The following is a 72,089-nucleotide window of genomic DNA, read 5'->3' as shown; positions in this document are numbered from 1 at the left end:
CTCCTTGGTTAGTGATTTTCCTTCTATTACTTTCTGTAAGGCTGGATTTGTGGCTACGTATTGTTTAAATTTGTTTTTATCCTGGAAAATTTTGTTTTCTCCATTTATAGTGAATGAAAGCTTGGCTGGGTATAGTAGTCTGGGCTTGCATCCATGGTCTCTTAGTTTCTGCAGTACATCTATCCAGGACCTTCTGGCTTTCATGGTTTCCATAGAGAAGTCAGGTGTAAGTCTGATAGGTTTACCTTTATAAGTAACTTGGCCTTTTTCCTTTGCTGCTCTTAGTATTCTTTCTTTATTCTGTATGCTTTGTGTTTTGATTATTATATGGCGAGAGGATGTTTTTTTTTGATCCAGCCTATTCGGTGTTCTGTATGCTTCTTGAATCTTCATAGGTATATCTTTCTTTAGGTTGGGAAAGTTTTCTTCTATAATTTTATTAAATATATTTTCTGGACCGTTGAGCTGCGCTTCTTCTCCTTCTTCTATTCCTATTATTCTTAGGTTTGGTCTTTTTATTGTGTCCCATATTTCCTGAATGTTTTGTGATGAGAATTTGTTGGCCTTGCTGTTTTCTTTGATCAGCGTGTTTATTTTCTCTATGGTATCTTCAGAATCTGAGATTCTTTCTTCTATCTCTTGTATTCTGTTGGTTATGCTTGCTTCTGTAGTCTCTATTCGTTTACCTAGATTTTCCCTGTCCAGCTGACCTTCTGTTTGTGTTTTCTTCTTTGCCTCCATTTCAGTTTTTAAGTCTTGAACTGTTTCCATTATCTGTTTGATTGTTTTTCCTTGGTTTCCTAGGGTATCATTCACTGATTTACTCAATTCTTCAAACTTTCTGTTATACTTCTCATCCATTTCTATAAGGGCATTTTTTACATGTTGTTTAAGGGCGTCAATCACTTTCATAAAGTCAATTTTATCTACTTCTTCATGATTAAGGTGTTCATGTCCACCTGTTGGGAGGTCGCTGGGTTCTGGTGGTTTCATATAGTTTTTCAGATTGTTAGGTGAATTCTTGCATTGGCGCCTGCCCATCTCTTTCTCTGAATGCTCCCCTCTGGATCTTCTTTTACCGGATCAGGTCTCCTTGCCTACTGATGTACCTTCCCAGTGATGGCTCTCTGCAGTGCTAGTCTCCTGGTGTTATAGTGATGTCTCTCCTTGCTTGTTGCAGGCAGGCCAGTGAGACAAAGAAGGTCTCGCCTGCCTACTTGCCCTGAGGATTTGCCCCCAGCGCCAGACAGACTGAGCTGGCTGGTGTTATGTGCCCAAAGAGGAAAGGGGACAGAAGGAAGAAGGGTTCTGGATGCAAGCTGGGTGGGACAAGAAGAGAGAGGCAGTATGGGGGGGTAGAGCCCCTGCAGGGAGCCCCGGGAGTATAGGGAGGGGGATGAGGGACTTCAGAGTTCCCTGTCCAGGGCTGCTTCCACCGCCACTGGTCACAAACTCACCGCCCTGCTGTCTCTCCTGGTGCCGAGATCAGATCTCCGTGCAGGTTGGGTAGTTCGTAAACAAAGCGCCTACCTTGGTTGGTGCAGGCGGGCCAGTGAGACAAAGGAGGTCTCGCCTGCCTACTTACCCTGAGGGTTTGCCCCCAGCGCCAGACAGACTGAGCTGGATGGTGTTATGTGTCCAAAGAGGAAAGGGGACAGAAGGAAGAAGGGTTCTGGATGCAAGCTGGGTGGGACAAGAAGAGAGAGGCAGTATGGGGGGGTAGAGCCCCTGCAGGGAGCCCGGGGAGTATAGGGAGGGGATGAGGAACTTCAGAGTTCCCTGTCCAGGGCTGCTTCCGCCGCCACTGGTCACAAACTCACCGCCCTGCTGTCTCTCCTGGTGCCGAGATCAGATCTCCGTGCAGGTTGGGTAGTTCGTAAACAAAGCGCCTACCTTGGTTGGTGCAGGCGGGCCAGTGAGACAAAGGAGGTCTCGCCTGCCTACTTGCCCTGAGGGTTTGCCCCCAGCGCCAGACAGACTGAGCTGGATGGTGTTATGTGCCCAAAGAGGAAAGGGGACAGAAGGAAGAAGGGTTCTGGATGCAAGCTGGGTGGGACAAGAAGAGAGAGGCAGTATGGGGGGGTAGAGCCCCTGCAGGGAGCCCGGGAGTATAGGGAGGGGATGAGGAACTTCAGAGTTCCCTGTCCAGGGCTGCTTCCGCCGCCACTGGTCACAAACTCACCGCCCTGCTGTCTCTCCTGGTGCCGAGATCAGATCTCCGTGGAGGTTGGGTAGTTCGTAAACAAAGCGCCTACCTTGGTTGGTGCAGGCGGGCCAGTGAGACAAAGGAGGTCTCGCCTGCCTACTTGCCCTGAGGGTTTGCCCCCAGCGCCAGACAGACTGAGCTGGATGGTGTTATGTGCCCAAAGAGGAAAGGGGACAGAAGGAAGAAGGGTTCTTGTTGCAAGCTGGGTGGGACAAGAAGAGAGAGGCAGTATGGGGGGGTAGAGCCCCTGCAGGGAGCCCGGGAGTATAGGGAGGGGATGAGGAACTTCAGAGTCTACCAGGGAGATCTTAACCTGCATCTGTGTCTGGTGGGCGAATCATGGCGACTCTCTGACTTGGCTTCTTTCTCCCAGCATTCTGTTCTGTTTACTCTGCCTATCTAAATTCTACCCTATCAGAGGCCAAGCAGTTTCTTTATTAATTAACCAAGGAAAACAACAGATAGAAAGATGACCCTCCTCCATCACATAGCTGCTGTAAGCTCATTAGTCACTTCTTAGCATTCTCCCATCTTCTCATTATAGGCCCCCTTTCCCCAAACTGTGGCACTGTTGATCTACTCAGAACCACATCCTTAAACAAAATTGACTCTTCTTCCTTCAGAAGCCAGCAGTTGTTTCTAGCTCCTTAGTTAGGGGTGGGAACAGATAAACCTCCTTCCCCTCCATGCTCTCGTGCTGACTGGCTTTATCATGTGCAGAAAAGCACAACTGCTGTGAGTGCATGAGTACATCTGGGTGTCCAGAAGACAGTGTTTCACTCAAGTTTTCCACAGCCTGTGGCATATAGAGTCTTTCTTCCTTATTTCCCCTCAGTGGTGCCTGAGCCTTGGAAGGGTAGAGATAAAGATGTCCCAATTGCGACCGAGAACTCAATGACCGTTTACCCAAATGTGAATGGATGCAAAGTGACCAAAAGTCAGACTTTGTCTTTTAAATAAGAATAATGAGAAATAAGTTTATTCCTTACCTAAAATAATTTAAAAATAAAACACAAGAATCAGTCATCTTCAGCTTTTATCTCTGACATAAAATAAAGAAACAAGCTAAGACCCTTAAAAGACACAGCCTAGCACTGCAGCATTGTCAGGTAAGGTTGCAGGGAGGGTGCATTAGAGTTCTGCAGAGAAACACACCTAATGGATGGATGGGTATAGATGATAGATAGATAGATAGATAGATAGATAGATAGATAGATAGATAGATAGATAGATAGATAGGTAAGTAGGTAGATAGTAGATAGATGCTAAGTACAGAAAATGAATTTACGTAGATAAATTTTAATGATTTGGTTTATTATGGAGAGTGGTTCATGTGGTTATAAAAGTCAAAAATATCTACATCTTCCATTTGAAAGCTGGGGAAAAAGAAAAGCTGATGGTAAATTGTCTGGGTCCAAATCGCAGAGAACAGGGGTCAAAATCCAGTAGGGTAGTCTCTTTGAGCTGGAAGACCTGAGAACTGTGGTAGTTAATAACCAGACTCTCGTATTGAGTCTGGAGGTCTGAGAACCACAAAAGCAGCTGTCATGAGCTATGCAGTTCACAGGTCCATGAAGCCGGAGCTCAGATGTCTAAGGCAGGAAAACAGAGACGCCCCAGCTCAAGAAGAGGTAACAAAGACTTTCTGCATTTCTTGTTTCATTTTCCTTCAACTAATTCGGTTATTCCTGCCTTTGTTGGTGAATGCTCTCTGTTCACTGTGCTAATTCCAGTGCTGGTCCACCATGTAACCCTTTATAGGCATTTCCAAGAAAAGATTACAGGGTACGCCTTAGGCTAGTCAAGGTGACACACACAATCACTAAGTGCTCCAGAGGAGGAACCTCAAAGGACCTCGGTCATTTTCTGAGTTGACGAGACCAAGTCTGAAGGACAGAGAAACAAAAACACCAAAATGTGTGAGACACTAGAGCACGGATAAAAGTCCTCAGTAGAAAGAAAGCTCTAATCATCCTCAGAGGATTTCTCTGGGCCTTTCCCTAGATGCTGGTCATTGAACAAGCTCCCCCAAACTGAGAAAGAACCATGAGTGCTCAGCAGGAAGGAACATCCTTGGGGTTTACATGTGGCCGGAAGAGTCACCCTTCACCAGCCAGAATAGAATCATCTTAAGATACATATGCATCAAGTAAAGTTCGCAAAAAGTATAATACATTGAAAGTGGGAAAAGTAACTCCAGATATTCCATGCCAAATTCACAAATGTTGGAAACAAGCACCCCAAAGGCAAAGACATATAATTTAATTTTATCTCAGAACAAAGCTCTGGAATAGCATAAAATCAAAAATGTCTAGGTATTCAATGGAAAGAATTTTGAAAGGACTCAGTCCAGTTCACCAAATGGGTTGTTTGTGTCATGAAAATCTGATCTTCAATATGTGTTTGAGTTTCTGTAACATTAGATTGAGGTTAAATATGTGACGGACTCAGACAATATTAAAGTAGAAATGGCTTGCGAGGAGCTATGATTTCACTGCACAATGAGCAGGGTATTTGTGATTTGAAGATTAGATAAGGTGGGATGTTCAGGTCTAGGCACACAATAGACAGGCAGACAAGAGGAGTCTGCAGAGTCTATTTGCATTATTTTATTACAATTGGTTATCTCTTCACAGACTCTGGGGAAAGTTACACTGCTTTTGACCATCATAGTTTTGATTTTTATTTTTTATTTCCCAGAAGCAATTGACTGATTCATGTTACTTTATACTATTTTCTTTCTTTTTTTTAAGATTATGAGTCCTATATTTTTTTTATTGAGCCATCCATTTTTCTCTAATCCTCTTCCAACCTTTCCCTCCCCCTTCAACTCTCTTCCATGGTCCCCATACTCTCAATTTACTCATTAGATTTTGTCCTTTTCTACTTCCCATGTAGATTAAATCTATGAACTATACTATTTTCATTATTCCCTTTCAACCATGAGGTAAGTTTTATAGAGCCCATGTGCATTATGGGCAAGTGAAATTATCCCTGTATAGAGAGTGCCCTTTGGTAAGTACTGTCACCATGAAGGTTAAGACCATTTTCAAAACACGATGACCCCTAGGACAGACATACTGACCATATTTTAAGAACACCAAAAGAAGTTTCTGAATCCAGCCATTCTGGCTATGAGAAGCTGACAGACAGTGTGTTTGAGTTGTCCTTGATGGAAAATCTGGAAACTAGTTGTCAAAACACTTCGGAGGGATGGGAGAAGCTCTCCAGACTTATTAGAGATTGGGGAAAGTCATGGACAGATCAAGCACAATGTGGTATATTAAGTGCTATATGTGTCCAGTTCAGAGCTTTTATTTTGAAGGAATGGGGGGAGGATTAGGACAGAGTTTCATGGTTAATCCTTTAACCACAGCAGAGATGATTCTGGGAGTGTTGCTGTTGGAAGCAATCACACGAGACGACCAGCCTTGGAAACTTCTCAGAATTCTCATGCTACATCTTCAGAATGTCACTGGTGGTGTTTGTGTATTGCTTATTAATCATCATCCGTATATTTCTTGTTATTCAGGGGGTCAGTGTAGGATGGGAGGTAGATAAGTCAGTTTCAGTCACACCTTCCATAAACGATAGTGGAGCTCTTGGTGTGGTGAAGTACACACAGCTGTTTCATTAAAATGTTTAAGAACATCTGCACTAAATTAGGACTGACAGATTTATGATACTTCATAGACTGTCAGCAGAATGCATGAACACGGTGGCTACTGTACCTGAACTGATTTTTCTCACATGGAGTTTTACACATCTTATTGTAGAATCGCTCCATGTTAGAGGGGCTCCAATTGGATCAGAAATACAAATGTAACACTACGGTTCTTTGAGTTTATTTTTGCACTCAAGTCTTTCCCAGAGTTCAAAATGAAAAGACCCTCATCAGAATGTGCCTTCCAAGTCAAGAATAACATCACTGCAAAGTTGAAGAGAGAAATGACTTTTGTTCTCCTGCCAGTCCAGACTGCCAAAGTATTGTGACATTATTAGCAAGTCTGGATTTTTATTTTCAAATGAAGGCTAGATGTGTCTTCTAAATTCTGTGCCATGTAGCCTATCAGCCAGATTCGGCATTAAAGCTGTGTTTGTTAAAATGAAAGAAATAGCAAGTCCTGACCTTAGTTTTACAATGTGTTCTATCTATAGCAATCCAAAACACAATGCTTGAATGACTACAGGGTGAGGAAGTGACTAATTAGTGAGAACCATTGTAATGAAGATAAATTATAAAATAGATATCAAATAGCACAAGACTGGTATATATTGTATATAATCAAAAGGAACTATAGGAAAATACCCTCCTCTCTCCAGAAATATGAGGTGTTGAGCTTCCTATAGGAAAGCAGATGATAAATGATTTTTATCAGTTCAACTTTGTATCTCTATTCATCCCATGACAAATGAGACGTTCATTTAGTTTGGTATGGAGAATACTTCTCAGTATGCTCCCATCTCTACCATCGAGAATGTGAACCTGACTTTCAGGGAGTGAGTGGTTGGATGGAATTGGCTGTGGAGTTGATCCACTCTGCCCATCACCTGGGAAAAGAGACCCTGTTCCCTACCACATCAGCATCCACGTGGTGTCCCACACTAAAATGTTGTGCTTCTGCCTGTGCTCAGCACCAGCCGGTCACACCTCAATTTCCTCTAAGAAAACACCCAACCAGGCATTTATTGCAGCTGTAAATTTGTCTCCAACCTTAAACTGTCAGCTCTACTATTTACCTAATTCTCATTTCCTTTAATCATTCAAATTTCATACTGTTAGCTGGAAACCTAGACGGCTGAAAAACCTAATCCACCATTTATTTTGTGAAACAAATATTACTTCCAAAACACAATTATTTTACCAGTTTTCTATGAAAGCTCCACATCTCTGTGCTCTTGCAAGCATTCCTGGCGAGAATGACAGGCGTGCTCTCCCGTGATCTGACTCCCATCTTCTCCATGGTGTTCTGGCATCTCTTCAGAACGCTTGTCAGCTGATCGTCTGTACGTGGTTTGGGGTACCTTTAACCTCTTTTCTTTCAGCAGCTTGCACATTCTAGCTTTCTAATAGGTTCTAGAATTCCATTTAAAAACAAAAATATTAAACTACATCATGTTTTTACCTCTGACTGCTACATTCTTGTGCCCACATATTGTATCTTACTTTTTTCCTTTCTGTGACAGCATTCCTGACAAAAGCACTGAAGGAGAGAAAGGCTTACTGGGCTTACAGTAGGAGGGAAGATAAGGAAGCAGGGGTGTGTGGCAGCTTCAGGAAGCAGAGAGCTGGATGTTGGTGCTCAGCTCACTTTCCCCATTTTGTTCAGTCCATGATGCCAGTCCATGAGATGCCGGTGCTCACATTCAGAGGAGATCATCCTTCCCTCAGTTACATCTTCTGGGAACACTCTCACAGAGGTGTATCTCCATGATTATTCTAAATCCACTCAAGTTGCAATGAAAATAATCACAACTCTATCTCTTGTTAACTTGGTATTCAAACATGTTATTTTAAACCACATTGTTAAAATTTTACGTCCTAAAATCTCATTTTCATCTCATAAGACAAAATACATTTAGTTAGTCTCTAAATATTTAATCATATTTAATAATCTCAACACTATTCAGAGACAAAACTCCAAAAACTATTTTAAGGAAAAAGTGAAACTGCAATCCCCTATAAGATTATGAAACAAGCAATATACTTCTAATATATAATGGCACAGAATAAACATCAAAATTCCACAAGACAGGGTAGTAAAGAAAGACTGGACCAAAGCAAGGGTGAAATTCAACAGAGGGAAAACACCAAAGCCTACAACTCCATATCTGGCATCTGGGGCTTGTGGTGAAATCACCTAGCGTCTAACAGATTTGGCAGCTCTTCTCCTCCATCTCTATAGCTGTAATGCACAGTTGTTCTTTCTTGAATCAGCTCCACTCCATGCCTGCTTTCTTTGATAGACATCCTACCGCCTGGCAACTTCAACGTACTGTTGTTACCAGAATTTCATTTGCAACTTATGGTTCACTTTTCCAGCTTCTTGGAATGGCCTCTCAATACTCCATTGTGGAAAATTTGACTCTGCCAAAATTGCCTAGTGTTATTTTCAGGTGTGTGGCTTTTGTCTATGCTGCATTTGATGAACTTTGTGCGGCTGTGTCACTGTGCCTGTCTACAACACCTGATGTAGAGAGCTGAGTGGCCAAGAACGAGGTAGGAGCAAGGATAGGTGGGAGTAGCAGGCAGAGAGAATAAAGAGAGGGAGAACAGAGAGCGAGGGGAATGATGAGCAACAAGAGAACAGGAGAGGACAACATCAGGGGCCAGACAGCCGCCCAGCCAGCTATGGAGTAAGAAGGAAAGTAAGATATACAGAAATGGAGAAAGATAAAAGCCCAGAGGCAAAAGACAGTTGGGATAATTTAAGTTATGAAAAGCTGCCCCAAAGCAAGTCAAGCTAAGGCTGGGCTTTCGTAACTAAGAATACACCTCCATATGTGTTTTATTTGAGAGCCGGATGGTCCCCCTACCCCGCAAAAAAAGCCCTAACCATAGAAAATGCCTAGATCCTAGGATCCTCCATGATCCTAGATCCTCCATGATCACCTCACTCTTGCATCTTTCATGCCTGTAAAATCAGACCACAGAGATGATGCTCAAAGGTTCTTCTGTTAGTTAGAGATACAGTCTGGTGTCCTTGGACCACAACTATATTTGCTGTGTGGGTCTTAGAGGCTAACAACTTTTCCTAAGTGGCCATTTTGGAGCAGAGAACGACTTCAGCAGCCTTCCTATCCCACATTCTCTCTTTTCAAATGCATTTGCTTTACAATCTGGAGACTTCAACAAGGGGCTTGCTTCATGCTGCCTGTTCTCCCAGTTCAGAACATAAGGTTTCTTCTTAAAGGTGCTGACGTAACAATCACAGCTACTTTTCCTTGTCTGCAAAATGGAGACTTTTCCCCCTCTCTAAACTGCATATTTTCCATATTTCTGTGCTGTGTAGTAGCTGAAGGGAGAAGCTGGCAGAAATGTAAAAGAATAAAAAACGTAGGAAAAATGAAGAAGAAAAAGAATGAAACAGAGAATTGGAATTAGAATTGAGGCTGAGGATTAGAGCTAAGAAATTATAGACACTTAGGACAGACAGGAGAAAAATAAAGAGCAGGTGACTAGGAAGAATGTGCTGGAGAAGATTCTCTTTCTGTATCCCTCAGACCCAGTTCTTCTGCTTGTTGTAGCATCCCTTTAGACCCCAGCAAAGACTTTTACAGCTGTACCTTAAATCCTTCAATGTGCTGTCTCACTGTAGATCTGGGTAAGAGCAGTTACCATGCTGCAGCCTAAATGATGGTCTGCAGTAGAAGTTGCTACTCTGGATAAATTAGTCCATTACATTTAAAGTCAGATTTGCTTAAATTCTCAGGACACAGGCTGGATGAAGCCATCGTGTTTGACAGAATATAGCATGGATGGATTCCATCTCAGTTTCTCTTAGAGTCAGTCCTTCCCTGACTTGAAACATCATGAAGGTTAACTCCACTGATTGCCTTTCTCTCTGTGTTCTGGCCTTCCAAACCCTTAGCAGAATTCTCCATGAGGCTCTGCTTAGAGTATCCTTAAGTTTCTCTAGCCTTAACCTCTAATCTCTTACACATTCCTCTTACGAACCTTTTCCAAAAGTCTTAAGTGCTATGTGGGCAGGATAATTACAACAGTGGTTCTATTTCTAATACCAGTTTTCTTTTTGATCAAATCTTCTTGAAAAAGCCCTTGCTGAAACTAGTCAAAGAACTTCTCCTCAGTCTCTTCAGTTTTTCTGCTCTTGGTCATGGCAGCCCAACTTCCTCTGATCTTCACAGAAGCTGCATTTATTCTGCCCCAGAAACTTCTCTGTCAGATAATTCAGGGAAAGTCTTTGATCCTCAATAGGTTTTACCCATTATTAAGAACATTAACACTGGGACTTTTTTTTTCAGAAAGGACTTACCCAAGTAGACTAAACTGTAGTCCTTAGGAAGGCCTGCTTGTGAGTTTAGCCCACGGCTACAAACTTAGGTGTGGATCTATCTTCTTTAGATTTTTATTACTGTGAAGAGAAACCATGACCACAACAACTCTTATAAACTGAACATTTCATCGGGGTGGCTGGCTTACAGTTTCAGAGGTTCAGTTCATTATCATGGTGACAGGGAGCATGGCAGCGTGCAGGCAGAGATTGTGATGGAGCTGACAGTGCTACATCTGCAGGCAACAGGAAGTCAACTGACTGGGACACTGAGTGAAGCTTGAGAAAAGAAACTTCAAGGCCCGCTCCCATAGTGGAACACTTCCTCCAACAAGGCCACACCTCTTAATAGTGCCACTCCCCATAGGTGACATTTTCTTTCAAACCACAACAGGGCTGTATCCCCATCATTCTCAGATCTGATCACTGAAATAGGACATGACAACTAGTTTGCCACAGCACCAATCAAAATAGCCAAATTATAGTGATCACTGCACTGTACATTAAAGGATGACAAAGTAGCTGGGTGGTGGTGGCACACGCCTTCAATCCTAGCACTTGGGAGTCAGAGGCAGGAGGAGCTCTGTGAGTTCGAGGCTAGCCTGGTCAACAGAGCGAGTTCTAGGAAGGCTCCAAACTATACAGAAAAACTCTGTTCCTCCCCCCCCCCCAAAAAAAACAAAGAACAAAAAAACCCAAACAGAACAAAACAAAAGGACAACAAAGCAAAAATGGTGTCTATAAGCAAGGCATATCATTTACTTTGAAGAAGAAATTCTATCATATTATACATGAAGGAACCTGAGACCTGAGAACATTAAGCTAAGTTAAAGAAGCCAGGTGTGGACATGAATGATTCCTCTTACATGAGGTATCTAAAATATTTATGCAAACTCAGAGAAATAGAAAATAAATAAAATGGTGACAACTATAGGCTGGTAGGGGCTGAGGATCCGTTGTTCAGTTCCCACTTTCACAGTAGTGAGGATGGTTCAGCTCAAATGCAACTGTATCATATTGGGTACTGCAATGTTCTGTTTTCTGTTGCCAAAACAATGTATCAGGGCTGTTTACTTATTAAAAAGTAGGAAAAGGGAAGACAGAAATCTAGAAAGAATCTGGCATATGTATTATCAAAATTGGAAGGAGTTATGAAGAAGTTTGAAGGTTGGAAATACAAACAGCTTAATGCCAGCTCTGGTAAGGATTCTCCACCATGAGGATAGTTGCCTCATGGTGGTTGGGGGCATTTGAGTGAGGCAGAGTCCATATTGCAAGACAAGACAGGGAGGGGGCAGTAAGGACATCCCACTAGACACTGCCTCTTTAAAGGCATGGCTATCTCTTGCCATCACCATACTGGACCCTGATGAGACAAATCATAGCTCAACCGCAATGTGCACTTAAACCTTTGTTAGGAAGGTAGATCTTGTGCTAAGTGTCGTTATCACAGAAATAAGCAACAAAAATATAAAAGGAAAATGTCTGCATAGATTTATCTATTATTTTATTTATTTATCTATTACTTTAACATGAAGGTTTGTGGATGAGACAAATATCTTGCTGTGAACATTCAATATGTACAGATTTTGTCTCTCAAATATGCTTCTATAAAGTAGTTAATACTAAATTCAGAATGGCTAATAATTCTTAAGCTACTCACATGTATGGTGTGGTTTGTGCTGACACCATATTTTCTTTAGGAATGTTGGAATTTGTGCGCACTCCAAGAACTATGTTCCTGTATGAGAAGTTCCCCTGTAAACTATACACTGAGTTCATAACAAGGTTTCCATACAGGAAATACTTCATATATTCTGTTGCTGGGAGAGATGTACTGTGTTAATGTAACTCTCTAGGAGAAGGCTTTGAAAATTTTCACCAGCATGGATCTGAACTTTCCTCACCTGTCTTTACCCGGCACAATTCCAAATCATAGTCCAGTCAAACATAGAATCAAATCAAGTCTCTGCTGAGTCCTGGACAAGAGAGCTGGAAGGTGGTCTCAGACCTCACACTATCACTTTTCAGCCTCTCTACATCTCTGGAAACATTTTCTTACTGTGTTTCTGACATGATTTACTTTTAAAGATTTTTCCTCTAAATGTTCCGGCTCTGGAGGTCCAGCTCCACTTACTCTATGCTGTCTTACGACCCTGTTCTTCTCTTGATCTGTCAGTGACAGATCTTATAGCAGCGATTCCCAAAATCATGGCTTCTCATTAGCTAGCTCTTTGGAGTCCTATATTCTTATTATATATCTTTAAGTTTTTTGACATTGTATCATTCTGCACCTTCATTTTCCTTTCTAATTTTGCATATTAACATAGATAATGATCCAGCACAGTATCCCCTTCTGATCCTTAAATCTTCCATTCCCTGCTCATCATTTTCTACCTCCTATGTCCTACACAGCAGATTCTAATACCTTCTTGATCAAAGCATTTCTTCAGCTCATCAGATTCCCTCTAACACACGAGAATGGTGTGTGTCAGGTAACAACCATGGTCTTAGCATATGTCTATATTTCCATTTCTGTGCTCCCCATGTGAAACTGCTGAGAACACAATTCAGCCCACAGCAACTAAGTTTCTATGTTGAGGCCCTAACTCCCATATGACCTGATTTTGACAGAGGGCTTTAAAAGAGACAACTGAAGCTAAGCAAGACACAAATAAGGCACCCTGATCTCATAATATCTGTCCCAAATGTAAGAAGAGAAGGTTCACCCCCACACACAGCTCACTACCTTTCCTTCTCTCTTTTCCTCTCTCCTTTTTTCTTTTCTTTTACTTTTTCAAAACAGGGTTTCTTTGTAGCTTTGTAGCCTGTCCTGGAACTTGCTCTGTAGACCAGGCTGGCCTGGAACTCACAAAGATCTGCCTGTCTCTGCCTCCCAAATGCTAGGATTAACGGTGTGCACCCCCACTGACTGGCCGCTTTCTCCATGTTCTAACCCTTTCTGCCCATGGGAAAGGTCACACAAGGCTACAGTGAGAAAGTGCTGACTGACAGTCAGCAAGACAGGCCTCACAGAATCCACCCCTTCTGGTGACTGATCCCAGACTTGTAGCTTCTAGAACTTTGATAAAAATAAGTGTTTGTCCTTGTTGCCATTCAGTCTGCAGTTCTGGATATGACAGGCAAATCTATTCTCTGGGCAGTGAGTAGAGTAGCCTTTACAAGCTCAAAGCAGGGTTCCAGGCTATTTCAGTGAGCACTCTTGACACCTTAGCCTTCTTCAGACAGCATCTAGGACCACAGAGCCCCTGGGTGACCACATATACTTTCACCTTCTCTTTGAACAATGCTTTTTTCCCCAGGAACTTGTCACTTCCTCAGACACTCCACCACTATCATCCTACTGTCTAGGCCTTTCCATACACAGTTCCTTGGCCTAGAACCTTCTTTTCCCACATTCACACACCCTCAGAGGAATCTCTGCCACTACTTTCCTGAGGTCAGTTAGATGCTAACCACTGCTACTTCAAACAAGTTGTCTCCTTCACTGCACTAGCAAGTTAAGCCCCATTTCATTTGTTTCTTCTCACAGTTATCTGATCCTCTGCTTTCCCCATAAGGTCCACAGAGAGAATCTCTATGTGCTGCTTTAGTCTTTAACCAAGAGGCAAGAATGTCCACAACTTCCTGTAATATAATAGGAACTTACTAAACAATTGCTAAATATGAAGGTAGATAAGCAGAAACTTATACTAAAGGAACTTCAAACCCAAAGTCTCAGTCTTTTTAAGTCTTGCTAATGTTGATCAAGTAATGAGGGGCTGCATCAAATGACTTTGACATTAGAATTTGAATCCATGCAGGAACTCTGACCTGATTGTCCAGTTTAATGATTTTTTTTCCCACACCTGCTTGTGCTGTTTCCCATGGCAACTCCAGCATCCACAACTGCTCTGGTCTGCCCTCAGTCCATGACTGCTCACGAGCCACGGCGGACATGCTGGGTCTCTGCCAGGATCACTATTTCGCCATCTCACGTCTCCTTCACATATTGTTTTTGTGGTACCTAAAACTCCATACAGATGTTTCTAGTAGTAGGCTAATCTTTCGGTCCCTGTGGTCTTAGCTGGACCGACTCTTCTGAGAGGCAGACAATTCTTTTTTTTTTTTAATTTTTATTTATTTATTTATTTATTAAAGATTTCTGCCTTCTCCCCGCCACCACCTCCCATTTCCCTCCCCCTCCCCCATCAAGTCCTCCTCCCTCATCATCCCTAAGAGTAATCCAGGTTCCCTGCCCTGTGGGAAGTCCAAGGACCACCCAGCTCCATCCAGGTCTAGTAAGGTGAGCATCCAAACTGCCTAGGCTCCCACAAAGCCAGTACGTGCAGTAGGATCAAAAACCCATTGCCATTGTTCTTGAGTTCTCAGTTGTCCTCATTGTCTATTATGTTCAGCAAGTCCGGTTTTATCCCATGCTTTTTCAGACCCAGGCCAGCTGGCCTTGGTGAGTTCCTGATAGAACATCTCCATTGTCTCAGTGTGTGGGTGCACCCCTCGTGGTCCTGAGTTCCTTGCTCGTGTTCTGTCTCCTGCTCTTGATTTGGACCTTGAGATTTCAGTCCGGTGCTCCAATGTGGGTCTTTGTCTCTGTCTCCTTTCATCGCCTAAATGTTTTTCTTTGGGTTCACCTTCTTAATTAGCTTCTCTAGAATCACGCATAATAGGCTCAACGTCCCCTATTCATGGCTAGAAACCAAATATGAGTGAGTACATCCCATGTTCCTCTTTTTGGGTCTGGCTCACCTCACTCAGGATAGTGTTTTCTATTTCCGTCCATTTGCCTGCAAAATTCAGGAAGTCATTGTTTTTTACTGCTGAGTAATACTCTAATATGTATATATTCCATACTTTCTTCATCCATTCTTCCATTGAAGGGCATCTAGATAGTTTCCAGGTTCTGGCTATTACAAACAATGCTGCTATGAACATAGTTGAGCATATACTTTTGTTGTATGATAGGGCATTTCTTGGGTATATTCCCAAGAGTGCAAACAATTCTTTGCTCTGCAGACTTCCCAGTCTTTCCTTACTGTCTTCACCACCTGCTTTGCTGTCCTCTCAATCACTGGAATAGCAGCTGTGGACTTGCACACATTGTGTCTTCAGGAGATGGCATCGTGGTAGACAAAAGTACCTGCCGGATTAGACTGGAAAGCCCAAGCATTGCAAAGCTGGTAGTCCCATTCTATTACTTTCTGGCTCTACCATCTGTAAACTTGTTATTATGGCAAATCACATTCAAATTAGTAGATTAGGCAAGGCTACCTTCAAAAGCATTCCACTGTTATGTGATAGATGATAGTTTCCTATAAAGGTATTTCATTTCTTACCCTTCATCCAATATACTTTAAGATATTGGTTTTACTTTAAATAGGGTTTTTTCCAACAACAAGAATATTTTTAATGCTTCAATGAGTATAAAATCTGTAGATTTTCTAGCAATCTTTAAATTCTTTGTTCTTTAAATCATATTTATGAGAGACCTTGAGAAACGCGACTCCAGCATCCTATGGATCTTTATGAGTAGTCTTTGTTAGATGCAGCAGGACATCACTCTTCCTTTCAAGTGGTTACAGGCATTACTTTTTGGCTTACACACATCCTGAAATGCATTGGATGAAGCCTCCTGTGAGTTAGCTAATCTGTGTGCATTCTGCTGTGGCTGACCTATAATATGCCCTCCAGTCCTTGATGTTGATAGTTATCCCTACAAGCTTCCCCCTCTTCCATGTACTCCCTGCTCTCCCTCTGTCTTTCAACCTCCTGTCTTTAATATGGGAGCTTTACTGTAGTGACTCTACCATCTTCATCTCTGTGTTAAATTCATTTTTCTAATCCCCGTTTCAAAGCTTTATGATCTTAGGGGTGAATAGGTCCATTTTATAATTTGATTGTATTTATTTATCTCTGTAGCAGGTCAAATGCTTCACAGAAGAACAGTATAATCCATAGCAGCTTAAACACACACACACACACACACACACACACACAATTGAAAACATTTATTAGCTTAGGGATCTACAAAGATATTCAGACTGGGAAAGCGCTACAGAATCCAAATCATCATATCACAGACTAGCCCAGACTTCATATATCTCATTTCTGGTTTTGGCTTTAGATACTCACATTGAAAACTTATTTCCTCTTCATGGTTGTGGGGTACTTTAGTAACTCCAAAATCATGGCTCTGTATCAAATGCCCACTTGAAAAATGGCTTAATTTTTCTGTTCTCTGTATATTTACATTCAAAAACCAGTAATTAAAAGTCAACAAAAGAAAATGCAGTATCTCTCAGTTGGACCAATTGTTATTTCTCATTGAAAATTAATATAACAGCTAGCCAGAGTTGGGATGTTAGCTCATTTTCCAAAGCCAAGAAATACAGATTAATGGAGTTTTCGAGAGTTGTGGGGGAGATCAAGGATGGCTCTATCTATGGATGTTCCATGTCTGTATGGAGATGACAAAGTGTCCATGCAGAGACATCACCAACTCCTAGTTGAATGGTTTCACAGACATTTTGTCTCAATGAAGGATAATATAGTGAGATAGCAGCCAAATCGTATAAAAGTTCTAGAAATTTTATACTTGGTAAAGATGTGAGTTATTCTATATGTTGATTTTCTGCTTTTGAATAATTTTCACCATGGCAATGTTTGACTGAGATGACTGCTTGATCATTTCACATGAGAAAGTTCAGTTTTAAAAACATGAGACTTTCTTCCCTGCTGAGATGAATAGTTGAAGGTAAATTTCATTAACGCTCAGTATCAGGCCCCTCCCACCTGCCCCTAACTAGAAATTCTGTCAAGTGGGGGTAACCTTATATTGGTCACCGTATGTCATAAGAGGTTACTTGTTTGTTTCTGGCTGCTCAGCCCTGAAATAATCACACAGAAACTGTATTAATTAAACCACTGCTTGGCCCATTAGGTTTAGCTTCTTATTAGCTAACTCCTACATATTAATTTAACACATCTCCGTTAATCTATGAATCACCACAAGGTTGTGGCCTACCAGCAAAGTTTTGGAGTGTCTGTCTCCAGTGGTGGCTCCATGGCTTCTCCTTCATTCCACCTTCTTCCTCCCAGCCTTCAGTTTAGTTTTCCTGGCCTAGTTAAGTTCTGTCCTGCTATAGGTTTAAAGCAGTTTCTTTATTCATTAATGGTAATCACAGCATACAGGGGGGGAATCCCACATCAACTGTATCTTCAACTTAAGAGAGATGCTGTGTTTCCTGGTATTCAGGGTAAACTAAAACCAGGAAAAGCTCTAACTAGCCAAAAGAGCAGGTAATCAGGGTACTCTCAGAAGCAAATGATAGCAGCTGATAGAGTGAGTCCCAAGAGGAAGATGCCTTCTGTCAGAGGCAGTCTTGGAGGTGAAATATTTAGCACATTTACTTAGGCAGGTATCTCAGGAAGCATCATGGGAGAGTGAGGAACTAAGACAGAGAAGGAAAAAAAGCCAATCTTAGATACATATCAAGCCAGTTATGATGTGGGATCCTGTTGAGAACAATGAATATTAATCGGGGACATGCTCAGAGATATCGTCCAAGGAGAAAAATACCTGACCTTTTATCTTTGCTTCTGTCCTCCATTGTCTGAAGGCTAGACCCAGATCTAATGTGATTCTCTTCTAAGCCTACAGAAAGCATTAAAGGGAGCCACAAATGTTTGTCCTAGGATTCTTTAGCTATGAACTTCAATGTGGGCAAAAGAAGTATGGGTAGAAACTCACCTTATCTGCTATAAGCTGTTAACTAAGATTGCCCTATATAAAATAGGACATGTGATCGCCATACTAATATGGCTTCATTTTTAGGGATGCATGTTTGCCCTTCTCTACCAGAGTCGGGCATGAATCTACAGGGTTCAAAACTAACATTTTGGGGGAAGGAAAAATGCCTTCCACTAGTAGAACTCTACCAAGATCTCTTTGTGTGTGGCTCGCACAAGTCCAAGCCTCTCTGACAGCTCACTGGACAGCTCTGCTCCTCAGTCAATTGCATTTTCTCCATCTGCACTTGATTGTGAAAACTCTAATTATCAAGCACACATTTAATTAAACACCTTTTTAGTCACTTAGCATGGAGTTGTGAAAGTTGTTAGAGTGGAAATCCGTCATATGAGACAAATAACAAAGAGCATAATAGACCCACCTGTTCAAAATTGGTGGAATTAAACGACTGTCTTGAGCATTAAATATTCTGTGGAGCATCTTCTACTTCATTGTTTTTGCAAAATGGCTTTCGAGTTATCATTAATGCTCTCAGTAATTAATGAACACCAGATGGAAGATAAAACAAACAGGCCACATCCATCAGGAGGTGTTTTCTCAGAGTTAAATGAGGCTGAACTCAGGAAGTTTTCACATCCTCTAGTCTTCGTTGATTGAAGGCCCAGACTTCCAATTTTGCAGACTGGGTTGTGGTCTGAATACATACTGTGGTCCCTTTGATATTCAGTATAGGACAGGATCCCTTCCTTCTCTCTGTGTCTGTTGTAAAATGCCACATTCTTACCCCTGATATCATCAGGTAATTTAAATTTTCCCTGCTAGCTAGAAAGAATAATTTGGGTAGTCTATAAAATAGGTGGGTAAAAAAGACAACTGCCTGTTTGACTCCCTGTGGATGGATTACTAAAATGAATGCCTGCCCTTCTCTGTGAATATGTGCCTGAGAGGCCAGGCATGGGTTCACAGCTGAGTCCTGCTAGTGATATTAGCGCTTCTAAGTAGGAATAGCAACAGATGTTCTGACTTCTCTAGGGCTGTGGAGGACAGAGAACAAGGACACAACCTAAGGTACCTCCACAGGCAGAGACATTGAAGACAAGAGGATGCGGGCAAAGGCAGCAAGTGAAGGTGTAGGCAGGGCTGGTGCCCTGAGGTCAGACTATGTTGATCACAGTTATTATTTCTATTAAAAATTTGAGAAACAACTCAGCATATTTAATTCTCTTGAATAAAACTTCAGATTCATTTATGGTGTTGATCACGAGATCTCTTCAAATCACTGATGAGCTGGTGATGTGCACACTTGACTTGCTCCAATTTGTGGATGTGCAGTCATGATATTCCTGTTATTATTAATATTTTAAGGACCTAGCAATAGTGGTTGTCCATTTCCTAACACTATTATGCATCATCTAAAATGAGAGTGGTGTTTACGTGTGTGCAAATGTCTGCAGACTACAGGACATGCAGTGTAATTTGTACTGCATGTTCTGAGTCTTACAAGCATTTTTAGTCCCTGTAACTTGATTTGTCATACAGGGCTGGGACCAGCGTGAATACAGTGGAGCTGTAGGGCACAAAATTTAAGAGTCATTTGCTCTCAGCCCTGACACTGGCTTGCACGGCCTCCAGAGCAAGCAGCTCCTGAACTTTCCCATCCTGCGACTTTATTTACAGATTCAGACCACAGTGGCAAATTGGGCTCCATGCTAGTTGTCTGAAAATGATATTCCACTCTATATTAAACTGAGTGCTATAGTGTCATCTACCCTGACTCAGTCTGTTTTCTTACCAGGAATCAGTTTTTTAGTAATCAAAATAGATCTACATGTGCCTTATGACTAGTATGCTGTAATCATCAGCTCTTTCACAGAACTGCTGAGAAAAATATCGCTGTTCGGTGTGCTTTTAATCCAAGTAAATACATACATGAACATGTTAGAAAGTCATACCCATGAAAGCTAGAAATCAACAAGAAAATTTCTCTGTGTACTTTTCTCAATCCTGCCGTATACCCTTTTGAGTTTGAAGTTTTGGATATATATCCTTTGAGGGGGAAGAATCATACGTTCTTTTTAAATTGAAATAAATAATGAATATGCTTCCTCCAAACCTGCTGTCTGCAGGGGACAGACAGCTGCTGTGCTAAGTGGGAACCATGTGAGCCTTGATGAGCAGTCTTGCTCTAATCCAGCTCCACGCTAAATTTTTAATTCTCATTGTGGGCTCCAGAGACGCAGCCTGTGTGGCGTTCTGGTGAGTGAAGCAGAGCCACTCCTGGGAAGACTTTGGACTCGAATGGCAATTAGGGAGAAATGAGATGCTCTGAGCTTCTGGCCCGTATGCACAAGTCTTGATGTGTCTCCAGCACGACTGCCTCACCCAGAATGGGAGACGTTGCTCAGGGCACCAGAGAGAGCACCCATGGTGAGAGCAGATAACTCCAAGTCTGGCAGTGACTCCTAGAGCCTAGGAATCTCTACAGTGCTTCTACATTTATGGAAGCCATGGGGAAACAGGATATAACAGAGAGGAAATGGCCTGCTGTACAAAATTTTTAAATAGCAGAAGTGTCGATTGTGACTGACAAGGGGATTACAATGCAATGGCTACAAAATGGTCCAGCATCGCCACCTCTCTTTCTTCTTTCCTCTCCTGCCTTCTGTGTTCATGGAGACTCTCAGCTTTCCTCTTGCATGCTGTAGAAATGCCCCCTCCCTTTTCTTTGTGGTGAATGGCTTCTCTAGTGCCCTGTGTTGTGAAACTAGTCCTGTTTCACATAGCAAGGAGAGCAATTGCCACAGATTTCAAATACATACCTTGAAAATTATTCCTGAGTTTTGTGTGTTCTTAAACCTATCTTTTATGTTTCATTAAAATTGGTTCCAGATTTCCAAAATTGGCTAAATACTAGTATCCTCCTGGAAAAAAAAATCTTTCAACAGTATTTATTTAAATCATTTATTTTGGGCTTACTGTGTGTTGACGAGCGTGTCAAGATGACAATGCATCATTATCCTTCATTTCTACAGGAATTCTCCAAGACAGATATGCCCATTTTACAAAGAACCAAGGCTCAAAGAGCTTAAGGAGCAAGTGTCACTCAGAAATACTGGCAGTGTATTCTATATCCCGTATATATTTCTATCATCATATTTGTGCTTCACATTACTATTATTTCCTGTGGAATTCTGATATTAAATATTTATTTAAGTAGTTTTATAGCTTAAGTAAGTATTTGACCAACCATAATCATTTATTTGATTATTCAAATAGGAACTAGCGCTATTTCTGCCTTGGCTATGTTAAGAAGAAGGCAGGAAGGCTGGCTCTTCTGGCAGATTTAAACCTACATGGTGGAAGGGCACACTTCTTTGGAAAATGGGTGTTCTAGGTACTTCTTGGCCCTCCCAATTGAATGTCTGACTCCAGTCTCCTTCTCTGTGGAAATATTACTGCTTAGCCAGGAGTCCCGTGCTCCCTCATGATACCCCAAAGCTCATCAAGGAAGGTAGATGTTATATGACTTTTGTGAAGGCTGGGGATCAGCGGACCTTTGATGACATTTAATTTAGGTTTTAGCTCTCTCACATGTAAGAACCACTGAGCTCTGGATAATATCCTGGGTCTGGGCCTTTAATCACTCACTGGATGCTTCTTTCTGACTTGTTAAGGTGACTTTTCAGCTTAGCATATAAAACAATAAGAATTATCAGAGAGGAAGCGAGTTGAATGCCAGTGAACAGCACCGCAGACAGAAGCACTGCCTAAAGGGCTTTAATGAGAGTCATCCACAAAGGGCTCACAGTAGGGTTAACAGTGAAATGCCAGGAGGCAGAATCTGCCCCCTGCCCGGGAAGCCCAGACTCAAGAGTCTCTACTCTTGTTAAACTGCTTTTATCAGGAGCACCCAATAATCAACTGCCGTTGTGGGTGTATTTTTAGAGCGATTGCCCGTCCCTTTTCTATCTCTCTCTCTCTTGTTCTCCCCTCTCCTCCCCAGCTGACTACAAAGACCTAATGCTGAGAACCTGGAAGCTCCTCAGAACCCATAACACCCTGTATCCCCTCTTCCATGGTCCCAACAATGCTCTTTCAGGCAACCCTCATGGGTTTGAAGTGAGGGTTTTGCAAGGTAAGGAAGCACTTAGTTTCTATAACTTCTATCATGCTTTCCCTCTTTTTTGGAAATATGACAAAAAAAAAAGTTGGTGTTACAGAGAAAAGGGAAGCATTATAGACTGTAAGTTGGGACAAACAGCTTTCTGAACGCAGTTTTGGCTTTCAACAGGGAAACAAAGTTAGCCTTGGCTTAAAAGACACACCATTTTGGCCTCCCTTGGTAGAGATGAGTTGTATGGTATGGGACAAGGATAAGTTGGAGGGTCCTGAAGTACATCAGTTCCCAGACACCATCTCCAGACCCTGGTGCAGGTTTGAAGGACACCTGAAACTAGGTAGGATGTTCGCATAACTTTTTCTCTTCTCTCCATGGACTCTGAGGTTTATGTGACCTCCTAATGAATTCAGACCATGTATAAATCTCAAAAAGAATATTGCAACACTGAAATTCTCCCAACTTCTGAGCAGCCGCTTCCTCTTTTCTTCACTCAGCTCCTAATTACTATAAAATGTTGACAAGCAGTTCACACATTGAAAACTCCGTGCTCAGCTCTTTCCAGAATCTCTCAGGCTTTAATCATCCCAGCCCTGTCAGTTACGTGAGGGAACAACCAGGGAGGTGTACCCCAGCCTGCTCGGGCTGCAGTGGCCTTGTGCTTCTGCCTTTCAAACCTAGAGAAGCAGACAGGGCATAAAGGGAAGCACAGGCACCAAGCCAGAGTGTCTCTTCAAAGAGCAGCTGAAATCCAATGAAAGAGGGAACTTTTTATGAAGCTCAACAATCAGAGAGAGCAAGAACTACTTGAATGCGTTTCACATTCAGGAGTCAGGGAATGGCACCTTTTGGTCAAAGAAAGTTCAGAATTTGGAATTTATGGCCACATAGTTTACAAGTCCAAGGATTTGTGGGAAATTTTACAGGATACTTTAAAGTTATTTGTCAGGTCACGGTTTTGTGAACAGTTTGACTTACCCTCATTGAGCTTGTTTTATGTGTTTCTACGTTGCTGTGATAAAGCAGTGACCAAAAGCATCTGGACAGGGGAGATTTATTTCAGTTTACACTTCCATAAACTGTGGGAGTCCAAACAGGGACTTGGGGGCAGGAGCTGAAGCAAATACTGTGGAGAAGGGCTGCTTACTTACTTGCTCCTCAGGGCTGGTTTAACCTGGTTTCTTATATAATTCAGGCTTACCTGCCCAGGAACCACACTGCTCTCAGTGGGCTGGGCCCTCTCTCATCAATCTGCAATAATCATAGACTTGCCCACAGGCCAATTAGATGCATGCAATTCCTCAGTTCAGGTTCCTTTCATCCAGGTGACTCTGGCTTGGTCAAGTTGACAGAAACTAACCTGCAGAGAGGTGATGATTAATAAGATCCATTCATTCATTTCTTTGATCAGTAAACCAGTAAAGTCGCTTTGTCAGACACAAGGTACATGGACACACAGGCAAATGAACAGGCAAATAAATTCAATAAATGACATTTTGACTGGTTATTGGAAAACTACATCTAGTTACATCCTTATGTCAGTGTATGCTATAAAATAAATTTTAATTAGAGATTCATATTGACCCTTTGATCTAATAATAATAAACCCATATCTATTTTTTGAGTCATAAAAACAAATAAGAACAATTAAGTAGGAAAAACTTCAAGATCTTCCAGTATATCCAGTAGTAGGCCCACGGAGGGGAAATTAAGGGTCTGAGCAGTGGGCGTAAGTGCCTTTGTTTACACACCAACTCTGTTTTTCCAGTCTACACAAATGTGGTCAAATTTACTTAATTCTTTGTACCCCAGTCTCACTGTTCTGCAAAGTGCATGGCAATGATGCATATAGGGAGTCTGAGTGTCACACAAAATGTAGAAAAGACTTAGAATGTTGCTTGGTCCTTAAAATATAGTATAAAGTTGTGTGCAGTTGCTGTCAGTTGAAACTTTTTCTCACAAATAAAATATATTGTGAGAAAGTTATATATGTATATATAAAATAATACCAACACACATGTGTTCAGGCATGTGTTTATGCATGTAATATAGAAGCAAGCATGAAACTTTCAGAAGTATATATGTTGTGTTGTTAATAATAATCCTTAAAGTAAACAGTTACATCTTATAGAGAAAAAAGAGAAAATGAAAGCAAGGAGTCTGTTCAGTGAATATGTCGGTTTCTACTGTACTCCTGATTTTGAGTTGATATTCCTGAGAGACGTGAGGCATGATGGGGTGTGCATCTCACTAGCATATGCGGGAGTGTTACAGTAGTTGGACGATCCAATGACAGTGCAGTAGTAGGTAAAGTAATCTGGGCCAGATGGTGGTGGGTTTACACCACCCTACTGGAGTCTGACTTTTACCACGGTCATTATTGTGTATGTGGCTGCTACCTGTCACTGTTCTTGATCTTGGCATGCCTGATGGATGTTGTTCACCCCAGAACCTGAGTTTATTTATGAATTCTTAATTTGATTTAATTGTTTTGTGTGCCTGTCACAACAGTACCACATAGTCTTAATTTTGTAACATTTTTAAGGAAGTTTTAAAACCAAAAGAGTAACCTTCCTACGTTGTTCCTTTTAAAGATTCTTTGGACTATTCTCAGTTCCTTTAGAATTAATTCCATATGATTAGAATCATCTTCACAGCTGCAAAACAGAAACAAAACATCATATGCGTTCTCAAAGGAATTACCTTGATCTTGAGATTGACTGGCAAGTGCTGACAGGCTAATCCATGAACATGGAGCACTTTCTTTCCAGGTGGGTCTTTCTTTTGATAGAGTCCTGTGTTCTTTACAGGAAGCATTTGGTCTTGCCTAGACCATGCTTATTTCTAAATACTTACTCTTTTGATGTTATAATAGATGGAATTGTTTTTCATAGTTCAGGTTGTGTAGTGCAAGCATTCAGTATGCAGTTGCTTTGTTCTATACTATCCTGTGTCTTCCCGTCAGGCTGGGCTCATTGCCTTTTGTTTTAAACTCAATAGATTCTTAATGAATCTATTAAGACATTTTATATATATACAGTTATAGCAATTGCAAGCACTATGGTTTTGCTTTCTTCTTTCTAAACTTAATGTCATTTATTTCTTTCTATAGTGTAATTCTCACTGCTAGATCCTCTAGTGCAGTATTGAGAAGGTGGGGAGCATAAACATCCTTGTTTAGCTCCTGATCTTTGTGGAGAAAACCAGCTTTGGTCATTTAAGATAACGTTATCTACACATTGTTCACAGATGCTTTTTCTCAGCAGCTTCCCTCCAATCTGACTTTGCTTAGTGTTTTCATTTTTCATCACAGGAAGGACTGGATTTCATAACTGTTTTTCTGACTCAGTTGAAATAATACATTGTTTCTATGCTACTTCCTGTTATGCTGCATTTCAGTAATTACTTCCTATGCTGAAATATCTTGAAACTTTATTTTAAATAAAGAATTCATATGCAGGTATTCTTTTGTGTCTGGCTTCTTTTATTAACATGGCCAGTGACTGAACTAGATGTAGCCCATTCCAAGCTACTGGAGGTTACACTTGCTGACATTAGTTGTCTAGTTGGGGCTTTTTCTCCACCATTATTTGGTGATTCCATTTATATTTCTTTCATGTATGTGCATATTTTAAGAAGTTTTGCTGTAATTAGTTTTCATATGACTTCACAAATGGCTTTTAGTTTGGTGGCACTCCCCATATTTCTTCTCTTACCACTCCCTTCCATCCCCCTCTCCATTTAATTCTCCCACTCCAGATTTCTCCTGCCTCTCTACAACAATAAGTTATATTTTCCTTTTTGGGGGGAATTTTGCTCTTCTTCACTATTCCCTTACTGGGCACATAACCTCTGTGGTTATTTGATGTGAGCCACAAATGTTATACAATGAATGTACAGCTGACAGATTCATTAGCCAATCCCACAAGTGTACAACTTATGGGAAACCTGACTTACAAAGCTTTGGGAACGCCTGTCTTATGAATAGTTGCTGTCAATTCTGCAGAAATCTTGTGAAATCATGATGTTTCTCTCTTCCATAATAAGATTCATCCCAAATACCCCAGAAGCATATGATTTATTTTTTAATCATGAACTTTTCCTGTACTGGCAACTGGATATCTTTCCCCACACTGTGGGGCCCTAGTGTGAAAGCATTCACTCCACCAAACCTAGTGTGGGAAGTCCTTCTCTATATGGGTTTCTTTTATTGGTTAATGAATAAAGAAGCTGCTTCCCACCAATGGCTTATCAGAGTATAGCCAGGCTGGAAAAGAGAGATAGAGAGAGTAGGTGGAGTCAAGAAGATGCCATGCAGCTATCACCTGGAATAGACTAGCTGGATCCTTGCTAGTAAGACACAGCCACATGGCAATACACAGATTAATAGAAAAGGGTTACATTAGGATTTAAGAGCTAGCCAATAAGAAGCTAGAGTTAATAGGCCTAGCAATGATTTAATTAATACAGTTTCTGTGTGATTATTTCTGGAGTCTGGGCAGCTGGGACATGAATGAGCAGCCTCCTTACAACATAAACATTTGTTCTCGTAGTCAAATCTACATAAGATGGGCCCACACAATTATCCTTATTGACAGGACTTATTGACAAGAAAGGAGCCCTGAGCAGAAGAGACAGTATGTCTGATCTTACTGATGGACAAGTCTGGGCAAACCTGAATTTTTTAACAGCTAACTCAGGAGAGTATAATCTTTGCTCTACCCTAACAAGCTCTCAATATTCTGTATTTACCTTCATTTTTCATCTGCTGGGTAACTTCACAGCCATGTCCCTTCTGAGACATAAGGTGTCTATCTTGTCAGGCTTTTACCCATCTTGTTAGTCCTAAGAAATAGATGCTTGGTGCCCCTGTTGCTGCCTATGGAATTGCTGACTATGCCTGTGTGGGTTTATAAATGGGAAACACTGTGGGATGGGTAGAACAGCGAGGAACACTGCAAGGGAAACTTCAAGAGAGCATAGAAAAAAATAAACGGGAAATGATAAAAAAGACTTACGTGAGATAATTTATTTTGTCTACCTTCAGACCTTATTAGTTAGGTTTTTGCCTGCTATAGTGATCCTTCTGAATCCTGAGAGGTTTAGTCGAGTTTCACCCCATCATAAACACTGATAGTCATTCAGAATGTACCACAAATATTGAAGGATAAAGAGAGAAAAACAAGCAACATTTGTCTGTTGGGGCCTGCATCACCTCACTCAAGATGCTTTTTTTCTAGTTCCATCTATTTATTTAAACATGTAATAGTTCCATTTTTAACAGTCAAATAATATTCTATTGTATATTAACTCAGACATCGTATATTAACTCAGTAACCAATTAAAAACTTTTATTATATATACCAATTTCAGCCTCCCAAACATTTATTAAAAACATCATAAGAAATTAAGTTTTTATTTTTCTAATTTTTTAGTTTTTCGAGACAGGATTTCTCTGTGTAACAGTCTGGCTGTCCTGGAACTTTCTTTGTAGACCAGGCTGGCCTTGAACTCACAGAGATCCACCTGCCTCTGCCTCCCAAGTGCTGGGAATAAGAGTTTGTGCCACCACTGTCTCACATGTAATTCAGTTTTTAAAAAATTATACAAGATTATTCACTAATTTTTGTCTTAATTACTAGGATTACTCCTAAGAAAAGTTTTGAACTTAATTATTTTCCAAATACATTGAAATCCTCATTTTATATCATCTAACTGATAATTTCCCACAATGTACCAATACATAAGTAACAAAAAATGTTAATGAAAAATTAGCTATTCCCAATGTTTTTAATTTTTATACCTTCATGGGGAAATTATATTTGATAATTCATATATGTCTTTCTCATGCTATCATCTAGCCAAGTAGGAGAGTAAAAAGATTAAAGTTGAGGACTGAACTGACTAAATCCACAGCATCTTACTGGTTTACCAGCTCCTGTCAAGTTTTCAATTTTCTTAATGCCTTTGAATCTTCTATAAGTAATATATAATACAGAAATGGTGCACATCATATGGTTTGCCATGAAATGTTCTAATTACAAAAGCATTAAGGCAGAAACAGACACATATAAGTTATTTTGTTAATGGCTGAATCTTAAAAAATGTTTGAATTCGGACAGGAGTAAGATGGTATCTCAAAGTTGTTTTGATTTGCATTTCCCTGATTGCTAAGGAAGTTGAACATGACCTTAAGTATCTTTTGGCCATTTGAACTTCTTCTGTTGAGAATTCTCTATTCAGTTCAGTACCCCATTTTTTTAATTGGGTTATTCAGAATTTTAATGTCTAGCTTCTTGAGTTCTTTATATATTTTAGAGATCAAGCCTTTGCCTGATGTGCGGTTGGTGAAGATCTTCTCCCATCCCATTTTACACCTGTCAGAATGGCTAAAATCAAAAACACCAATGATAACCTATGCTGGAGAGGATGTGCAGTAAGGGGGACACTCATCCATTGCTGGTAGGAATGCAAACTTGTGCAACCACTTTGGAAATCAGTTTAGCGGTTCCTCAGGAAACTGGGAGTCAACCTACCTCAGGATCCAGCAATTCCACCCTTGGAAATATACCCCAGAGATGCCCAATCATACTACAAAAGCATTTGTTCAACTATTCATAGCAGCACTATTTGTAATAGCCAGAACCTGGAAACAACCTAGGTGCCCCTCAATGGAAGAATGGATAAAGAAGGTGTGGCACATATACACATTAGAGTTCTACTCAGCGGTAAAAAGCATTAACATCCTGAATTTTGCATGAAAATGTATGGAAATAGAAAACACTTTACTGAGTGAGATAACCCAGACCCAAAAAGATGAATATGCTATGTACTCATTCATTAGTGGATTCTAGCCATAAATAAAGGACATTGAGCCTATAATTTGTGATTCTAGAGAAGCTGAATAATAAGGTGAACCCAAATAAAAACATATATAGATCCTCCTGGAAAATGGAAATAGATAAGATCGCCGGGCAAAAGTTGGGAGCATGGGTGGGGTAGGAGAAGGGGAGAGGGGGAGAGAGAATGGAGAAGGGGAGGATTAGGGAGAGCTTGGGGGAATGGGATGGTTGAGATGGAGGAAGGGTGGATATGAGAGCAGGGAAGAAGATATCTTTTTTTTTTTTTTTTTTTTTTTTTGGTTTTTCGAGACAGGGTTTCTCTGTGGTTTTGGAGCCTGTCCTGGAACTAGCTCTTGTAGACCAGGCTGGTCTCGAACTCACAGAGATCCACCAGCCTCTGCCTCCCAAGCGCTGGGATTAAAGGTGTGCGCCACCACTGCCCGGCTAGAAGATATCTTAATTAAGGGAGCCATTTAGGGTTGGCAAGAGACTTGGCTCTAAAGGGGAAACCCATGTGTATAAGGGGATGTCCCCCAGCTAGGTCCTTGGGCAGCAGAGTAGAGGGTGCCTGAACTGGCCTTGTCCCATAACCACACTGATGAATATCTTGCATATCACCATATAACCTTCATCTGGTGATGGATGGAGACAGAGACCCACATAGGGGCACTGGACTGAGCTCCCAAGGTCCAGGTGAAGATCAGAAAGAGGGAGAAGATGAGCAAGGAAGTCAGGACCACGAGGTGGGAGATCCATCCACTGAGATGGTGTGACTGATCTAATGGGAGCTCACCAAGGCCAGCTGGACTAAGCTCCCAAAGAGCCAGTCCATGTAGTAGAATCAAATCCCAGTTTCATTATCATTGGCTTCTCAGTCAGCCCCCATTATCAGCCACATTCAGAGAGTCCGCTTTGATCACATGGTCATTCAGTCCCAGTCCAGCTGGTCAAGTATTTCCTCCCCACCGTGGTCACTTAAATATTTTTCTTCCCACATGATATAAGGAAGGGATGAAGAGAGAATGTTACACATAGGTGAACACAATGGATATTGAATGAGCTTTCCCTAATGTGTGGGGAGCAATTTCATGGTCATTATTATGAGTCATCAAGATGTGAAATGAGCAACTTTTTAAAAAAAACAAGAAAAATTAATGGTTTTGTACATCCATTTCTTCAGATTTAAAACAGCAATGGTGTTTTATATTTAGAGTACCCTCACATATTACCTAAGCCTTCGAAAGTGAGAGTTTGTGCACTCCTACATCAGGTAACTCAAGCTAAACACTGCTTTGGTATTAAACAACCCATAAATATCACTGCTTTTCATAGCTTAGTTTTAGCTTGTGTATTAGAAAGTGTTCTCTAAGGGAACAGAATATGTCAATTGAAGAGCATTATTAGACTGCCTTACAGGATGTGGTTCAGGTATCAACAATTGCTGTCCCATGACTTAACGACTGAGAATACAGTAGTTGTTCAGACTATGAGTCTGGATGCCTTAGCAGTCTCAGTTTGGCACTGGAATCCTGGAGTTTCTGGTCCTTACTCTACATTGGAATCCAGAAATAGCTGGATTTAATAATGGCAAAACAGTATGGAGGAACTTGCCAGCAAGAGTGATGGCAAGCAGGCAAAGAGCAAAGTTTCCTTATTCCATGTCTTTTTACCTGAATTGTCACCAGCAGGCATGATCCAGACTTAGGATGGACTTTCCTGCTTCAAATAATCTGATTTAAAAAATCTCTTACAGGATCACTCTTCAGCTGTGATTTAGTTGAATCCAGATATAGTCAAGTTGACAGCCGAGATCAGCCATCACAGTTTGCATTCAGCCTCAATCAAGGATTGTGTTATCTTTTGTTCTCAATTTATACATAAGATGAAGAAATGATACCTCCACAGGGCATATTCAATGTTAAAACAGAAGAAAAGTGAACAATAGCAGGACATGATGGTTTCAAAATCCCCAACTCAGAGGTACACATCTCTGTAGTTTGTATATTATTGCCTAAAACAAATTATGGGCAGGATTAAGTAAATACAGTGCAGATATAACGCTCCCAAAAAAGTAAAGAATATGCTTTAAATAAAAAAAAATGTAATGGAGTCTGTATCCCAACCTTCTTCTACACAAAAGAGGAATCAGATCAATTAAATAAATACTAATGTTGCTAAGAACATTCATGTCTCAACTTTGATTTTAGTGAAGGAGATTCAAGTTTCCTCTTCTGTTACAGCATATAGGTCCTTGACAAATGATAATTTGCTCATATATGATAGGTGCATCTGGACATATGAACATCTGTTCATATGAACAGCTTTTTGTCGTGCTATCAGAATAAACTTACCAACATGAGTTATGAAGCTACAAAACACTTAGATAATGATTTAAACCCAACTTTGAGAATCCCAGAATCATAATCCCAAATCATAAGCACTAGGAAAAGAATCAATGTTAGAATGCTATACCTTATCCCACTGTCAAGAACTCTGAAGGCTCCAGGACTTCACCAACAAGATCGTTTGATAACAGTCTTATCAGTGCTGGTAGTTTGTGTAGGATTCCTGGCTTAGAAAGTTGCATTAGTGCTGTCAGTGGTAGTGAGGACATGGGCAGCTTTATCCTGTGCCTCCAGGCCCTATGGTTATATGATAAGGGACAAAAAGTCCTAGCACATGCTGCAGCCTGTGATAAGAAAGGAGCCTTGTATTTAGGGTCTTATTTTTTTAATAGGCAATAAACATACTTAGTCTTTGCCCCACATGGTCACTGTATCTGACAGGAACAGTGAGTTTTCTTTGCTCTGTATGGGAGCGCTATTCCCATCTTCAAGGACTGATCTCTAGATCTCTACTCAGACATCTTTAAAGTGACAGAATGAAGAGCAGCACTTCTCCAAAGACAAATAAACCATTGGACTCCCTGAAGGGCTCTCCAACAATATCTGACCCAGGGTACTAGTCCCCCTTGGCTTCCTTCATATTTTCCAATTACTATGTCACTCTGTTAGCCACTCTCAACAATCTAAATTACACTGTGTGTGGGGGGGGGGGAGATATCGTCTATTTATTTCATGTATCACTTAATTAAGACTTTCATCACTAAGACTACAAGGAGCAAAAACAGATCAATCTGCAAAATTGTCATGTTTTCCAGCAGGGAGATAAATCAAGTCCATAAACCATTATGATCTCACTTAGACACCCAGGTAATTTCCTTCTTAAATTTCTGCCTGATATTCTTCTTTGTTTAAATCCCTAATCAGGTATAAGATGTACCAGTGATTACACAGACTTCACTGTCTTAGAAGGAGAATATCTGAGGCATTTCCTTCATTGACGCCAATCCCCACATCACTGTCTGCAGATAAACTTAATATGCTCCAGAATTGAACTGGTAGCATCCATCACTCTGGAAAAATCAGGGTCAAGTTTCTACCCAGATTCTTCCCACTGTGGGGTAACTGCCCACAGGGCAAACATCAATAATATCATTTGTTATTAGGTGTCAGGCACCTCCTCAGGGAGCTTAAAGTTGTCAGATTTTGGAGACATTTTCACGGTTACCAGTGAACTACACAACCCATATATGTTACTTTAAATTCATGGAAGTCTTTTAGAATAAGATCCATGTTCTCAGGAAGAAATTATTTAACTCCAGGTCAACTCATCAGTAGAATGTCACTCAAAGAAATAGAGTGTTGTAAGGAGGCTCTTGTTGGTTCCCGACTACTCAGAACCGAAATAATCAAACAGAAACTGTATTAATAAAATCACTGCTTGGTCCATTAGCTCTAGCTTCTTATTTGCTAACTCTTACATCTTAATTTAAACCATCTCTATTATTCTGTGCATCACCACAAGGTCGTGACCTACCAGCAAAGTTCCAGCATCTGTCCTCAGTGGAGCTACATGGCTTCTCCCTCACTCTGCCTTCCTTCTCCCAGCATTCAGTTTAGTTTTCCCCACATAGCTATGTTCTGCCCCTGCTATAGGTAGGTACAAAGCAGTCTTTTATTAACCAATGGTATTCACAGCATACAGGTGGGAATCCCACATCAATAGAGTATTGTTTTAAACTGATAATGTGAGGGATGTAAGTAGAGAGGGCTTCTCATGTAAGTACTGACTGGACACTAGACATTTCACTAGGTCCGGTTCTTGATTTGATGACTTGTCTGAGAAAAGTAGGCCTGAAATTCCCTCTGTGTTTATGTCACCTGTTGGTAGAATTATTCTCTCTTGGGGAAAAGGCTAGAATAGAGATCAGTAGCAATTAGAATGGAGGATGAGACAGGGATGAGAAGAGACACCTGGATGTGTCGGCAGATCTCCCACATGGGAGGGAGTGAGGAGATATCCTTTTTTCAGATAGACTTTGTAGTGATTTTGAGGGACATAAGGACCAAACTGTGGTTACAGAGGGGTTGTGTTTAAGGCGCAGTAGACTAAGCAGTCAGGTATCTTGAAGAGCTTATGTCATCTTAGAGGAACAAAGTCAGGGACTTCTATGAGAAAAATGCTTTCCAGGCAAAGTCTAAAGCCTGAGCAGATCAAGTTCTTCCTCCTGTATCTCTTCTTCTGTCTGAGTGGTTCCAACATTAAGTGTCATAAATAGTTCTGCACCACTGAAACTAAAATGTGTCATATGTCTGTTTCTGTAATGCCATTTATTCCCCCAATCTTCGTCTTCTTAAACCTAGACTTTTTACTTCAGAAAGTTCAAGCATGAAAGAGGCAAGGATATTTATAAAATTTACAGAAACTCTTTGTTGTCTAATTTGTTCTGAACAGATCTCTAATGGGTGGAGTCAGGATCAGTCATCCAAGGGATCATTATTGTGTTGAAAACATTGGTTTGGGGTCCTCTTTAGCCCCTCAAAGGCAGACTAATCCAAATAGTCTAGTGATGTGGGAGTCCCCTCTGCGGGTTGCTTGTATTGGTTAACGAGTAAAGAAACTGCCTTAGCCTGATAGGGCAGAATTTAGGTAGGTGGAGAACACAGAACTGAATTCTGGGAGTAAGAAAGCAGAATCAGAGAGACACCATGGATCCTCTGGAGACAGATGCTGGAAATTTTACCTGGTCAGCCACTGCCATGTGGCAATACACAATTAATAGAAATTGGTTAAATTAAGATGTAAGAATTAACTGATAAGAAACTAGAGCTAATGGGCCAAGCAGTGATGTAATTAATATAGTTTCTGTGTGGTTGTTTTGGGGCTAAACTAACTGGGCAGCTGGGACAAAAAAGTAGCCCCTCCTTGCAACAATTGGCACCAATGTGATGGACTAAATCCACTTAAAAACCTGAGAGCGCTTAATTGTAAACACAAAAACACAGAATTTAACACAGCTTTTTGCTGTTTGCTGGCAGCATGCTACAGCTCCTTTAAGAGAGGTTTTCCTGACTCAGCCATAGAAAAAGAAAAAACATTGGAGCACTGGACTGAAGTCTCACGATCCAAAGGAGGAGCAGAAGGAGAGTGAGCACGAGCAAGGAACTCAGGACTGCGAGGGGTGCACCTACACACTGAGGCAATGGGGATGTTCTATCGGGAACTCACCAAGGCCAGCTGGCCGGGGTCTGAAAAAGCATGGGACAAAACCGGTCTCGCTGAACATAATGGACAGTGAGGACTACTGAGAACTGAAGAACAATGGCAATGGGTTCTTGATCCTATTGCACATAATGGCTTTGTGGGACCCCAGGTAGTTTGGATGCTCACCTTAATAGACCTGGATGGAGGTGGGTGGTCCTTGGACCTCTCACAGGGCAGAGAAACCTGCTTGCTCTTTGGGCTGAGGAGGAAGGAAGACTTGATTGGGGGAGGGGGAGGGAATGGGAGGTGGTGGTGGGGAAGAGGCAGAAATCTTTAATAATTAAATAAATTAATTAATAAAAAAAAAGCAACACATATACAAAAAAAAAAAGAAAAAGAAAAAAAGCTGTGCAGTTTAAAAGGGCTTTCTGGGCTATGCTGCTAGCGTGACCTCTGGCTCTTGCAGGAGACAGAGCATTTGTATGAGGTTCGTCAGTAAAGTGCAATGACTTGCTTGTTGGCAACGTGGACTCACTATGTGCCTGGAAGTGGGGCAGTGTGTGTGGCTCAGACACACAAGCAGCTCAGAGGCATAAGTGGCTCTGCCATGCTGAACTGTGCAGAGCACCTAGCAGGAGCTCTCATAGTAACAGTGCAGCTTAAGTTTTAGACTGGGCAGGCAAACAGGCAAGTCATGCCATTTGTTTTACTGGAAAGGGGAAAAATGGTTTGTTTTTTATTGCCAAGTGATATGTTGTATAATAAAGAAGACATTCTTTGGCCAATGCTGCAATCTTTATACTTTAACTTTAAGGTTTCTTTTTTTGTGTTATAGTAAATGGATGATTGTCACGAATTAGGTCAGCACGATAAATAACCAAGCCAGCTCAAGGATAGTAATTATATTTTTAATGGTTATAAGGGGAAATTCACGCTACAAGAGTGTGAGATCCGACTTCCTATCTGTCCATCGGGAGTCATACAGAGAGTGTGCACCTGGGTCCTTCCAGTTTTTCTTCCTGGGTGCCAGGTAGCCAGCCACACCTTAACTGGATGTGATTGGTTGACAGTTTCCCCATCATCTCCCCCTTTTGTCTAAATAAGATTGATCCAAACCCAATACAACTATATACAATAGGAACAGATACCAAATATAAAATTACAAACAATTTCAAGGAGTCTAAATGTTTCATTGAAACTAAGTTTGGCTAAATCATGAGGAAGGTAACTATAATTATCTACTCTTCAACTCCATTGAAGATCTGAGAAGGGAAACAATATTACTTGAGTAAATTTCCAAAATGTGCAACAAATGACAGAAACAAGTGGCTACCCGGGCAATCATCCAAAGTCTCATTTGCAATGTTGAAGTAACCGACTTTGGCTAAGGCCTAACATAACTGACAGACCATTTTCAAAGACAAGAAACTTTTCAAAATTATCTTATCTCACCTTGGCATGATATGACAGCCCTGTTTTATCCATTTGTGAATTCTATATATCTCTGTTAGTGGCTGAGGTATGGGCATTTCTTTGCTCAAAGGCCAGCTCTGTCAAGAAAAAAAGATTCAGGTGGAGTGTCTTTGGTGCTCAATATTCTCTCTGGAATAGATCGGTGATGCCAGGAGCAATTGTGTCTCATTATCACGGAACTCTAAGTTAGATTAAATGCCATTTTCTATAGCACTTTGAAGAGGTTAAAGATTATCTATATATATTGAATATAATCTTTATGTATCTAAAGAACCTGATTAGTCTAATTATAAATATGACAAACATAGATAACTATTGATCTATAATTTTTAATACCTATCTAACTTAAAGCCTAAGGCAATAAACAACTGTGCAATAAATAAGGACAATGACCTTTAAATGTAAACAATGTATAAGTATCTTGATCAGAGGTAGTAATGTACATTGCAATATGGTAAATATATATATCAATACATAAACAATGTTTTAAACAGAGGTAGAAGCAAACAAACATACAATATTCAATATAATTTAACTTTGTATCAATACACAAGAATCTATACCAATACAATGTCTAAAAATAATAACTCACAAATACCAATCTATTATCCCATCATCCAATGATGATCCTAAGAAAAAACAAAATGAATGAACAAACAAAAGGCAAATAAATTAATGGACAAACAAACAAAAGACAAAAAAGCAAGGATAGCCATGCTTTTATCTGACAAACTGGACTTTTGTGGTGCTTGAATAAGAAATGTGCCCTATAGGCTCGTGTACTAAAAAACTTGGTTTCCAGTTGTTGATACCGTATGGAGGTTATAGAAGTTTTAGGAGGTAGGGGCTTGTAGGAGGAGGTCTGTGAAGGTAACCTCTCCCCAAGACCCCCTGACACACCCACATATTTGCTTCCTGTGTATGGATGAAAGTATGATCTTCCAGCTTCCTGCTCTGTCCCCTGTGCCACGCTGTCCGCACCCTGATAGACTATCTCTCTGGAATCATAAGTCAAACACTTTCTTACTTAAAAAATGTTTACACAAATATAATATTTTTAAAAAATAAATTATATTTTTAAAGCAAAATCTCACAGTGTGTCAATACCATATACATGAATATAGATATGAACATATGAAAGTAGTGCAAAGGACAGAGTTTTAAGCTTAATTAATATACTGATGCAAGATTTCTATAGTTTACATGAAGTATATCAATGCTAAGTACTTTATAAATACTACAAGGTTCATACTATTCTCTGTAGAGCAACCACTAAAGAAAATAAAGTTAGGTGGTAGAACAAAAAGCCAGGAGAGAAATCAAAAATATTGCTACCCTAAGAGTAGAAAGAGAAGAAGCAACAGAAAACACAAGAAAAAATGAATCAAATGGAAAATAAATGGTAGTTTTATTACATCCATATTAATATAAAAATGGCATACAGGCCATTATCAAACTGCTATACACTGTCAGTTTAGATTAAAAGTACAACCCCAATTTGATGTACCGCTCACAAAAAGATGCATAGTAGGCACACAACTAATTTGCATATGGATGTTCTAAAATTGAGTCTTAAATTGCCTGAACATTTCAAGGCAAAAATTATAAAGACTAAGCAAGTAGTTATATTAGAGTTTATTATTTTATCTTACTGTTATTGGTAAGCAGAAATATTGTGTAAAAAAGTGAAAAGACGATCTAAAATATATTTGAAAAAATAAAAATACTGGAGTTGATACAAGCTAGATGCTAGGTGCAATATAAAGGTGATATTATTTTGTCTATAGATGTCCTTTCTTCCTTCCTTTCTTTTGTTTTCTTTTTTCTCTTCTTCTCTGTCTGTCTCTCTTTCTCTCTCTCTTTCTCTCTTTCTTTTAATTTGGCCTCATTATTAGTGAGTGAATTTCTAACATAGGCAGAGAGCTCCACCCAGATCCTTAAATTTTGGGGAAAAAAAAAACTCAACAACAACAAATAGTTTGAGTTTTTCTCACAAAGATTTTATTTGCCTGTATTTGTTAGCTAAATTCTTCCACCAGAACTGTTAAAATGCCAGGTGCTTTAGAAGGAGGGCCACTTGTTCATCCTGGCCACCTGGCTAGCTTAACCCTGAAATAATCACACAGAAACTGTATTAATTAAAACACTGGTTGGCCCATTAGCTCTATCTTCTTATTGGCGAACTCTTACATCTCAATTTAAACCATTTCTATTAATCTGTGTATCGCCACGTGGCAGTGGTTTATGGGAAAGATTCAGCATGTCTGTCTCTGGAGGATCCATGGTATCTCTTCCCTACTCCACCTTTCTTCATCCCAGCATTCAGTTCTGTCTTCCCCACCTACCTAAGTTCTGCCCTATCAACTAGGCCAAGGCAGTTTCTTTATTCATTAACCAATGAAAGCAACACATGTATGGAAGGACCTCCTACATGAAGGTGCCTTTTCTTCTTACTAAACTTACTGATTCTTGCATGCAGCCTTTTATGTAATAGAAAGGCTTAATTTGCTGAGAAAATAAAACTCCAATTACATAATTTACGAATGATACAAAGACCCCCATGGTGTTTACCTTTTCAGTACAACACAGAGATGTGTACATTGCTTATGAGAATGTGGAGTAAATTCCACCCAAATATTTGACTTCAATAACATTGATTCATGACAAAGAAGACACTGGCAGTCAAAGCTGCTCTGATTTGCCCATGGGATGGCCAGGCTCATTGTAACCCACCCTGAGAATCTGCCTGAGGAGGTGGATGAGCACAGAGCAGGCTGTGATCACTGGTCTGTCTTTGCACAGACATCCCATTGGGATCAGACCAGAACACATTCCTCCTTTAATGTCAATGGCTTAGAGTCACTCAGGAGCTCATATCAGCATGATAAGTAGTCGCATAGGGGAAAATATCTCAGAAGGAAATAGGAAGAGTTCAAATATTTCCCAGCTGCTCCAAGGAGATAAGATAGGAAGAAATGAACAGAAGGCTGGCTGTAGATCGAGCAAAAGATGTCAATCACACAAGATGCTCTTCTAGGAAGGAAATGATCTACTAGTTTCCACTTAGGTTCAACGCTAGTTACTGATGTAGCGATTCAGTAAAGCAAGAACTCCTGTTAGCTTGGTTTCCTGTCTTCCAGAAACACTTGCTTTTAAGTCTTAAACCAAATATTTCTTGTACTGCAAAGCCACTTAAGGGAGAAACATGAAAGTAATTCCATCATCTCTTTTTTTTCTTTCCACTTTTTAGACTTGCTGGAGATTCCTTAGCCACAAGAAGGCTGCATTCAATGCTAACTACAAACACACACACACACACAAATACACAGACACACACACACAGACACACAAAACAAAAACAAATTTATATTCAGAAAATTAAAAATACAATGTTAAGTGAAACATCTATCCCTTTGAACTATTCATTGATTCTGTTTGTTGGGATCCTGTTCTTAATTTTGCAGGGAAGTTAAAACTGAGTTTTGTTAAACCAGACTTCCCTTCATATTCTATTGCTCCATCACTAACATACAGAGCTGTTTACCTGTGCCATCAGCGCTGACATTGGAATCTTAACTGTCATTTTCAAGCTCTTGTCCATTCATCTTGCAGCAGAAAGTAAAGATCTCGCTGGGCGGTGGTGGCGCACACCTTTAATCCCAGCACTTGGGAGGCAGAGGCAGGCGGATCTCTGTGAGTTCGAGACCAGCCTGGTCTACAAGAGCTAGTTCCAGGACAGGCTCCAAAACCACAGAGAAACCCTGTCTCGAAAAACCAAAAAGATAAAAAAAAAAAAAAAGTAAAGATCTCTTTAACTGCACCGTATTTGACAGGATGAAGGAAAGACAATAAGAAGTGCATAACAGTTAATTTTCACATAGAAAGAACTCTCAAGCAATCTGGTGGTTTTGATATGCTTTGACTTTTCCGATAAATGTGACTTTAATGCTCTGTACTGTGACAATTGGCTAAATCTGGGCTTCTCTGGTTTCTTTTCTGGGAAGTCCTACCACATCTGCGTCCCCTGAGGACTAGAAGGCTGTTTTCCCATTAGTGTTCTGGATGGCCTTCAGCAACAGGGCTCTGCAGAAGCCTGGATCCAACCCCATGGTCTCTAATGGGTGCTAACTTTATGATCTTCATCTTGTCAGATTAACAGATTAACAGGGCTGCTGCAAGCTCTGGTCCCTCATTGATGCCTGGGGCTCGGCCTGTTGTCAATGAAGCCTCTCTTTGGGGTCCTCTGTAAAATGGAAAGGGATTTTCAAAAAAAGTCACTCCCCCCCCCCCATAGCTTCACAGGAACTACACTGCCCTGTGGATTTTCTCATCTGTGGGGTGCTGGGGTGGACTTTATGCAGTCTCCACTAGTTCAGAGGTAGATGAAGACAATTGGCATCCTTCACACATACAACTAGAATGTCAGTTACATTGAAAACAAACTGGCCACACACATTGACATTTATTAACAGCAATGTCTGCAAAATAATTAAAAGATTTTTCAGTTCACTGATTATCTATAAGGCTTCTATCTATTCCCGTTCCAGTAACACCTAAACGACCACTAAAGAGAGATGTGGCACCATCCTAGAGGCCATATTTATTCCAGATCACAGTTAGAGACCGTGTCCAAAGTCTGGAACAGGAGGTTGTGATACTCAACTTGCCAACCTGATGAGGTCACAGCTGAGGTATTTGGTCAAATATTATTCTGTATGTTTCTGTGAGGGGTCATTGGTGTATTTATATTTAAATCATTATAGCAAAAACATCAGATTACTTTCTGATGTTGAGAGGCTTTTCCATTCAGTAGCAGACTTGAGCAGAAGAAAGCCCTAGCACTCCCTTGTGTAGGAGACAATTCATCCACTCACTTGTTTTTTGATCTGAGTTTTTTTTTTTTTTTTTTTTTTTGCCTTGGGAACATACCAGAGACATCTCTTCTTCCTGAGTATCAACCCAATCAACTACAGATTTAACTACAGGAATTTGACAAATTTTGTCGGCCTATGATCTCATGTATATTTCTCTTTCACATCACGATGCACACGTGAGTACATAAATACACATATATCCCTCACATGTACATGGACTCTTCCACATACATATAGTGGGCTGTTTCTTCTGATAACCCTAACTAATACAGTTATGAAATGCAGGTTTAATCTCAGAACTGAAGTCTACACCAGTGTTCTGTGGTAGTAAACCTGCTAGGCTTATTAATTCTTATTCTGTATTCTCATAAAATTTTGGGATTGGAACATAGTACCAGAAACAGTTGTTACAGGGAGCCTACCGGAGTAGACCACTCAGACAGTCAATAGCAAATTGAAAGTCTTTATTCCAGCCAGCTGGGACTACTCTCTTTCGGGACTCATGTGCCCTGACTGTTCAGAGCAAAGCAGCTGCAGGGGGAGGTTTTGCACAGACAAGCAGTTTTACAGAAGCTGAGACAAGCAGTTAGATGGAGCTGAGGGCTTTGCACAAGCAGTCGGTTTAGCAGAAGCCAAGATAAACAAGCTGGAGATCTTGACCTCAGGTTCCTAGAATAGAGCTGGGTAATTTCCCATCAAGTATATCGAATTTTTGTCAAACTTCATACAGCCTCCGCAAGTTCACAAGGAACCTCTGCACGGTCTTGCCTGACTTGCACGCAGTAGCAGCTCTGAGTTCCAGTTGTCTTCCATATGGTTCACTTGGTTGATGAAGATCCTCTTTTCCATTTGTATCCTCACATTCAGCAGCTCTGTTACTGATTAGAGATGAGGACACCTGAAGTCTATGGCTTGTATGCCCAGCAAAGGAATATTAAATATTAACTGAGTGTCCCAGTTGTAGATCAGCACACAATTGTACGCTATTTAAAATCAAATACAGACAAATACAAACAAGATTTGGGCCCTTAATGCAGACACATGGCCAGCTGAATTCCTCCTGCAGAGGCTGGGATTTCCCTCAGTGCTGTCAGAAGTCTTTGCTTTCTTCTCTTTCTACATTCCAAGTCTATTCAAGAGATGGGACACTTCATATTTCACACAGAGCCAAATCTTCACACTTACTCCCCATTATCAATATTTTTAAGACCCTCCAGAGACAAGTGTCTTAGCATGACATATTCTTCCAGACGCCTGTTCACACCCTAAATCTAAAAGCATTCCCAAAGATGGGCTAGTTCATTGCTCAAGGATAAACGTATCCTGCTAAATGTTCTGGAAGTTGATATAAAGGCTTCTGGGTTCGTTAAAGAGTTTGCAAGTCCACAGGCACAGATTCTCTCTGTGTTATCCCAGCCTCCTGTTTATAATGAACCCGGAAGCATATCTAGCCCTAGAAGGCCTTCTAAAATTACTCAGGCTCTAAAATAGCGCAGACCCATCGTTTCTGTGAAGCCCGAGCACTTCCATGAGCTTGAGCAGAGGCTGAGGTTCTCCCTCTCAGAGCCAATGCTGCTCACTGCATGTGAGTTCTCTTGACTCAGCTCAGAGAAGCTCTGGGGACCGGGTCAGCCATCATTAATCACTCACTAACTGCACTCATTTGCTGCTCCAGTGCAAGCAGCCAATTTAAATTGCAAAGAGATGTGCAGATGAAAGAAACTGTGTCAAATGGAAGAGCACATCCTAGCAGGGTCCCTCTTCTATAAAGGTGGTACTTATCATGGGAAAGACAGACAATAAAGGAGATTCTGGGTGTCTTTCTCTCTCCTCCTCAAGCTCTGTCAGGCTGGCAGGAAGTCCCAGACCCTTTTTAATCCCCCCTTTTTAAACTGAAATAATTTTTTCATACAATATAGTCTGGTGAGTGTTTTCTCTCCCCATCTCCTCCCAGGTTCTCCTGACCTTCCCAAATCCAAGTCTTCTTTCTTCTCCTTAGGAAACAAACAGGCAAAAGACAAACAAACAAAGGTTTTCAAGGCATAACAAGGAAGAACTTAACTGCAAATGTAGCCAATGGAAAAAGTTCCAATGCACCCTTTCTTCAAATGCGGAGTCCTAATTATCCCCAAACAACTTCCAGGCCTAAACCTCAAGCTTAGCAACCCATTTGGAAACACATGTGGCCTTTCACTGAAAGGTGTCCTCAGCTGTACAGGAGCTGGGCTAGTGTCTGAGGGACTGAAGAGGAGGAACAGAGCAAATGGTATGTGGTGGGCTGGATTTCTAGGCCCTCATTTAGTGAGCCCGAGTCAAGAGTACTGTGTGGTTTTCCTTCAAGCCTTGGTCATCAAGAGGTGACATTTGGTGCCCTATGTCATAGATCAAACTGTAGCTCTGCCACTCAGAGTGTGACTTCTGACTTCTCTCTGCTTCATGCACTTAGCCTTGTTGCATGAGTGATAGATGTAACGAGTTTACACTGCTGCCCAGATGCTCTCCACAGCCAAGCATGACCCCCAGTTGTCTGGTGCAGTGTCTCACACCTCCCACATCCCACATGAGGCTGTGCCAAAGCAAGAACCTTACAGGTGTCTGCTTTCTTCTAAGACTGAGGACGTGTGTAATATGAAGGAGGAAAAAGGAAACACTTAGGTTTACGTTACCCTTGAATTTTGTCTCACACTTCCTCTTCCAGCCTGTTTCCAGCCCAGTGCTCGTCTTGCAGTACCAAGCCCATCTGTGTTCTTTCTGAAGGAATGCCGCCCTGGCAGATGGGAGACTAATTGTGTTCATCAAGTTGTTTCCAGGGAAATGCATTTCCCTTTGCTGTGACTATTTCATCATTGTGTTTCCGCAGCACTGATGAATTATTATATCATGAGCACAGAGACTGTGTAGGTACGTACTCAATCTCACAGAACACCAGTTACAAATTTCTATTACTAAATATTTCCCTAAAACTACAGAGGAACAATTCTGTGTGGTCAGAAGTGACTTCTGGTTTAATGAAAGAGGCTGGAGAGAAGGAAATTGGAGAACAAAACACTACCAAAGTTATCTACGAGCCGGGCAGTGGTGGAGCACCTTTAATCCCAACACTCGGGAGACAGAGGCAGGCGGATCTCTGTGAGTTCAAGATCAACCTGGTCTACAGACTGAGTTCCTGGACAGCCAGAGTTCTCACACAGAGAAACTTTGTCTGGAAAAATCAAAGTTACCTACGAATAGAACCTAAGGATTGATTGCTATTTGTTTGTTTCTTGTTTGCTTGCTTTTATTTTTCGAGTCAGGGTTTCTCAGTGTAGCCTTGACTATGAAGAAAGAAAACATGAAGAGGCTGAAGAGATGATGGTTCCATGGCGCAGAATGCTTATTGCTCCTGCGGAGGACCAGGGTTTGCTTCTCAGCTCCCACATGGTGACTCAGAATTATAACTCTAATTCCCGATTATCCAACACACATTTCCGGCCTTTGTGGACTCCACACATGAATGCAATGTACATACAATGTAAACAAGCACTCACACACAAAATAAAATTAAATAAATGATTTTAGGAAACATACAGAAATTTCCCAAATTTAAATTTACATAGAAGAATGAGCTCATTTTTAGTCCACCTAAAATAAGAAATATAATGGACTAAATATTTCCAGTTTTGATAAAATAAGAAACAAATAAACACATCAGTTCTATGGGGAATCCATTTTTCTGTTACGAAAATAGAAACTTGTGGCACGGATTACTTTATAAGGAACATTGAATCTCATTATCAGTAATGTTTATAGCTTTATTTGATAAATTTCTCAGAAAACCAAAGATCTCATCTGTTTAAACTAAAAAATAAACACAGTAAAATACCAGCTGATACTTTGACAGAAGTTAGCTATTGACAATATGTATGTGTATATACATATATGTGTATGTGTGTATATATATATATATATATGCGCTAAATATGCTTTAACAAAATATAGATCTTGTACAGTCTTTCAAACTGCTGATTTCCAAGTTAGTTTTACCTTTTATTCTTGCATATGGATATCATTCACCAAACAGCGTTTCCTGGGATCATTTATCTAAAGAACTACCATTTCCCTATGACACTACAACACTTGAAAGTCTTGAATCAGGAAATACAAGTTCTTGAACACTTATTTCCCTTGAAAAATTGTTCTGGCCACTTGAAACCTTTTCCTTTTATTTTTTATTTTATTTTATTTATAAACTAGTTTTTTATTTTCCACATAAATAATTGTATCATCTACAAATAAACACGATTTTGCTTCTATCTTTTCAAATCTATGACTTTTGTTTATTTTCTTGCCTTATTACAAAGTCTATAACCTATGACCTCTACATTTTTCCTAATAAAAATAGAGCCAGCCTTGCCTTCATGACCATGAAGAGGGAAAAAGTTCAACATTTCAGCATAAGTCACACTCTTTGTGCTTTCCATAAGCATTCTTACCGCTCATTCTAAGGGTCAATGAGCCATTTGGAAGCCATAGGAATGGTCCCGGCTGGGTCCACAGGCTCAATGGACCACTGTAAGACATCCTTGTGTTGTTTGCTCTCTGTCCTCAATGGACCACTGTAAGACATCCTTGTGTTGTCTGCTCTCTGTCCTCAACGGACCACTGTAAGACATCCTTGTGTTGTTTGCTCTCTGTCCTCAATGGACCACTGTAAGATGTCTTGTGTTGTCTGCTCTCTGTCCTCAATGGACCACTGTAAGATGTCTTGTGTTGTCTGCTCTCTGTCCTTTAACTCAGGTCATGGTGATGGCCCCACTGTGATGTCTCCAGGAAGCAGAAATAGATCAAATCCAGTAGATTTCTAAAGACTGCAAACCAATTGCTGAGGGTTCCTTTGGGGCAGAACTGAAGAATTTCTACTGTATATGCCTCATATTGACCTGCCCCTGTTTTCAGTTCAAATATTAGAAAATTGTCAAGAAAAAAAGTCATTAACAAGGTAAGAGGCAACAGATATTGTCTTTCGTTAGAGTGATTAATCTTATTCTTAATTCATTTTCAATCTCGTTTTTCTATTCATGCCCAGGTTGGCTGATACTTTTAGTCACACACAGGGTCCTACAGGTCAGAACACTCCCGTCTACCCACATCTCACTCCTTCTATTGAAAAGGAAACAAAACAAATCAAAATCTGTAAGGACCGGAAGCTGCAAGATAGGGAGGGAAATGAGCTAAGTAAAAGCACATTTTCAGGAAAAGGACAATGTTTACCAAACCACGAGCCATGAAGCATAGCATAGAGTCATCCAGAATTGAGTCAAGAGATTCCTCTGCCATTGATCAATTGGGGAGAGGGATGTATAACTTCCTAGTGATGAGCTAGAACTTCCTACCAGGATGGTTCTGGTCCTTCTAGAACATTCTCTGAGCATCATCATGGGTAACTGCTTCACCAGCAGTACCCAGGGAATGGAGCAGCAGTCTGCTAGGAAAAACTCAACAATATTAGTTTGCTACCAAGTCAGTGGGGTCAGTGTATGGACGGTGATCACGATCGTCCAGTAGTGATATTTGTATAAAGATGCTTGGAGTTTGCATGTTGTTTGGGGGATTAACATTTGGTTTATCTGCTAACTATCTAGAGATTTGGGGTAGTTTACCCAATCTATCTAAATTTGTTTCTTCATCTATACAATACTGAAGATAGCCACTTCAGGGGGGTTTATGAGGTCAATTATAATTTATGTTAAGTTCTGGTATATTGTATGGTTAAAAGTAGAAGAAATACAATAAAATCCTTCTGATGATCTCATGACGTTTGCAGATAAACACAGCTCTCCCTCTCCTTGAAGAAGATTCCTCCGGAAACAGATGGAGATGATTGCAAACACCCACACCTGGCCAAATGCAGCAACCTGACCATGGATGTCCAATGCCAACTGACACAGCTCTAGCATGACCTTGTATTTGTACGGCTCAGGGAACACTGAGGGGAGGGGTGAAGACTGGAGACAGAGGCAGGTGTCTGCTGCTCCAGAGTGCTTTCTGCCTGTGACAGAGAAGCTGTGCCCATCGCCTCTAAGCAATATGGTTGCTTAAACAAGACATGTACAATGACAATACCAACTGACATGCCAATAAGGATGGGGGGAATCTCACATGGCCCCACACCCTAGATGAAAGACTCTAGATCGATAGATAACATATTTGCATATACAAATATATATTCTCAATAGCTAACTTCTGTCAAAGTATCAGCTGATATTTTACTGTATTTATTTTTTAGTTTGCACAGATGAGATCTTTGGTTTTCTGAGAAATTTATCAAATAAAGCTATAGACATTACTGATAATGAGATTCAGTGTTCCTTATAAAGTAATCCGTGCCACAAGTTTCTATTTTCATAACAGAAAAATGGATTCCCCATAGAACTGATATGTTTATTTTGTTTCTTATTTTATCAAAACTGGAAATATTTAGTCCATTATATTTCTTATTTTAAGTGAACTAAAAATGAGCTCATTCTTAGTTCTATGTAAATTATAAATCCCAATGATTTCACTGATTTTCAAAGAGAACTTTTCTGAATTTAGCAATCATGATTGGTGGTTACATTCCAGGGCTTATATAGATTATCTCAAGTTCTCTGGTCAGGGATCAGATGCTACTTTGATGCCTAGATGAGTCAGCAATTTTCTCTTAAAACCTTAAACGTTCTCTCTGTTCCTGATTTCCTGGTATTCTTTTTCAGCTTGTTCTTAACAGTGACTTGAACTGTTTGAAATTGGATTCATTCCCCTGTCCGTGTCCAAGCCCAGCTTCCTGTTTGCTCTGCTTCAGTCTTGGCTTCTTCCTGCAGTTCTCTTCCGTTTTGCTGACTTGGAAGTCCCATTGCTGGCTTCTTTTCCATGTCGCTGACTTCCCCTCAATGCTATTGGCTTTCCTGTGAGGTCCTGAGCTGAACTCACAGGCTTGCTTTACTTTCTTTCTTTCTTTCTTTCTTTCTTTCTTTTTTTATATTTTGTTTTGTTTTGTTTTGTGTTTTGTTAATTTGTTTTTCTCAAGACAGGGTTTCTCTGTAGTTTTAAGAGCCTGTTCTGTAACTAGCTCTTGTAGACCAGGCTGGCCTGGAATTCACAGAGATCCACTTGCCTCTGCCTCCTGAGTGCTGGGATTAAAGGTGCACCACTGCCCACTGGTTGGCTTGCTTTTCATCATGGGGGACTCCGATGATTTATGGTGGTGAACTTTGGCCGTCATCTGGCATTTTATGTATTTTGGTAGTTGAAGAGACATTGTTTCCGGGGAGAGGCACATTACTTTGTGTTTTCGTGTTTCTCTGTTCAATTAGCTATCTGTTGCTTTGGATCTCTTCCAGGTTTACATGGGGGTCTTCTTGTGAGCAGCTACTTTTTAATTTTTATTTATTTTTAAATGTCTGCAATTTACTCCTTGACGATTTCATCTATATATACAACATGCCTTGATCATATCTACCCCAGCTCCCCCTCCATCCTCCCAGACAACCCCAGCACAGCCCTCTCCCACCTTAATGCCCTCTCTTCCTTTGTAAATGCTTGTATGTTTCTGTAGCCCACCGATTCCCATTAGAGCTGTCTGTTGGCCTGACTCCGTGCAGGTCGCCCTAGCTCCTGTGAGGTCATCCTGTACCAACCGTGTCATAGCCAGAAGAAGGCATTTCACAGCCTCCTTTCCATCCACTGGCTCTTCCATTCTTCCCACCACCCTTCCATATAACCTGAACCCCGGCGGTGTAGGGAAAGATGCCTCCACAGTGTAGGCACCCAACAGTCGCTCATTCTCATGGCCAGTTAGGAATCTCTGCAATAACTGCTTCCCAGTGCAGAAAGAGCATCTGTGAATAAATTCTAGAAGGCAGTTTTACAATGTGCGGTCTCCACATGCACCTGCACTCATTGCACGCATACCCACCCATCAACACCAACGTACACATAATTGGAAATAAATCTAAACTCTTACTCAAGATAATGTGGAAATAAGAACTCAACAAAATGAGGGAAGGAGGAGGGAAAAGCAACAAAACAAAACAGAAAAAGAGTGTATGAAACACGAGGAGAAAGAATAGAGAATAATGGTCTAGGAAGAAAGAGAAAGTAGAAAATTTAAAAATATTTTTAAAGAATGACAAAAACAGTATCTCAATAATGAGATTATTTCAATGCAAAATTAGAAAAGTGTAAGGAGAATAAAAAACACAAGCCAAAATCCCACAGAGCTGTGAGGCAAGTTCAAAGTGCTATGAAAAGTATGGCAGAAGGAGTAAAAGTGGAAACAGGACCAAGAAAGGTTGCCCAACAATGAAGAGATGCATAAACAAAATTAAATGGGCGCTTGGCTGAGTAAAACGAAAGCAGTTACTTAAGGACATTAAAGTGAACTACTAATTAAAAAGCCGGAACACGGGGGTCTTTAAACAGCAGAGAAAAGCCTGAAGTGTCAGAGAGACACTGTGGGTTGTGTCATAGAGCAGGTGGTTTAGGGGAACTTAACTGGTAACAAGCCTGTGTTGACCCCTCCTGTGACAGGAAGGAGCAATGATTGGCTTCCATCCTTTGTGTTCTGGCGTCCTCTGCTGGCTAAAATTAGCTTTGCAGTCGGCAGCACCAATTTTTCTGACAGAGCCTCTGTTGTCATGTAGAGAGCCAAGTACATGAAGCTCACCTGACCACCCAGTAAACACAACCCCTTAAACACAGCTTTTTATAAAACCCTGAAAGATTTTCCAAAAAGACTGCAGAACATTCTCCATTATGTTAAAGAGTAATACAGAGCCCGTCAGCTGGGGCTAAAGTTAAAGATTAACACAGAGCCCGTCAGCTGGGGCGCTAATGTTAAAGAGTAACACAGAGGACCTTCAGCTGGGGCGCGAATGAGAAAACCCACCACCTTTCTTCTTTGCACTAATTGGGTTTATGATTTGTGCTCTGTAGCATTGGGAGTCACACGCCAAGAGTTAGGCAAGTGAGACACTTCCGGTGGGCATCAAACTTAGACAGGAAACTAAAAATCCCCAGTGAGCAAGATAAACAGGATTTTAGTACACTCTTTCCTGTGTTGTCTTCGGACACATTCATACGCGTGCGTGCTCAGTTTTCATCCCTCATCACACTTTTCTCTCCACCACAGAAACCCTTCTTCCTTGGAACTAGCCCCTCCTGCTTTGCTACCCTTTTAAGAACCGCGTAAGTTCAATTATCTTTATTTGCCTGATCATGAGCTGAGGGGTGCTTATTTGAGGTCACACACTGAAGAAAGTGACTTCCTCTCCCCGAGCATCCATTAACTGCCCTCACCCAGGGTGGAGGCAGGATCAGCTTTGCCCCTTGTGTGGTGAAATGGCGACCGTCCCATTCTTGGGTTGGTCTTGTGCAGATGTCCATAGTTCAATGTGCTGGTGAGAACACGTTCAGAAGCCACCGCTCTCCAGCGGGCCTTCCTTGCCTCCAGAGGTATCATTCTGTCTGTCCCTTTTCAAGGTGCTCTCTGAGACTTGAAGGTCATGATACAGACGTCCTTTTTAGGACCGAGCATGCCACAGTGATACTCTCTGTCTGCCCCTCTTCCACGGTGTTCTCTGAGCCCTGAAGGTCATGATACGGATGTCTTTTTCAGGGTCAAGCATGCCACCGTGCTTTGTATGTTACAGGTCTCTGAATCAACCTCCATCCACAAAACCCTTCCTTCCTGGAAGCTGAGCACAGCACTAACCTGTGAGTGTCAACAGGAAGCATTGAGAAAGGACTTTGATACTAAATCCTTTCAACAGAACAACAGCAGGAGGCTCTTCATGGGAGCCTGTGAGCACAGGCTGACCCGGTTCACTGTGCAGGCACGGGTTTTCTGCTGTGGAACAGGTTTCAAATCTGATTGACTGATAGGTAGGTAGGTAGATAGATAGACAGACAAACAGACAGATAGATAGACAGACAGACAGATAAATAAGATAGGCAGGCAGACAGACAGACAGGCAGGCAGGCAGACAGACAGGCAGGCAGACAGACAGGCAGACAGACAGTCTTTGTTTTCCTGGTAATTGTCATGCTGTTTTTGGCTGGTGGGCATAACAGGAGCTGGGTTAGATTGCTGAGGATTTTTCTCCTCCAGTGCTGTCACACACAGCACCTCCTAACAACATGAAAGCTAGCCAACAGGAAGGGACTTTCCAGCTTGGCTGCTCTTGCTGTTCTGATCTTCAGGTTGAACCCCTGTATCTGTCTCTGGGTTTTCTCATTCTTGCCAACCTAGCTACTGTGCATAGGGCATTGGTGAGCACGGATGTGCAATATCTCTACAGTAAGAGACAGTACTGGGGGTATCTGCCCAGGAGTGAACGTCTGGATCAGAACAAAGAAGGTTTTTTAGCTTTCTGAGTCAGTGAAACAAACACCAACTAGTGTATTCTCCTGCCAACAGTGAACACGGGCTCCTCATTGCTGCATCCTTGCTGGCATCTGCTATATTTACTAATAATCTCTCTAGGGCAGATGGACTCTCAAAGTAGTTTTAATTTTTTTTTTCCATGATGGCTAAGGATTAACACACTTGAAACATACTGATTAAACATTTGTATTTCTTCTTCTAAGAACTCTGTTCAGTCCCTCAACTCATTTTAAAAATGGATTGCTTCCATGCTTAATTTTTTTAGTTCTTTGTATATTCTAGATATTAATCTTTGTCAGATGGAAAGTTAGCCAAAATTTCCTCCCATTCTGTAAGTTTGTTCTTCACTAGATTGGTAGTCCAGAAGGGTGTGTGTGTGTGTATGTGTGTGTGTCGCGAGGTCCCATCTATTAATTGTTCTCTTTATTTCTTTAGTATTAGTATTCTGTTCAGAAATTCCTTACATATGCCTATATATTAAGGGCATGCCATATTTTTTTCCTCAGGCAGCTTCAGTTTCAGGTCTTCTGTTGAGGTTCTTGCTCCATTAGGAGTTGGTTCTTGTAGGGCGTGAGAGAAGATTGCTTCTATTGCTGTAGAGAGACACCAGTGTTCCTGGACTCTGTGTTCATGATGCTGTCTTTCCTTCAGGTAATATTTCTGGTACTTTGAAAAAATCAGGTGACTGTAGTTGTTTGGACTTATATCTAGATTACATATTCTATGCATTAATGTGTCTGTTTCCTTTTAGCCAATGCCATCCTGTTTTTATTATCATAATTCTGCTGTATAACTTGGATCAGATATGGTGGCATTGCCTTTGTTCAGGGTTGCTTTGGGTATTGGGGTCTTTGTGTTTCCATATAAACTCTAAGATTCTATTTCTGTGAAGAATGGCACTGGATTTTGATTGATGCTTCATTAAATCTACAAATTGCTCTTGGTATGATGGCCATTTTCACAATATTATCCCCAGCAGTCCATGAACATGGGAAGTCTTTCTGATTTCTACTTTCTTCAATCTCTCTCTTCAGAGTCTTAAAGCTTTCATTGTCAAGTTTTACTTCTGAGGAAGATTTGTTTCAAGGTATGTTTGTGAGGCTATTGAGAATGGAACTGTTTCTCTGATTTCTTCCCCAGAATGTTTGGAATTACTCTATGGGAAGGCTATTTGCTTTTGTATTTGGTATAGAGGAAAGCTACTTGCTTCTCTGCTTCTGTTGGATGCTTCCACTTTGCTGAAAGTCATTACTGGTTCTATAACCTTTCTGGTGGGGTTTTTAGGGGCTTTTTGTGCATCCTGTTGTCTTCAAATAAGAATTATTTGATTCCCTTCTTTTCTGTATCCTCTTTATCTCCCTCTCCTGTCTTACAGTTCTAGTTAAGACTTCAAGCACTACATGAAATAGGAGCAGAGAGAGGAGATGGCCTTGTCTTGCACTTGAGCTTAGTAACAATAGTGAGCATTTTCTTCATTTAGCATGATTTTAGCTTTAGGTTCATCTCATAAAGCCTTGCATCTAAAAAAAAAAAAAAAAAACAGCAAGCAGGCATTACTATTCTAGTACCTAGCAAAATACACCAGGCCAAAACTGTCAGAAGAGTTGAAGAAAGACCTTTTATTCTGATCAGGTAAACAATTTTCAAAAGCAATATTACAATTCTCAACATCTATACATTGAATAAAACTAGACCCTGTCTCTCATCATGTTTAAAACCTGACTCCAAATATATCCAAGACTTCACTGTAAAATCTGAAAGTTGACATTGCCAGACGAGAGGGCAGGGAGTGCACACTACAACACAGAGGTGGAGCCAGGGCTTCATAAAGAGGACTCTGACTGCTCAAGAACTAAAGCCAACAACTGACAAGTGGGAACTCAGAACACTAAGAAATCTTCTGCCCAGAAACTCAAACAGTCAGTTGAGAGGAAGCATCTACGGAATCAGAGAAACGCGTTGCCAGCCATATATCTGATTAAGGATGAACATCTAGAATACACTAAGAGCTCAAAAAAGTCGTAACATCAAGAACACAAAACAATCCAAGGGGAAAAATGGTATACAGAGCATAACAAAGAACTCCCAAAGAAAGAAATAAAATAGCTAATAAAAATGTAAAGAGTGTTCAATATCATTAGTCATCAGATAAAGACAAATTAAAACTACTTTGAGATTCTATCTCACCCCAGTTGGGATGGTGACTATCAGAAAATCTGATGACAACAAATTCAGACCTCGACGTCAGGGCAAAGAGTCCCACATTTTGGTGGCGAGAGTGAAAACTGGTTTGACAACTGTGACGATCAGTATGGCATCTCCTCAACATTAGAAATAGATGTCTGTGTGAGTCAGCTGTTCCATTGCAGAGATGTCCCCCGAGGACTCTCCACTCTGCTGCATGGTTGAGATGCTGCATGGCTATTGCTCATCCATATTCATGGCTGCTCACAGCACACAGGAGTGGGATCCAGGCAGGTGGCCGCCAGCTGATAAACAGGTAAAGAAAGTGAGGGACATACACAGAGCAGAGTTTTATTCAGCAGCAAAACAAGCTAAATGTACAGATGTCAATGCAAAAATTATAGCTCTCATTTTAAAGAGAATAAAAGTGGTTTATTCTAGAGCCATTTTGAGGACCCATGGCCCAGAAACACGGACTTGGGTTACCTCAAATCCAATGTTCCTGTGTGGAAACAGATTCATAGTTCTGTTCATAGTTTTATAGAACCAAGAGAGTCATAAATCAAGGCATATCAGAGAGGGGGTGACAGCAAGCTAGGGAAAGCTCGCCTACAGGTTTCACGCGCCCCCTGATGACATTCTTAGATTTGGATCGGTAGAAGCTAGTGATTTACTAAGTTTAGATACTCCAAAGGCTTTTATCTATTAGTCATAGAACGCTAATTCCTATGCAGGGGTGGAAATAGGTGGCTTTTCCAAGGGATGAAACGAGCTGACAATAAGGTAATGAGCGTTTGGAACTGTAACATTCCCTTCTTTCTACAGCACTGTGGTCTAATCAATCAGTCTCAGCAGACACAGCTTCTTTCCGGGAACTTTTGTTCACATAAACAAATGGATTAAATTACAGAACCTTGTATTTAATGAGATGACGTGGGCACTTAAAAATCAATGCACCATGTTCTCCATTAGAGTGGATCCTGGCTTTGTGTTCAACTTGGAGTGAGTACAGGAGCTGGGAAACCAGGAATAAATCAGCAGGAGAGGTGGGGTATAGAGAACATGATTGTAAATAGAGATGGGAATATTGTGACTTGAAAGGTTTAAGGAGGCAGGGGTTATGAATAAAAAAGTTGGGGTCGGCCGGGCGGTGGTGGCGCACGCCTTTAATCCCAGCACTTGGGAGGCAGAGGCAGGCGGATCTCTGTGAGTTCGAGACCAGCCTGGTCTACAAGAGCTAGTTCCAGGACAGGCTCCAAAACCACAGAGAAACCCTGTCTCAAAAAACCAAAAAAAAAAAAAAAAAGTTGGGGTCGGCTGTTCAAAACAAAGGGGACATGAAGGACCCATATAAAAACCTGATATCTCTTAACCAAAACTAAATTACAATTTATACTTTGAAAGTTGGACGGGAGCTACCTGGCACAGATGAAAAAATCTGCTCGCAGAAGATTTGCTTTCAGTAGGAAACCATTTTCTCAGTACTACTCCTACAAATCCATGAACACAGGAGGTCTATCTGACTTCTGGACTCTTCTTCAATTTCTTAGTGTCTTAAAGTTTTCATTGTGCATGTCTTTCATTTCCTTGGTTAGATTTATTCCAAAAATTTGGGAGGGGGAGATGGTTAATGTGAATGACTTTTTCCTTGGTTTCTTCCTCGGCACAGGTTAAGTTAGTACGTAAGAAGGCTACCACATCTTGTGTGTTAATCTTGTGTCCTATTATGTCGCTGAACTGAATGCCTTCATCATCTGAAAGACTATTCTGGTAGACTCCTGTCATTTATATATAGTATAATACCATTTGTAAATAAGATTACTTTGGCTTCTTCCTTTCCTAGTTACAGACCTCCATCTACTCTTGTCATACTGTTCCAGCTAAGAGTTCCAGCACCATATTGAACAGGAATGGAGAGAGTGAACATCCTCGTCTTATTCCTGATTTGTGGTGTTGTAATAAGAGCTGCGGGGCTGCGTCCCCGGCACCCGGCCGCCCACATGGCTAGCTTATGCCCCGAAATAATTACACGGAAACTGTATTCTTTTAATCACTGCCTGGCCCATTAGTTCCAACCTCTTATTGGCTAGCTCTTACATATTGATCTAACCCATTTCTAATATTCTGTGTAGCCCATGAGCTGGCTTACCCGGGAAGATCTTAACCTGCGTCTGTCTGGAGAGGGAGAATCATGGCGACTCCCTGACTCGGCTTCTTTCTCCCAGCATCTCTTCTGTTTACTCCACCCACCTAAGGTTTGGCCTATCAAATGGGCTAAGGCAGTTTTCTTTATTAGTTAACCAATGAAAGCAACAGATAAAATACAAAAACCACCCCCATCATTGTGGAAATGCTCTGAGGCCTTTTTGCCTTCCCCCGCATAGGGAGCCTTGTTCCAAAATGGGTCTGATGACCTGGGATGGATGTGTGAAGTTGGCACAACGAAGAAACTGTGACCACCTGTTTCAAACATGTGTCCCCGGATAGGCTGAACTATTTTTATTTATATAATTTCAATAAGTTGTATTAACAGTTTTACAGTTATTTATTTCCTTTTTTCTAATAATGGTTACAATAACTGGCAATTCCTTCCTTTACCAAATCCCTCTATTGCCCCCAACTTTCCCACTGCTAACCATTACCTCTTCATCCATAGCTCTAATGTTAAACACATAAGCAGTGTTGCAAGCAACAAAGGAAGTTTTTCTTTGTAGATCAGGCTGATCTCTAACTCATGAAGATCTGCCCGCCTCTGCCTCCTGAGTGCTAGAGTTAAAGTTGTGTGCCACCACCACCTTGCAAAAGTTTTTCTAACTAGGCACACCTATAGGTACAAGAGTGTGCCCAGCTAGCAGCAATTGCAGTGACAGCTAAGAGCCGAGCTATTCAGGATCTGCATAGGAGCTAAGGATCAGGGATTTCCTGGGTCCCTCAGTGATGTAGTCACCAGAGAAAACTGTTTAGATATGGGTTTCAGTCAATAGAAAGCATTTATTAGCCAGATGGTGACAATAATAGATGTTTGGGATCCCAGTGTGGCCCCGAGCATTTTCAGAGTGAGCTTTTAAAGCACAAAAACCATGTACTGGGTTGACCCAATTTGGTAAACAAGAACAGTTAGCTGAAGCGGAACTACAGAAGTTAAAAGTAAGGTTACTACATTTAGAGACATTCCCAGATGTCTGGACTTTGATGGGTTAGGTCTTTGTCTTCATTTTGGCAGGCAGTGTTGTCTGTGTGCTGAGTTTTACAGCCTGAATGATACTTCCACCATGGGATGTAAATTGAGACTGTACATTGGTTTCCAGGCCACCCAGATCCAAATAATCACACAGACACTATATTAATTGCAACACAGTTTGACTGATGGCTCAGGCATATTTCTAGCTAGCTCTTATCTTAAGTTAACCTGTTTCTATTAACCTGTGGATCACCACGAGGCTGTGGTTTACTGGTAAGGTTCTGGTGTCTTCCTCTTTTTGCAGCTACATGATGTCTACCTGACTCTGCTTTTTTTCTCTCTGCATTCAGTTTAGTTTTCCCACCTAGATCTATTCAGCCCTGCCATAGGCCAAAAGCAGCTTCTTTATTAACAAATGGTAATAAAATATTCATAGCATGCAGAGGGGAATCCCATCAATGGAGTCAGTTGTGCTAAGGTCTCGAGGTCTATCATAAACCAGAAGAGGAAGGGAGTTATCTGTCTTTTCTTGGAGATGCACCTATCACTCATCTTCATGTTCTCCTGTATCTGAAGTTGCTGATGTCTGTTCTAAATACCTCCTTGGGATGGGGACAGCAGACACTTGGTGGGTGGCTAGCTGTCTCTGTTACACACCAGGCTGAGTTGGATTTTAAGTACTGAATCCTAGGAGTAATGACGACAACAGAGATACACTACCACATTAGACTATGCAGGACACCTGCCTGCTGCACACCTTCTTGTGGGGAATACCAGAGGCTCCCCACTTTAGCATATCCCCACTTTACCTCTTCTATCCTCCATGCCCAGCCCAAATCTGGCAATTCTCTCTCCTCCCTCGTTCCTGCATTAGTCAATAGCACCATCCATTAATCCTGGGGCTTGCTCTTGACAGTTTTTTGATCTCTTTTCCCCCTGAATTTAATGCATTCGCAAATTGATTTCACTTCCAAAATATAATTATTTGAAGTGCTCCTACTTGTATCTTTTCTGCCACTTCCCCAGTCTAAGCTATCATCAACTATGATGGACAATATTTAGTATAGTCTCCTGTCACATTCCTGTTGGCCATAGAGACAACCAGATGCTAACAGATGTTGCCTGAGTAGTTGCCCCCTACTTCAGAGCCTCTCATCAGGTTGGGATGGGAAGCTCCTAAGACATGACCACTCAGACACAATGTACAGCCAATTAAAGTCTTTATTACAGCAGGCTGGGATCATAGCCAAGTATTTGGGGACCCAGGTGTGACTCTGAGTGTCCAGAATACAGGGGTTTTAAGGGAAGAGACCTCGTCCAGGCATCTTGCTTGGTAGTGGCAGAGGGTGTAGGGTAAACAGGTTGAAGCAAACAGTCTTAATAGAAGCTAAGATAAGTTAGCTGGAGGTGGTTCTGCACAAACAGTCAGTTTAGACAAAAGCTAAGATAAGTTAGCAGGGACCTTTGGTTCCTAGATAGAGTTGGAATTTCTCCTTGTTGGGATTCTCCATCAAGATCAGATTCTAGTTAAACTGATGACAGCCTCAGCAAGAATACAAGATGGGGGAACCTCTGCACTGTCCTCCACCCCTGCCCGGCATCACAAGGCAAAGTCAGGATCCTGGCTTCTACACAGAATAGGATTTCAGGTGAGTAGATATGAAACGGGCTTATTAAATATTGATAAGGCAGAACTAGTCTTGCTTTAGATTTGCTGGGGGTAGAGAGTGGAGAGAGACATGTTTTAGCAATAGCTACCAGCTATACATACAATTTTGTTGCTTCTTAAGTTGCAATGCTTAAAGAATACATTTTTTAACCAAGTTCAAACAGAAAACCAAGTTTGAGATTTAAGTACAAACACACAAGGGATGACTCACTTGCTTTTCTTGTCTTAAGGAACTTTCTTTTGTAGATGAAACTGCAGGGTGCTTTATGAGGTTGCAGCCCAGGGCTAGTGCTGATAAGGTTAGGCTCAAAGGTCACATACCTTCTAGCCCTACACAAGCACATTTGTTGTTTTAATACTGCTTGAGTCTCTTCAAAAATACACATCACCTCTGTGTAGACAATCGTCACTGACTGTCAGATGTATTGATGGTCTTGACTCTCAACCACCTGGAAATGGAAACCCCACACAAAGGGGAAAAGCCCTTTCATCTCGCCCTTGTCTCCTTAACTTCTCTGCCTTTCCACCCTACCACACAGAGCAAGAGAGCTTCCTAAATTTCATAACATTCATCTGTTACTGAAAATTCCAAACACCCTACACGCACCTCCAGGTTCTGTAGGTTTACAGTCCCATCTAACTCTTGACCTGTATCCCAGTCCTATCCTGTCACCCTGCGTGTCCCCGTTCTGGAGTACTTCAGCACTGGCTGCTTGTAGGCCCCACATGCACCCTTTTCACTTCCTGTTTTGTAGTCATTTTCATTTCTATCAATTCCTGCCTGTTCTCTCACACATTAGCTTAACGGCCAAATCTTTAGAGAGTGCATTCATAACCCGCACAGTCTAAAGTGGATCCCCATGGCTCCCTCTCAGTGCCTTTCATCAGCCTTCATTTGGAACAATGCATTTGACAATTTTATATTTATTTGTGCAGGGTCTACTTATTGTGTTATTCGTTGAACTGTATATTTTATGGAGGCAGCGATCATGCCTTTTATTCCCAAATCTCATCCCAGCATTTAGTTTGAAAACAGGTGTAATGGATTAAGTAAAATGCTGCGAATCTCTTGAGTGGCTGTAGGGGCAGAAATGCTGTAGGTCCCGAAGCAGAAGTGGGCAGCAGGTCCCAAGAGCAGCCAGTCACAGGCAGGGATGGTGAAGTTCCCCAAGTGGCTGCAATGGACCACGATGGGCAGCAAGTCCCACGAGGAGAGACAGATGGATGGGCATGCCATGAGACCACGCCACAGGTCTCTGAAGGCATCTGGTCCTGGGCAAGGAGCCACACAGCGGTGGGTAAGAGACAGAGACATGGATAGGCACAGCATGCAGAGTGAGGTTGGATATTTTTAGTGGGTTATGGAAGGGAAGGAGAGAAGGGAGAAGAGAGAGAGAGAGAGAGAGAGAGAGAGAGAGAGAGAGAGAGAGAGAGAGGGGGGGAGGGGAAGGGGAAAATGGGGAGAGACAGAAGCTGCTTCTTGGAGAGGGAGATGGAAAATGAAAGGACTCAGGCTGGAAGCTGAAGATCAACTAGCCTAGGTAGATGGGGAGGGAGTGTCTCTTAAAGGGACAGAGCAGACCATTACAACAGGTACCTTGTGAGTGCTTAAAACATTACTATTCAAAGAATGAATGAGTGTGCAGATGACAGGAATCTGCTGGAAAGCCTGGAGTCAGGCTTAAATCCTGAGTTGTGTGACAATGGAAAAGAACTGAGTTTGAAAACCGTTAGTTTTCTCCTTAGTGACGCTGGGATAGATAGCAACCACTCCACGACAGGCTCATGCTCAGTAGCAGTGGACCAACGTATAATTGGACTCTACAGTCTTTGTGTGTACTTTTATTTAGTTACAAATTGGTGGGCTTTGTGTTTTTGTTTGTCTGTTTTGTGTGTGTGTGTGTGTGTGTGTTTTGAAGGGATTTTTTTGGTTTTCTTGGTTTTGTTGTTATATTGGGGTTTTATTTATTTAATTTTTTTTTTTTAGAAAGAACTTAAAATTTGGAGAGTTGGGATAGGGAGACAACCTGGAAAGACTTTGGGGAGGGGAAGAATATGATCAAATTATCTTTAACTTTAAAAATTGTTTTAAATAATAGAAAATTAAAACAAGACATCTTGATCCCAATATTAGTGATGCTGCAACTGTCACAGAGGGAAATGGCACAAGTGTGGTGAAGACGCTAGAGGACAGTTCACCAGGAGAGTATGGAAACAAGAGTGTTGGGGCTCGGAGATATTACGGTCCTGTGGGCTTCCTGGTTGAAAGTGCAAAACAGATGATCTCCAGCTAAACTGGAGTAAAAGCCGTCTTTGGAGAGATGCTGTGACGAATTAAAAGAGTCTTGCCACAAAGGAGTGTTTTACAGAGTTACTCCATGATACGAATGACGATGTCCGGAAAGAGGAAAGCTTACCCATAAAGTCACAGAATCACGATTTACAGCCCAGAGAGAAAGGAAATGTAGGACCTGAAGTTGGAAGGACAAAGGGAGAGTTTGGTTGGAAGGAATTCTACAAGTTTCTCTTCTGTGCAAAGTAGGTGTGGGTAGACAGCGTGGGGTCTCTGCAGCTGTCAGTCAGGAAGTGGACTGTGAGGAGGTCAGAGTAAAAACTCGTCCAGATCAGGACGACTCCATCAACCTGGTTCAAGACTGGTTCAAGAGAGTCTCCACACCAGGCAGGTTATTTTATGCATATTTAAACACAGGAGAGTTTGGAAAGGGTTTCCAAGCAACAGTCATTCCAAATCCAGATGCACAGCAAAGCTCAATGTGTGACCACTTAGAAATTTTTTACCAAGTCATTTGTGACTTTGAGAGTGGGTTCTACAGCTAAAAGGCCTAGAATCTAGTCTGCTCTCTGACTGAGACAGCCTGTAGGTCAGCAGGTCATAAAATACCTGTGACTTCTCCCTTAAGGTTGGGTTCTATAAACTAAGGGCTAAAGATAACAGTCTAGGGTGGAAGACTCTGAGATAATTATTCTGGGGAATTAGGGTGAGGTCTGTTCCAATGATGATAGAAAAAGGTCACCAGGTCATTAGCAACCTCCATTCTCAGCTTTCTGGGTAGAAAGCAGATTTTATCTCCTCCATTGTGGATGCAACCCTGTGTGTTTAACATTCCTGCTTTTCTTAGTGCTTCTCTGTGAGTACAAAGGTCTCCTGCCCTCTACAAGAGAGGGCTGTGAAAGGGAAGCCACCTAGCCATGAAGCTACAAAGGAGCCTGGGCTTTTGCCTGTGTGTGGGTATAAAGGCTGTTAGGGTTTCTATTGCCGTGAAGAGACACCATGACCACAGCAACTCTTATAAAGGAAAATATTTAATTGGGTGACGTACAGTTCAGAGGGTTAGTTCATTATTACCATGGCAGAACATGGAGGTGTGCAGGCAGACATGGTGCTGGAGAAGGAGCTCAGAGTCCTACATCTTGATCAGCAGGCAACAGGAAGTGAACTTTCATACTGGTGTGGCTTGAGTGTATGAGTCCCAAAGCCCACCCCCAACAGGGTCACACTTCCTCCAACAAGGCAATACCTACTTGAACAAGGCCACACTTCCTAATAGTGCCACTCCCTATGAGCTTATGGGGACCAATTACATTCAAACTCCCATAGATGGTATAAACTCACAGGGATGGTAGGTAGTTTCCCATCACAGATTTGGATAAGCATAACAAACATGACATGGAGCTTAAAGAAGCTGGGAACCAAAAGTAGAGCAGTCAAATCACAATGCAGATTGCTTCTTCACTGTCCCAGAGAGAGCTGCGGGAGGTGTGTCTCATGTTTTAACTGCCTGTAATTTATTGTATATCCTATACTAACCTCCAACTTCCAGCAATTCTCCTGTCTTAACTTCTAAGAGCTGAAATCTTAGGTGTACCCAGCAAAGAGCGATGTTTGTTTGTTTGTTTGTTTGTTTGTTTGTTTGGTAGACTGGTTGCTTTGTTGTTATTGTATTTGAGACAGGGTTTCACTAAACAGCCTTGGCTGGCCTGGAGCTTCCTATATAGATTAGGCTGACCTTGAATTCACAGAGATCCCCATCTTTGCCTCCCTAGTGCGAGGATTAGAGGCAGGGGCCACCATGACAAACTAAAGATAATCTTTTTTAAGAACTATTTCTTCATCCCTGTAGTGGTGGCACATGCCTTTAATCTCAGAACTTGGGAGGCAGAAGCAGACAGTATGTGAGTTCGAGGCCAGCCTGGTCTACAGAGCTAGGCACAGTACAGCTAAGGCTACACACACACACACAAAAAAAAAAAAAAAAAAGCAAAAAACAAACAGTTTCTTCGGTGAATAACAGTCCCTTTGTCTTGTTTGACTTTCCCAGGTCACTCTCAGCAGATAAGAAGACCACATCCTGCCTTTCTCTCTAGGGTCAACAGAGTGAGCACCACACTGTGCTCAGCTCAGGAGGCCACAGTGGGGAGTCGAGTCTTTCATTCCAGCTCATTGACTGTGGTGGTTTTTTTTTCCTTTAAAAAGTGTGTCTCTGAGTAATAGATCATTGAATGTGGTGGGTTTTTTCCTTTAAAAAGTGTGTCTCTGAGAGTGAGCACGAGCAAGGAACTCAGGACTGCGAGGGGTGCACCCACACACTGAGGCAAAGGGGATGTTCTATCGGGAACTCACCAAGGCCAGCTGGCCGGGGTCTGAAAAAGCATGGGACAAAACCGGTCTCGCTGAACATAATGGACAATGAGGACTACTGAGAACTGAAGAACAATGGCAATGGGTTCTTGATCCTATTGCACATAATGGCTTTGTGGGAGCCCAGGTAGTTTGGATGCTCACCTTAATAGACCTGGATGGAGGTGGGTGGTCCTTGGACCTCCCACAGGGCAGAGAAACCTGCTTGCTCTTTGGGCTGAGGAGGAAGGAAGACTTGATTGGGGGAGGGGGAGGGAATGGGAGGTGGTGGCGGGGAAGAGGCAGAAATCTTTAATAATTAAATAAATTAATTAATAAAAAAAAAGTGTCTCTGAGTAATGTCAAAAGGTACATCCATAAAAGTCTCACCAACATGACTGCCTAAACAATAGCTGAAAAAGAACAACCCCAAAGGACATCCCAAAGTGTGTGGGGGTGAGAGGATGACACCAACAGACAAACCAAAGCAGGGCAGGAAAAGTCTCTGAGGCCTCCATCCTACAAAGAACTAGAGATAACTAAGAAGTGCTGAGTATAGGAGAAATCGTCTTTTCCAGGGAAAAAAACAACTGGTTTTTCAGTACCGAATGGTCAACCCTGAAGACACACAGAGACGTAACAATACACAGACTGTGTGTGTGCACATACAAATATGCATGTAAAAACAATGAATGAAATGGAAAAGAGGCCATGGATCTGAAAAGGAGCAATGAGGGGTAGATGGGAGAATTTGAGACTAGAAAGAGGAAGGGAGAAATGATGTCATTATAATCCCAAAAATTAAAGAAAAGTGTCTTAATTGAAATAGAATTACATCACTTCCCTTTCCACCTTCTACTTCCTTCCAGATACCCTCTCTTAAGTTCCTCCCATGCTCCTCCCAATATTGATAGTTTATATCCTCTGTTTCTTTGATTATGTGTGTTACATAGGCACAGAAACATACATAAATATGTGTGTGTTTAAATAGACCCTGTTGAGAACATTTTCTGAAGTGGTTGTGTGTGTGTGTGTGTGTGTGTGTGTGTGTGTGTGTGTGTGTGTGTGGTTCGAAGGCTGACCACTCAGGGAACATCAAGGAAGAGGGGGCAGGAGGAAATGAGAGTGAGAGTACCTGGAAGTCACAATACTGCTGTGGCTATGAGACAGTCTCATAGAAATGACTGCATAGACAAGACCAGAACGATGACATCGTCAACGGTATCTTAATGTAGAAGAGGGAAATTTTCTGAGTATCCCACCCCTAGACAAAGAACTACAGGCAACTATTTCGTGTGATTTGCAAAGAGGAGCAGGTCCTCTCACATAAGTCAGTGTCTTCCTCTGCCTTGTTTTTTTTTTTTTTTTTTTTTTTTTTTTTTTTTTTTTTCTTTTATTTATTTTTTTATTCTTTTTTAATTAAAATTTCCACCTGCTCCCCGTTTCCCATTTCCCTCCCCTCCTCCCAAATATTGCCCCCTCCCCCCACTCCCCTCCCCCTATCCCCACTCCTCTTCTCCTCCCCCCACACCATTCCCCCTCCCTCTCGATACTGAAGAGCAGTCCAAATTCTCTGCCCTGCGGGAAGACGAAGGTCTTCTATCTACGTCCAGGAAGGTGAGCTTCTAAACAGGCTAAGCTCCCACAAAGCCAGTTCATGTATTAGGATTGAAACCTAGTGCCATTGTCCTTGGCTTCTCATCAGTCTTCATTGACCGCCATGCTCAGAGAGTCCGGAATCAACCCATGCTTATTCAGTCCCAGACCAGCTGGCCTTGGTGGGCTCCTAATAAATCAGTTCCACTGTCACAGTGGGTGGGTGCATCCCTCGTGGTCCTGATTTTTTGCTCTTGTTCTCCCTCCTTCTGCTCCTCATTTGGACCTTAAGAGCTCAGACCGTTGCTCCAAATTGAGAATCTGTCTCTACCTCGATCCATCGCCAGATGAAGGTTCTAAGGTGATATGCAAGAAATTCATCAGTATAGGATAGGGTCATTTCAGGTTCCCTCTCCTTAGTTGCCCAAGGTACCAGCTGGGGACATATTCCTGGACACCTGCGAACCCCTCTAGAGTCAAGTCTCTTGCCAGCCCTAAGATGGCTCCCTTAGATAGGATATATACTTCGCTGCTCCCGTATCCATCCTTCCTATATCCCAACCATCCCAATCCCCCGAGCTCCTCCCATCCTCCCCTTCTCATATTTCTCATCCCATTTCCCCTTTGCCCCATGCCACCTCACCCGCAAGTTCCCAGATTTTGCCCTGCAATCTTGTCTACTTCCCCCTCTCCATGCGGATGACTATATGATTTTCTTTGGGTTCACTTTCTTATTTAACTTCTATAGGATCACACATTATATGCTTAATGTCTTTTATTTATGGCTAGAAACCGATTATGAGTGAGTACATCCCATGTTCCTCTTTTTGGGTCTGGGATACCTCACTCAGGATAGTGTTTTCTATTTCCATCCATTTGCACGCAAAATTCGAGAAGTCATTGTTTTTTACTGCTGAGTAGTACTCTAATATGTATATATTCCACACTTTCTTTATCCATTCCTCCATTGAAGGGCATCTAGGTTGTTTCCAGGTTTTGGCTATTACAAACAATGCTGCTATGAACATAGTTGAACAGATACTTTTGTCATTTGATGTGGCATCTCTTGGGTATATTCCCAATAGTGGTATTACTGGATCTTGGGGTAGGTTGATCCCAAATTTCCTGAGAAATCGCCACACTGATTTCCAAAGTGGTTGCACAAGTTTGCATTCCCACCAGCAATGAATGAGTGTGCCTCGTTCTCCACAACCTCTCCAGCAAAGGCTATCATTGGTGTTCTTGATTTTAGCCATTCTGACAGGTGTAAGATGGTATCTCAAAGTTGTTTTAATTTGCATTTCCCTTATCGCTAAGGAGGTTGAGCATGACCTTAGGTGTCTTTTGGCCATTTGAATTTCTTCTGTTGAGAATTCTCTGTTCAGATCAGTGCCCCATTTTTTTATTGGGTTCATTAGCATTTTAAAGTTTAGTTTCTTGAGTTCTTTATATATTTTGGTGATCAGACCTTTGTCTGTTGCAGGGTTGGTGAAGATCTTCTCCCAGTCAGTGGGTTGCCTTTTTGTCTTAGTGACAGTGTCCTTTGCTTTACAGAAGCTACTCAGTTTCAGGAGGTCCCATTTATTCAATGTTGCCCTTAATGTCTGTGCTGCTGGGGATAAACGTAGGAAGTGATCTCCTGTACCCATATGTTGTAGAGTACTTCCAACTTTTTCTTCTATCAGGTTCAGTGTGTTCAGACTAATATTGAGGTCTTTAATCCATTTGGACTTGAGTTTTGTGCATGGTGATAGATATGGATCTATTTTCATTCTTCTACACGTTGACAACCAGTTCTGCCAGCACCATTTGTTGAAGATGCTCTCTTTTTTCCATTGAATACTTTTAGCTCCTTTATCAAAAATTAGGTGTTCATAAGTTTGTGGGTTGAAATCAGGGTCTTCTACTCGGTTCCATTGATCAACTTCTCTGTTTTTATACCAATACCAAGCTGTTTTCAATACTGAGGCTCTGTAATAGAGTTTGAGGTCAGGGATGGTAATGCCTCCAGACGATCCTTTATTATATAAGATTGTTTTGGCTATCCTGGGTTTTTTGTTTCTCCATATAAAGTTGATTATTGTCCTCTCAAGATCTGTGAAGAATTTTGATGGGATTTTAATGGGGATTGCATTGAATCTATAAATTGCCCTTGGTAGAATTGCCATTTTTACTATGTTGATCCTCCCTATCCAAGAGCAAGGGAGATCCTTCCATTTTCTGGTATCCTCCTCAATTTCTTTCTTCATTGACTTAAAGTTCTTGTCAAATAGATCCTTTACTTCCTTGGTTAGGGTTACCCCAAGATATTTTATGCTATTTGTGGCTATCGTGAAGGGTGATGCTTCTCTGATTTCCATCTCTGCTTCCTTATCCTTTGTGTATAGGAGGGCAACTGATTTTTTGGAATTGATCTTGTATCCTGCAACGCTACTAAAGGTGTTTATCAGCTGAAGGAGTTCTTTGCTGGAGTTTTTGGGGTCGCTTATGTACACTATCATATCGTCTGCAAATAATGAAAGTTTAACTTCTTCCTTTCCGATTTGAATCCCTTTGATCCTCTTATGTTGTCTTATTGCTATTGCTAGAATTTCAAGCACTATATTAAAGAGGTATGGAGAGAGTGGACAGCCTTGTCGTGTTCCTGATTTTAGTGGAATAGCTTTGAGTTTCTCTCCATTTAATTTGATGTTAGCTGACGGCTTGCTATAAATTGCTTTTATTATATTTAGGAACGACCCTTGTATTCCTAATCTCTCTAAGACCTTTATCATAAAGGGATGTTGAATTTTGTCAAATGCTTTTTCCGCATCTAATGAAATGATCATATGGTTTTTTTCTTTCAGATTATTTATATGATGGATTACATTGATAGATTTTCGTATGTTGAACCAGCCCTGCATCTCTGGGATGAAGCCTACTTGATCATAATGGATAATTTTTCTAATGTGTTCTTGGATTCGGTTTGCCAGTATTTTATTGAGTATTTTTGCGTCGATGTTCATGAGTGAGATTGGCCTGTAGTTCTCTTTCTTGGTTGTGTCTTTGTGTGGTTTTGGTATCAGAGTAACTTCAGCTTCATAAAAGGAATTTGGCAATGACTTCTCTGTTTCAATATTGTGAAATACATTAAGGAGTATAGGTATTAGGTCTTCTTGGAAGTTCTGGTAGAATTCTGCATTAAAGCCGTCTGGACCTGGGCTTTTTTTGGTGGGAAGGTTTTTTATAACAACTTCTAATTCTTCGCGACTAACAGGTCTATTTAGATTGTTCACCTGGTCCTGGTTTAACTTTGGTATATGGTACTTATCTAAAAAAGTGTCCATTTCTTTTACATTTTCCAATTTTGTGGCATACAGGTTTTTGTAGTAAGATCTAATGATTCTCTGAATTTCGTCTGTGTCTGTGGTTATGTCTCCCTTTTCGTTTCTGATTTTGTTAATTTGCGTATTCTCTCTCCGCCGTTTGATTAGTTTGGATAGGGGTTTATCAATCTTATTGATTTTCTCCAAGAACCAGCTTTTTGTTTCATTGATTCTTTGGATTGTTTTCTGTGTTTCTATTTTGTTGATTTCAGCCCTCAATTTGATTATTTCCAGTCTTCTACTTCTCCTAGGTGAGTCTGCTTCTTTTCTTTCTAAAGCTTTAAGGTGGGCTATTAGGTCTCCAATGTGTGCTTTCTCCGTTTTCTTTATGTGGGCACTTAATGCTATGAACTTTCCTCTTAGCACTGCTTTCATAGTGTCCCATAGGTTTGAGTATGTTGAGTCTTCGTTTTCATTGAATTCAAGAAAGACTTTAATTTCTTTCTTTATTTCTTCCTTGATCCAGGTGTGGTTCAGTAGTTGACTGTCCAATTTCCATGAGTTCATAGGCTTTCTGGGGATAGCATTGTTGTTGAATTCTAACTTTAATCCATGGTGATCTGATAAGACACAGGTGGTTACCGATATTTTTTTGTAACTGTGTAAGTTTGCTTTGTTACCGAGTATGTGGTCTATTTTCGAGAAGGTTCCATGAGCTGCAGAGAAGAAGGTATATTCTTTCTTATTTGAGTGGAATGTTCTATAGATGTCTGTTAAGTCCATTTGATTCATTACCTCCCTTAATCCTCTTATTTCTCTGTTAGGTTTCTGTCTGATTGACCTGTCCATTGGTGAGAGAGGAGTGTTGAAATCTCCTACTATTAGTGTGTGTGGTTTGATGACTGCCTTGAGTTTTAGTAACGTTTCTTTTACATAAGTGGGTGCTTTTATATTAGGGGCATAGATATTCAGGATTGAGACTTCATCCTGGTGAATTGTTCCTGTTATGAGTAAAAAATGTCCATCTCCATCTCTTTTGATTGATTTTAGTTTGAAGTCAACTTTCTTAGAAATTAGTATGGCCACACCTGCTTGTTTCTTAGGTCCATTTGCTTGATAAACCTTTTCCCAGCCCTTTACTTTGAGTAGATGTCTGTCTTTGTGGTTGAGGTGTGTTTCTTGTAAGCAACAGAATGTTGGATCCTGTTTTCGTATCCAATCTCTTAGCCTGTGCCTCTTTATAGGTGAGTTGAGTCCATTGATATTAAGTGATATTAATGACCAGTGGTTGTTAACTCCGGTCATTTTTCCTTTCTTTCTTTCTTTCCTTCTTTTGGTAGTAGAGTTTGTGTGTTTCCCTTCTTCAAGTTGTGCTGGTGAAGGGTCATTAGATGTCTGAGTTATTGTGGGCATTGTTGGACTCCTTGGTTTGTGATTTTCCTTCAATTACTTTCTGAAGGGCTGGATTTGTGGCTACGTATTGTTTAAATTTGTTTTTATCCTGGAAAATTTTGTTTTCTCCATTTATAGTGAATGAAAGCTTGGCTGGGTATAGTAGTCTGGGCTTGCATCCATGGTCTCGTAGTTTCTGCAGTATATCTATCCAGGACCTTCTGGCTTTCATGGTTTCCATAGAGAAATCAGGTGTAAGTCTGATAGGTTTACCTTTATAGGTAACTTGACCTTTTTCCTTTGCAGCTCTTAATATTCTTTCTTTATTCTGTATGTTTTGTGTTTTGATTATTATATGACGAGGAGATGTTTTTTTTTGATCCAGTCGATTTGGTGTTCTGTATGCTTCTTGGACCTTCAAAGGAATATCTTTCTTAAGGTTGGGAAAGTTTTCTTCTATAATTTTATTAAATATATTTTCTGGACCATTGAGCTGTACTTCTTCTCCTTCTTCTATCCCTATTATTCTTAGGTTTGGTCTTTTTATTGTGTCCCAGATTTCCTGAATGTTTTGTGATGAGAATTTGTTGGTTATGCTGTTTTCTTTGATGAGAGTGTTTATTTTCTCTATGGTATCTTCAGTGTCTGAGATTCTTTCTTCTATCTCTTGTAATCTGTTGGTGGTACTTGTCTCTGTAGTTCCTGTTCGTTTATTCAAATTTTCCATCTCCATCCTTCCCTCGGTTTGTGTTTTCTTTATTACTTCCACTTCATTCTTCAAGTCTTGAACCGTTTCCCTTACCTGTTTGATTACTTTTTCTTGTTTCTCTTGGTTTTCTTGGGTATCTTTGAGAGATTTATTCATTTCCTCTACCTTTTTGTTTGTAATCTCTAATTGGTTGTGGCAGTTTTTCACCTCCTGTTTAAGGTCCTCTATTATTTTCATAAAATTCACTTTTGAGTCGAATTCTTCTAATTCTTCTGGATTAGGGTGTACACTTCTCATTTCGGTATTCCTGGATCCTGGTGATGTCACGTTGCCTTTCAAGTTGTTGGGGGAATTCTTGCATTGGCGCCTGCCCATCTTTTCCTTCAAATGGAGCCAGGAGAGGCCTGATGTCTTGGACCAGTCTTTGCTGTGACTAACTCTCTAGGTGTATCTCCTCAGTGTAGGGGCAGGAACCGTTCCCTTCCAGATGAACTCCTCAACACCAAAACATGGATGCGTGGTATTCCAATGACCCGCGTAAAGAAGGCCGAATGCAAGGGGTCGGGCGGGGTCGAGTAGAACACAGGCGACACTGCAGTACAAGCTGGAGGTGCCTGCACTCCCTTTCGGGGGTTGCTGAGGCCTGCCCGCTAGGCAGGCACTCACTGCTCTGGTTGGGTAGCCTTAGTGTAGGGGCGTTTGTGCTCTCTACCGGGACCGTCCGCCCCAGGATAGTACACACTCACCCGTCCCGATGAAACTTCTCGGCACCTACACAGGAACTCCTGGATGCCACAATGAGCCAGGGACAAAGGGAAGTAGGGTGCAGGCAGAGCAGGTCCAGGAGATCACAGCAGAGACTGCAGCCCCAGCAGCAGGGGCCCGCTTTCCCTGGCGGGGACCTTGAGGCCTGCCCTCTAGTCAGGCACTCACTGCTCTGGGCTGGTAGCCTTAGTGAAAGGGCAGGAAACTGTTCCACAGCTAAGGACCTTGCAGACAAGGCAGGCTTGGGGGTGGGGGTGGGGGGCGGGTGTGTAGGAAAGAAAGCCTTGCAGCAGGAGCTGGGGGGGGGGGCGTTTGTGCTCTCTACCGGGACAGTGCGCCCCAGGATAGCACACACTCACCCATCCAGATGGGACTTCTCAGCACCTATGCAGGGATTCCTGGTGGCCCCAATGAGCCCGGGACCAAGGGAAATAGGGGGCAGGGAGAGCAGGTCCAGGAGATCACAAGCAGAGACTGCAACCCCAGCAGCAGGGGCCTGCTTCCCCTGGTGGGGACCTTGAGGCCTGCCCTCTAGTCAGGCACTCACTGGTCTGGGCTGGTAGCCTTAGTGAAAGGGCAGGAAACTGTTCCACAGCTAAGGACCTTGCAGACAAGGCAGGCTTGGGGGTGGGGGTGGGGACGGGTGTGTAGGAGAGAAAGCCCTGCAGCAGGAGCTGGGGGAGGGGCGTTTGTGCTCTCTACCGGGACCGTCCGCCCCAGGATAGCACACACTCACCCGTCCCGATGAAACTTCTCGGCACCTACACAGGAACTCCTGGATGCCCCAATGAGCCAGGGACAAAGGGAAGTAGGGCGCAGGCAGAGCAGGTCCAGGAGATCACAGCAGAGACTGCAGCCCCAGCAGCGGGGGCCCGCTTTCCCTGGCGGGGACCTTGAGGCCTGCCCTCTAGTCAGGCCCTCACTGCTCTGGGTTGGTAGCCTTAGTGAAAGGGCAGGAAACTGTTCCACAGCTAAGGACCTTGCAGACAAGGCAGGCTTGGGGGTGGGGGTGGGGGGCGGGTGTGTAGGAAAGAAAGCCTTGCAGCAGGAGCTGGGGGGGGGGGCGTTTGTGCTCTCTACCGGGACAGTGCGCCCCAGGATAGCACACACTCACCCATCCAGATGGGACTTCTCAGCACCTATGCAGGGATTCCTGGTGGCCCCAATGAGCCCGGGACCAAGGGAAATAGGGGGCAGGGAGAGCAGGTCCAGGAGATCACAAGCAGAGACTGCAACCCCAGCAGCAGGGGCCTGCTTCCCCTGGTGGGGACCTTGAGGCCTGCCCTCTAGTCAGGCACTCACTGGTCTCCTTCCTCTGCCTTGTAATGAGCTTCCTGACTCTGGCCGTGAATTACGATACCAAAAATGCAGCTCAAGGTGCCCTAATGAATCCAGTCCTTTCTTT

Source organism: Chionomys nivalis, chromosome 5 (assembly GCF_950005125.1).
Source record: "Chionomys nivalis chromosome 5, mChiNiv1.1, whole genome shotgun sequence".
In the NCBI taxonomy this organism is placed as follows: domain Eukaryota; kingdom Metazoa; phylum Chordata; class Mammalia; order Rodentia; family Cricetidae; genus Chionomys; species Chionomys nivalis.
This window is presented reverse-complemented; position numbering follows the sequence as displayed.